The sequence below is a fragment of the Cibotium barometz genome, chromosome 60, assembly GCF_041138505.1.
Source record: "Cibotium barometz isolate CiBa-2024 chromosome 60, ASM4113850v1, whole genome shotgun sequence".
NCBI classification, from domain to species: domain Eukaryota; kingdom Viridiplantae; phylum Streptophyta; class Polypodiopsida; order Cyatheales; family Cibotiaceae; genus Cibotium; species Cibotium barometz.
Genome location: NC_141105.1, coordinates 22,431,492 through 22,503,580, shown reverse-complemented (window position 1 = coordinate 22,503,580; position 72,089 = coordinate 22,431,492). Strand labels below are relative to the sequence as shown.

At 43.7% G+C, this 72,089-nt stretch overlaps 1 protein-coding gene across 2 annotated transcripts; it reads right to left on the bottom strand.

The window, feature by feature from the left end:
- Positions 1-12,011: 12,011 nt before the first annotated feature.
- LOC147605134 (calcium-dependent protein kinase 13-like) lies at positions 12,012-64,199 on the bottom strand. 2 transcript variants are annotated; one of them, XM_086793751.1, is made up of 8 exons: positions 63,447-64,199; positions 63,195-63,318; positions 62,976-63,119; positions 62,711-62,863; positions 62,508-62,623; positions 61,828-61,998; positions 13,641-13,871; positions 12,012-12,841 (listed from the first exon to the last, which is right to left on the bottom strand). In XM_086793751.1, exons 1-8 carry the CDS (start codon positions 63,945-63,947, stop codon positions 12,683-12,685), a joined length of 1,599 nt encoding a protein of 532 aa, XP_086649877.1. In that variant the 5' UTR covers positions 63,948-64,199; the 3' UTR covers positions 12,012-12,682. The 2 variants fall into 2 exon arrangements, with proteins under 2 accessions (XP_086649877.1, XP_086649876.1); XM_086793750.1 differs by having other exon boundaries at positions 62,976-63,318; positions 63,447-64,119.
- Between the last annotated feature and the right edge of the window lie 7,890 nt (positions 64,200-72,089).

The window sequence follows — 72,089 nt, the reverse complement described above, 5'->3', positions numbered from 1 at the left end:
AGGCACCAACATAGGTGATGAAAGGACACCACCGTCCCACTCTCCCTCGTAATTTCTAGTTTCCTTGCATTCGTCTTCACCATTGGCCGTCCCCTTGCGTTTCTTCTTGGTTTTTTGTTTCAATCCATACATGCACCAAGGGCATGGGTGAGATGTATTTGCACCTTGAGTGCAACCCAGCATACACTTATTGTCTTCAGATCCCCGCCAAGATGCCAATCAATGTCAAAGCTCCCTAAACCATCAACATCCAGCTTCTCACCCCCTATTTGTGACTTTATCACATCACTAACCCAAGGCAACCTCTCAAAGACCCATGTTAGCACCTCGTGTGTCTCCTTTGGGAAACTCAAATGCTCCTAACCACCATATATCTTTCTCTGATTGAACATTGAACGACGGTTTAGTGTGTGAAATATCGTCATTCCCTTGCTCTTGAAAATTAACTGTGCTCTCTCTCTCTCTCATCATCGAGCCCTTTTGCAAAACAGTGGTAGTAGATGGAGACTTAAGGGCTTCCGCCCACCCATAGCGTGGTTTATGAGTGTGACACTCATTCTCTCTAGCCTTCTTCTCTTCACAATCTGGCACTTGTCCAACTTCAGTACAAAGGAGACCTTAGAACCTATAAAACATGGAAATCAAATAAAATATTAAGCCATTTTCCATAAATGAGCAGAGAACTAATGCGTGCAATGTTATGAAACCTACTTACATCCAAAAGGCAACCCACATAACAATATCATTGCCTTTTGTAGCTTTCACATTTCAACAAAAATGTTGTTGAACTCATTGAAATCGAATGAAACATTACCATACGCAGTCTTCTTCTTTCCCCATGATGCAATGCAAAGTGTATCGTTGATGTGGTTGTAATCTCCAATCCTGCATTTTACATCTTCATTGCTCACTCCCTTTGCTAGATGAACCCTCTTTGGTGGTGGGAAAAGGTTGTGTATGATACCTTTCTTACGAAGGGTGTCTCCTAGCAATTGATGAAGAGCTTTGCAGCCCTTCGTCTAATGCCTACCTCATCACATGCATTAAAAACATCAACACTATTGATACTTTGGGAAACCTCTTGTAAGATTTCATTGGAAACAGCCCTACGTATCTTCTTGCAACAACAAGAATCCCTAATCATTTTAAGCACATGCTCCCTCTCATTGTGAAAGAGTGCAACAGCTCATTACAATCCCTAGTTTAATGAGAACTTGTGGAATCTTGAAGGAATACTCTAAAAGCCAGCAAAATTACATTGACATTACACAAGTGCACACATGATTTACATTGGCATTTTGAATTGGAAGTGCTTTAGAGAATAAGAAAGAGAAGCCATACCGTGTTGCTTGAATTCTCCACTTATGAGCGCCCCCCCACCACAACGACAAGTGTTTCGATGTGGTTAAGTAGCCTCTTATGCTCCCTAGCTCCAATAGGAGTGCTTTTCATGTGGGAGATGGTTTGCGTAAGCTTTTCCACACGCTGCTCTCTCTTGATTTACACCCTCAAGCTCCTTGATTTTTGCTTGAGCCTGAAGTAGGCCTTGGTGTACACTAGCAAGGTTAACTTGGAGCGTATGCAACTGTGATGACAAGTAGAAGACTCTACTAGCGTCAATTGTTGCTAATCTCTTACAGTAGCTGAGCATCCCATTCTCACCATCTCCCACATACTGAATAAATGATGGTAAGTCTTTGAAAGTGGTTGGGTAATGTGCTCTTGGGTCAGCTGGGTATAGATGCCCATCAACCCATAGATCCACATTAGTGTGACCCCCTTGTCTACTACTACGTACATTCCTCTCCTGTTCTGTGAGTTGAACCTTGCCCGAAGTTGCATGCTCTTCCAACACCCACACATGCAAAACCACCTTGCATCGATGCAATGGCACATTAGTGTTAGTAATTTCACGTAATGCCATGCTTAAAGGGAGTTGATAGTGGAAAAGAAGAGGGAGGCACTAAGCTCACAGTAGAGAGAGAGAGAGAGAGAGAGAGAGAGAGAGAGAGAGAGAGAGAGAGAGAGAGAGAGAGAGAGAGAGAGAGAGAGGAGTTGAGATTAGAGGGAGTGAGTGCATACCATGACCTTCCAAGGAGTTGAGATTAGAGAGAGGGTGGATGTAATCACACGAGAGAGAGAGAGAGAGAGAGAGAGAGAGAGAGAGAGAGAGAGAGAGAGAGAGAGAGAGAGTTTGCAGGCCATTAGCTCACAGTAGAGAGAGAAAGGGAGAGTTGAGAGTAGATGGAGTGAGGCTATGCAGGGGAGGCACTAAGCTCACAGTAGAGAGAGAGAGAGAGAGAGAGAGAGAGAGAGAGAGAGAGAGAGAGAGAGAGAGAGAGTTTGCAGGCCAGTAGCTCACAGTAGAGAGAGAAAGGGAGAGTTGAGAGTAGATGGAGTGAGGCTATGCAGGCGAGGCTCACAATTGAGAGAGATATTCCAAGGAGTTGAGATTAGAGAGAGGGAGGATGTAGTCACAAGAGACAGAGAGTGTGTGTGTGTTTGCAAGCCATTAGCTCACAACAATAGAGAGAGAAATGGAGAGTTGAGAATAGATGAGAGGATTGTAGAGATAGAGAGAGAGTGAGGCTATCCAGGCCAAGCTCACAGTAGAGAGACAAGTAGAGAGAGATGGTTCAATTTTGGGGGGGAAAAGAGGTTGAAAATGATTTTTTGATATATCTATGGGTTTGGGATAACTTTTAAAGCAAACAAGTTCAAAAATGAAAAAAAATAATTGTTTTTGGCCCCCCTTAGCGAGATTGATGATGTTGAAAGTGACAAGAGATTTTGACACTTTCCATACTGATTTGGTTGATTTGGTGGGGAAGTGACAAGAGATCTTGACACTTTCCACATTGATTTGGTGGGGAAGTGGAGGCATTCAATGATGAGATAGAGTGGGTTTTAGGAGGAAATAAAGGTAAAAAATTGAATGTTTTGACATATATATGGGTATGGGGTCAGTTTCAAAGTATAAAACTTGCAAAATGGAAAAAAAATTTGTCCATTTTGCCCCCTCCCCCCTAGTTACGAGCTTGCTAGAAAGAGAAGAGGAGAGAGAATGACAACATAAGACCCTATATTTGTAGGGGAGTTATGGGCTAGAAAGCTCAAATCATAGGCTCCAAGTAGGCCTCTTGATTGACCTTTTCCCCTTAAGAAATCACAAAATTAGGCTTAATCCCTAAAAATTAGAAATCCTTACAAGGCCCAAAAGATGTTTAAAGGTCTCCTAATGCAAGCAGCTAGAGAAAGAATCAATTAGAGAGGCTAAATCAATAAAGTGAGATACATCCACTCTTGATGTATTGCCACTCACAAAGTCTCCGATGAACAAGTAACTTGAAGATTCCTAGAAGGAATCCTTGACTCAACCTTGCACAATGACTTGTACTCTGAAAAACATGAAAACTTTGAGTTATGTTGTAGGAGTGCCATACATTTAAACAGTAACTTCATGGGAACGACTTTAAGGAATCTCCCTGAAGAAGGAACCCCATATGAAGCATCATTCAGCATAGTGCCCTTTCAAAGGTCAACGTGGCAAAGGGAAATAACCACAAGCTAGCCACATCGGCGGTAGAATACCTACTAGCCACACTCATGACTATGAGAAATGAAGAGTCAGGCTAAGAAAAGACAACATGGAACAACCACATCAATACCCTAGATGTGAGTTGGTTTAGTGTTTAATATGCCATGCTCACCATACAAGCAAGGAATGCCCCTATCTAAGACCCAGAGAAGGAGGAATCTGACGACATGAAACCATGATACTACCCATTGCTCAAGAATCAACCCGAGGCAGCAACCTAATCACACTAGCTCCACCCATTCATCACTTGGCATTGCCTGCACCACCTGATCAAGGCCCATGCTTGCTAACACACCTCATCCAGGGTAGTATGTGCCTTAAAGAGGAGTATTAAAAATTCTAGAGTTAGCCTTACTGCCTCCAGTGTTGCCACAACAACCATCCATTCCCCAGCAGAGCAGGTGACCCCTAACCAATTGACCCCCCTGATAGAAATACCTGAAGGGGAGAAAGAGGGAATATGGGAGAACACTATCTATCTAGAACCCCTAGAGGTTGAGATTCCCCCTAGTCTAATGATTAGTCACTACATTTAAAATGGTGACACTATCTACCCAATCTATATAGCCACAATGCAATCTAATAGATGGAGAGACATCAATGCCTTAGGATCCCGCATGCCGCTATATTGCTATCACTCTGCTATGCAAGGGACCTTAGTAGGTGGCAGAAAGTCCCATTACAAAGGCTATGGTAGCCACACCAACCAACCCATAACCACTAGCACCTCTTTGCACTAGTTGTGACATTGATCACATGTACAAGGATTTCCCATTGAGAGCATCCCAGGTCTAGCCTAAGAGCAGAAGCCGACTTGCTAAGCATTAGAGATGTGCTAGTACAAATGGTTCCTCTCAACACTGTGATGAGAATGAAAAATAGGAGGAGAGTCACTGCTCATGAAGCTCAAGAAGCTTCATCTCCCCATACTCAAAGGTCACAGAAACCAACCTTCGTGCTACCAAGAGATGAAGTCTCGGAACATGCTAGAGTCATCCTTGAACTAGAAGATGAAGGTCCAAGAAGATAGGATAAGGGGAAGATCATGTGGTGACAGTTCAAGAGGGTTCAAGCAAGGATACAACTTTCAACATCTCTTCATCCTCTTGCAAGGAGAAATTTAATCCTCAGCTTGCCACTTCCATGGACCAAGAAGAACTAGTCATAGACCCCAAAGACCTACCTAAAAGATTGGCTGAATAGAAGTAGCTCACAAATTGGTAAGAGTATGCCAAGCACAATTGGACAGTGAACATCTAGTAGTTGTCATTATTATCGAAGTGGAAGCCAATGTAGATGCCAGTTTCACTTTGATCAAGAGAAGACCGGGGAAAGAACCAAGCCCATTCTACAACACGAGTAGTCTCTGAACTAGACTTAGGCAAAGTGGAAAAAAGTTTTGAAGAAAAAATATAAATTTCCTTGGAATGGCTTATCCAAATATTCACTAATAAATCTATATGTGTATATACACTAGGATCTTTCTCTCTCTATAATGATTACTTCACTCCTAGAATATCTCTCCTAATTCAAAGGTAGGGTTAATTTTCTTAACCTAATCTCTTAGATATTCTAGATAAACATAAATTTATATGGTCAATAGTTAAAATTTATAAGGTTCACATGCAAAAGGGTAGTCAATCAATTTGATAAGGTACATAACCTTATCTTATCCCATAAAATCAAATAAATACCCAAACTTAGTCTACTTTAATTTATTGTAAGTTTCCACCATGAGTACAATGGTCAATTTTAGATATTAAAGTCTTATTGTACCTACAGCCTTAATTGAAACTTATCCTAAGGTGAAAATAGACCTTCCTAGGATATAGCGAATTAAATTAAACAAAGAAATACGAGTTATTTATTCATTTGAAATCGATGTCTAATTCAATTTAATTGCAAGATTTATAAAGAAATATCAATTTTTAAAAATGATATTAAAGTCTTATTGTACCTACTACAGCCTTAATTGAAACTTATCCTAAGGTGAAAATAGACCTTCCTAGGATATAGCGAATTAAATTAAACAAAGAAATACGAGTTATTTATTCATTTGAAATCAAGATGTCTAATTCAATTTAATTGCAAGATTTATAAAGAAATATCAATTTTTAAAAATGAACGTTGACTGTACCTCTTTGGCCTAGCTTAGGGGTTGGAGAAGAGTTAATTTGTGAAGAAGAGAAGATGCATACTCCCCTAGAGGACCGTGACTTTTTCTTGATGCTCTGAAGGTGTTGGAATATCCCAAGGCTCCAGCATAGGTGCAAATGAAGTACCAAAGTATAATACTATGTTTGAACTACATAAAAATAATATGTAGGCATGTTGAAAACAATGTAAGTACATTCTCCTTCTCTAGACAAAAAATTAGGAATTTATGATGGGCTAGGGAGCCTTTATATACTTGAAAATAATAGCTGTAACCACTCCACAAGCTCCCCTAGTTAACTCAACGTTGGTAGCCCACAATATTTATGCATCTCAACATTAATCTTCATGCATCCTCATTTTTTATGCATCTAATTCCTATATCAAGTTAACTCCCTCATTTATGCATGGTTGGAGTTTTTTAATTAGTCTCCATGCTTATCTCTTCATTTTATATTTATTTTACACTCAAAAAATTAGGCCTAAGGTTTTTAATTTACTTTTCAAGACTTAAATGCACACTATAAAAAAGAAAAACATATTCTCTCACTAGAATGTGCAGCTTAGAAAAAATAATATCTTAGTTAAAACGAGTGTGATTTTTTTAATGAGCTTCTGCATGCGATCTGAACGCGTACTTATTTTTTATAAGATGATGCTAGAACATATAATGTAGCCTTACCCCATAAGATTAATGTCAAACAAGGGAGGTCTAAGAACTTCGTATATATACTTAAGACTACCATTTTTTTCACTGAGTTTGGTGTGAACACTAGTCACTTGTATATAAGTTTTGGCTGAGCTTGGAGTGAACACTAGAATTCACTTGTATTTTCTTAAGACTACCATTTTTAGTTTTGGCCATGCCCAATATGAACACTAGTCACTTGTATATGAGTTGATTATGACAATAAGCAAGACACATTCAGCCCCTTAGAACATAATATTTTTTTGTTACTCTTACTTGCTTATATGCAATTGAATCTTGCTTGCTTGATGCTAGATAGGTTTAGGCTTCTCTCTTCCATTAGCTTCTTCCCCACATCCACCTTTTTGTGAGAGAGGACTTCTATGAAGGTTACCTCTTCTTGCCTCCATCTAGGTATAGAGAGCTATACATCCACCTTTTTGTGAGAGAGGACTTCTATGAAGGTTACCTCTTCTTGCCTCCATCTAGGTATAGAGAGCTATACTTTCACCTCCATAGCCATGGAGCATTTTGGTGTGAAAATGAAGTGAGGACAAGCTAGTGCACCTAGATCAAGGAGTTGAATAGTGGCGCAAAAGCAAGTCCTAATGACACTTGATTCAATAATGCTAAGGTAAAAGCTTGATTTTTTCTAAAAATTAAACCTTTTTTTTGCTCATGTCACATCTATGGGTTCACGTCTATTGGCTTCGCTTTGTGGGTTCACACCTAATTAGGCTCACTTCCAGCACATGTCTTTTTAAATAAAATAGGCTTACATGGGTCTAGTGGCTAGACTCACATTGTCATGCCTCTAGTAGGCTCATGCCTTGCGGGTGCTCAATATTGTTGGCTCATGGCTCATACATGCTAGCTCATGACTCACGCCTACTATTGGCTCAAGTCTCATGCCTTGCTGGGCTCCTGGAGTTCTTTGTGAAATAGGCTCATGGAGTTCTTTATGAAATAGGCTCATAGATTTTGATAGGCCTACTTGGGCATGGATTCCAAATTAGTGCATGGGGCTCCGGGCAATGATAGGATTAGTGAACAAATAGACTGTATAAAATGAAAATATTTATAAGGCATGGGATGAAGGGTTGGCTTTTTGACACACTAGTGACTCCAGCGATGATGTATGCATACCCATTCTGGGCACCATGCTTATTAGTGAGCGCACGATGACAAATTGGTAGTGCATAGAGTGTCCCCATAGATACCTCTAGACTCATAGCTCTTGTCTCTAAGCTTATGGCTCACATCTACAAGCTTACGACTCACATCTCCAAGCTCATGACTCATGTCTACAAACTCTTGACTTATGTCTTTAGGCTAATGTCTACTAAACTCATGTCTTTTTTTCACAAGGCTCGTATCTCCCAACCCAAAAGGTGGTTTGGCTTGGTTTTTGGAGTTTTTGATAATTTTTTTCAAGAAAGAAAGATGAGGTGGTTTGGCTTGGTTTTTGGAGTTTTGGATGGTTTTTTGCAAGAAAGAAAGATTAGGGTTAGGGTTAGAGATGCACTCAAGTGGAGTACCACACATATGCACTCAAGGGAGCACCACCATAGCCATGAGCTTGGGCTCAAGATTTGTATTATGATTGTAAAAGATAAGTGTACATCTCCCCTAACTCACTCATATGGCCCATGTCTTCACATGGCCTTGGGGTCCATTATTTATTTATATGTCCGGGCACCCATGGCTAATTGCCCAATTAATGTGTTCCCCTTCATTACAAACCATCCCAACTTGAATGGTTTCATCCTCAAAACCTTTGATTAGAATCACACAATCATAAGGGTTGGGTACAACATTATGGAGAACACAACACCTCCTCAATTCCAAATGTGAACGTAGCATGTTGAGGTAGAAGCTTCCCAAGAGTATGCAACTCTTGTATTGTTGTAATCAGCCCCTTGTCATTATTCCATGAAGGTACATGCCTCTCCCAAATCTCATTCCAACCATTGAGGTTGCCACATAGAGATTTGGGCTAAAAATAGTGAATTCTCAAGAATTTCTAACAAGCCTATTCACTATTATACTTTCCCATTTGCTTCATCAAAATCATCCAACAACCCTTGGTGATGCCCCATCATAGAAACAGGTCGCCATGAAGCCTCTTCTTTGGGCAATCCTTTCCATTTGAAAAGGTATTCCACAAGAGTTCGATTATAAAGAACCCTATCTCTTTTTCCCAAAATCTTGTTTGGAAGGTATTCAACCAATCCTTCTTCATCCAAGGGAGGAGATTCCTCATGAGAACAACTACTTCCAGCCCCACATAAGATTCAAGTGTGACACATGAAAGACATCATGAATCCTCATTGATGAAGGTAACAACAATTGATAGGCTACTTCACCAACCCTCCTCAATACTTTGCAGGGTCCATAATACCCTATGAGCCAATTTGGTGTTGGTATTACCTTTGAGCGAACCATATCTTGAAAGTGTGACACATGAAAGACATCATGAATCCTCGTTGATGAAGGTAACAACAATTGATAGGCTACTTCACCAACCCTCCTCAATACTTTGCAGGGTCCATAATACCCTATGAGCCAATTTGGTGTTGGTATTACCTTTGAGCGAACCATATCTTGATTTTGGCAATCTAAAAAGCGCAGTCACCCTCTTTGAACTCCAAGTGTCTTCTACGCTTGTCTGATTAATACTTCATACTCTCTTGGGTTTGCTTCATATGCATCTTACATTAGTGAAGTAAAGCTTTCATTTTCTCGGCCTCTTCCTTTGCATTTTGATTCACTACATCTTCCTTGATGACCATTTGACACATTCACTTTATACCGATATAATGGTTCAAAAGGAGACATTGCAATGCTCTCATGATGGGTGCTATTGTATGCAAATTCGGCATATGTTTCATTAGATCTATAGCCAACTTGGGTGAACACTCTAGGTGTGAAAAACCTCTTAGTTAGAGTTAACAGATAGGGTTTGGTGCGTATAAAAAGATATCGAAGGCTCAAAAGTAGCCTATTGTTTATACAATGCTTAATCTCATAATACATGTTTGAATTACACAACTCCTAACCTTATGTGCATAGAATTGCACTAAAGAATGATCATAAGAACTTTTAAGGATCTCAACGTCAAGATGATGAAACACATATAAAAGAGAAGTAAGTAGTTGACTTACGAAAACTCTATCCTAAAGGAAACTTGTAGTAATTCTAAAAAGTTAGAAAGGAAAATTTCTTGAGAAGATCTTACCATGATATTTGCTCGAGGATCGATTGGAGAGTTATGATGTCTCATTAAACTTGTGATGGTTTACACTATTTCGATTCGAGAGTTGTGATGATGTCTCATCAAGCTTGTAATGGTGAAATGGTTTGCACTATTTTAATTGGAGAGTTGTGATTAGAGAGTTATGATGTATCATCAAGCTTGCAATGGTATAGGCGGTCGTGTGAGACCTTGACCCCTCTTGAGAGAATGTGGGTGCCCTCCTGGCATGATTGGTGTGATGGGCAAGGAAACATATCTGGAGTGAAATGGGCAGGGTAATACCTAGTGGCTAAGTATTCATTCTTGGTACTAGACATACATGGCTCTTGATGCCGGTACCTAGAGTGTTCGTGCTTTGGGATAGGTAAACAACTTGTAGAAGTGGCTCCTAGGATTATGGCATATTGAGGTAGATGTGAGACATGTAGGCTCCTTCGATTAGTATAGTAGTCCAAGAGTGATCGAGCTCATCAGTGTGTGCAATTCTAGTTTAAGGATCATAATCGTGGTGCAAGGAGATATATATCGATGATGTGACACTGACGTGTTACCTTGTGTTATGTGAATTGGACATTGGAAATTATGCATAATATGAAAAGAATTGTATGATGCTATGTTTTTCATTAAAGGACTGTTTTCAAAGGAGTGTGTGTGAACTTCTTTGAGCAGTGTGTGAGTAAAAAATTACAATTTAACTATAGATGCGAGAGTTTACACTATCTTCTTAGGTCTAACATTAGGGCAAAAGGCTAGACCCATGAGATTGGATGAGGCTAGGTTGAGCCTATGGATGTGATCTAAGTAGAAAAAGGATCGAACATTGTAAAGTGGGTGGCAAGGTAGACCTCAATTATGAGTACTTTCTAAAACGAGACCAAATTATGTTTTAGAACAAGAAAATTGGGATGAATAGTAAAGATCAACAGTCATGATTAAGGATATAAGAATTGCCTTCATAATGGAGGAATTAGGATATCTTGTTTACCCGATATGATCTACTTGTGAGAATTATGAAGGGAAAACGACTGGTGCAATCATTCACTTTTCCTTACGCGAGGATTTTTCTAGTTAGTAGGGTAAGATAAAATAGCCAAGCATCAGGGATATTGTGATATGAGGCCCCAAATGAGTTTGTTTACCCTCAATATGATTTTCCCATCAAAATATAATATATAGATAAAGAGGTAGGGGTCGATATTAGAGGTGAGCCAGGTTAGCTATAAACATACGATGTTAAATATGAATTTATCATGTTATATGTGACCTAAAAATGAAATTTACAGTAATTACTAGGTTTCTCTTTTAGATGGAGCAATAGATAGTGAGGCTATGAGCCAGGTTAGCTATAAACATATGATGTTAGATATGATTTTATCATGTTATATGTGACCTAAAAATGAAACTTACAATAATTACTAGGTTTCTCTTTTAGATAGAGCAATAGATAGTGAGGCTACACCTCATTAAGGGTCTTTAAAAGTTTGTGGCCTTGTTACCCTTAGGGCACCTAAGGTTGACCTTCAATGCTCTTAGCTTTTTTAGCAAAGAGCATTCTCTTAGCATTCATTTTTTAGCATTCTCTTAGCTTTAATTAGGGTTTGATATCGATTAGGGTTTCCATCGACTACAGCTTCTTCTCCTTCAATTAGGGTTTCCAACGGCCAGGCCACAGTGATGACTGAGAGAGAGTCCCTGCAAGGAGAGCCATTGCAATGGACTTCTCTAAAGGTCTCACTTTTCATTAAAAAAAACTGGCGTGCAGCACCATTTTTCAATGAATATACCACCATCGAGCAAACAAAAATAGCTATTTAATACCTCCATCACTGACAGCTAAATAAATACTGGTCAAAGCACCCTAAAATACAGCACCCATGTCTACAAGAAATACCAAAGTCCTATCCTTCCATAATATATATTTAAAGCCCCAGATTAAAATAGGTTGACCACCAAACTTTGATTCACAATTTCAATTCACTCCCCACTATATCCTGCATAAGGCAAGACCAATAAGAAATCATTTACTTCTAGAAAATATGTCTATATACATGGTTTTTTTTTAAATATGTATAGTATTTTTCTCTATGTATAGATTCTTTTAAGATGAGTGTCTTTACACCCCTATTTTGAATCAAATACTATCTGTACTCCGAGGGAGGCATATCATTGTTTAAGGCATATCAAAGGATAGCAGAAATTACCAAGGCCGCTCCTACGCTCAAAGCATGTGCACCACTTATCTCCCACCTAAGAATCCTCCAGTATCAGCATTCTCTCTTAAGCCCAAGGCATCGGCACCATTCACCTCACAGCTAAGAAACATCCATTATCAGCATTTTCTCTAAGAAACTTACAATTACTCTGCTTGCAAGTACACCAAGCCACAATGATGGCATGTGCTTGAATGGACCAGATGGAAACTCAGAACAGACACAGAAATGCATAACCACCATCAATGCACAAAAACAGTGTGTTGGGCCCAGAACACTGCCCAGTGCCCCGCCTCTATATGATTAAGCTATGCAATTTTACAACACCATTGCCAGACCCCTTCCGCTTGTTAGCACTCCACATACGAACCTGGAGAATACCACGTAACTAAGCACTAATCATACAACTAATATACCTTCTCCAGTGACCTCAACATGACTCTCAACCAGTTTTCTCAGCCTCAACTGAAGGGCGGGCTAGTCAACCAATCCGACTTGCCCAAAAACTTGAGCAGAGAGACGTTCACACTACCAAGATCTTCCAAATTAGCCCAATCCAATGTTGAATGCTTGAGCTGCCTCTGATGAGATAGGCAAAACCCCCAACAAGACAAAGCACATATAATGTCCAAATCTGCATACATGGCTGCTCATGGCATCGTGTGGCCAGGATATGCAGTAGCACCCTATCACTTAGCACCATTGAATTTGCCTTGAAACATGTATTCAAAGGGCATAGAAGCACCTTGCCTAAAAAGCCTGAAGCTCATATGAGATCACCTCTTGTCATCGCTCTGCTTTTGGAGAGAGCCATCCTTCATCAGTTTTATGCTAAGACTTGTGAATCTCTCTCTTGAATAATGTCTAGAAGCTTTCCTCCAATCTGTCCCAGTTCGCATCATGCTCACGAACTCATCATAGCTTATTTTCCCATCCTGCAAAGATACACAATTATTATTCAATCACATCTGAAATAAGTCCAGGTAGCAATTCTTAAGAACAAAAGCCTTAAGACCTTGGAACAAAGATGCCACAAATCAATGTACTACAAAAGAATGTCAACGTGCAAGCTTAGCTTTTAAGCCATCCCTTACTCGAGATGGTGAAAGCTGGTGCCTGAGACTGCCATGAAGGCTTTCTCCAATCTCCGTGCCAGGGCTCTACAACATTTATACAGCAGCTCTTGGAGATCTGGCATATAAATTGACAGACAGAGAGTAGTAAAGTGAATGTGCAGTGTGAGCATACACATGGACTGGCCAGGCAGCAGATGATTGGGCTGGGATGCCCCACAGTGTACCCACTAGATGGCCTTCAAGGTTTGTTTCCTTGAAATATTACTATGCTATGGGCCAAACAAGGCCCAATAGGGATGGCCAAGTGCCGAACTTTTAAAGGCCTCACCACCATTTGGCCTTCCCATCCTTGTTAACCCCACCATGATGCTCTTTAGCATGAATAGGATCTAGGTTCTCAGCTTGTGGGCTGCACTACTACACTACCAACAATAGGAGACCGCCTCCTTGAAGCATTGATTTCTAACACCACCGGTGTTGTCTGAAACGGTTACCACATTGGTGTTTCAAAAATTGGCTACCAACATCTTATGGGTTAAAATGAAGGTAGAAACGCTGCTCTTTGCTTGTGAAAATCATTGAAATAATAGACAAAGAGTTGTCCTTTCTGAAATGTTTTTTTATAACATTAAAAAAAAAAGTATTGAATGGCTCTCACCTTATCCAAGTCCACTTCTTGCATGATAGCATCAATCATATCAGTGTCATCGAGGCCCAAGTCGTCACCCAGAGTCTGTTTGAGCTCAATAAAGTCAATAAACTCATCACCATCCAAATCAAAGTAAGCAAAGGCTTTGCGCAAGTGCTCATCATTATCCATCCTCTGTAAATGAATAGTAACTGCCATAAATTCACCATAATCAAGTTTCCCATTTCCATCTGCATCTGCCTGCAAAACCATAGATGAAGATACATCAAACAGCTATAAATGGAGATGACTCAAGGCTTGAGGAATCAAAACCATGGAGTTTCAAACATAGCAGTAATTCTAACTTTCCACCATTTCGTCACTGCATCTTGTGATATTTTCTCTCCAAAGCCCCCGACCCAATCATAACTTTCTATCATCTATGTGGTGACAGAAATAATAGTCGACTGTGGACCAATCATGGCTTGGAGTGCTTACCCTGCCAATCAAAACCATGGAGTTTCAAACATAACAGTAATACACCAGGTCTAACTTTCCACCATTCCATCAACTGCATCTTGTGATATTTTCTCTCCAAAGCCCCCAATCCAATCATAACTTTCTATCCTCTATGTGGTGACAGAAATAATAGTCAACTGTGGACCAATCATGGCTTCGAGAACTGTCATTCTTGCTTATCCTGGAAGGCAGGTCTGACCCTTGCCTCAAAAAAACAAACCCCCCCCCCCCAACACACACGCGCGCTGCTGCATAGGGAAATTACCACTGTTTTACATCACTTAGGGTGCATTTTCATGGTTGCATTCCAAAGAAAGAGCAAGATTAATGACTACAAAAGAACCCAAGGGTCTATGAGACCATAAAAGATACAATGATACCATGGATATACTTAGCCATGGAAAAACTAATTAAGAGAAAAGAAAAAACGACTATCACTCATGTGATATAAGCATGTGACCCTGTATGAGAGAAACTAGACATGATCAACTAATAATGATGCCCTCCTCAGCCAATATGGATCTAATGGCCGAGAGGATATCTGGCCTCTGTGATGGAAGCATCGAAGAACTTCCTGAATCCACATCTGTCCGGTGGAGGGGCGTGATGGTCTCAGACGGACAAAAAGGATCGAGCTCTATCATTGAGGGACCCCTCTAGGGTTGAGGGCTGGACCTCTAGTGTGGAAGGTGGGCTCTGATGTGAATGCATGACAAGTGAAGAAATCTGTGATGACCCTCTGGGAAGTATCTGTTAGAAGTCATCTCCTGTCTTTATGTTGACACCAGGGCCGTTGTTGTGGGTGTGCCCGCCCTTGTAGGTGTTTTCTCATTTTTCCTCACTCCCCGTATTCTTTCCCCATTTTTTCCCTATTTTTCTTGGCATGGGAGGCTGCCCTGTGATGGCAGGAGGACCCAATTGCTGGCCGACTGCATAAGTACGCTTGTGTTCACATTATGGAGCTGGTCGACTGGTCTGGACAGGTCGTGGACCTTTTATGCTGGCCGACTGCTGTGTGCAGGTCGCGGGCTCCTTTGGTGTCCAGTCGGCTGTCCCTGATGTAGGCCGACTGCATACTTGGGGCCATATAAAATGGCCCCACAGCCCCTTGCCATTATTGTATCACTTCGGGATCTTCTTTGTGTATATAGAGCAAAGTTACACGCCTCTATCTCTCTCTCTCTTGTGCTGTTGTTTTCTGCATTGCGTTTGCTCTCGTGTTCCCAAATTTGGTCATCATCTCCGCTACGCATTCTGACATGGTATCAGAGCCCGGGCATGTGTGGTCCTGGGCGATCCCCTCGCGCCTCGGTGGCTTGCAGAGCTCGAATCGAGGGAGGGTGTTGGAAGGTTGGCGATTTCGAGCGTGTGATCTATGGCTAGAAGGTGCCTTGGATTATCCCATAAGTGGAAGCATGGGAAAATGAAGAGCCATATATACGCTAGAGTGGCACCTTGTCATAATCATCTCCTCCGGCCGGTGTTTTGGGAGGCAGCTCACCGGGAGATGGGAGCCCGGTGGAGGGATGCTGCAGTCCCCGTTGGGGGTGCTCGTGGTGCTCGTGGTGCTCGATGGTGATGCATCTCCTACGTGCGTTAGTCTTCCGTTGCGCATTCTGACATGGTATCAGAGCCCTAGGCTCTTGATTGTTTTGGGGATTTGTGTGAGCAAGAGGGGGATTGTTGTGTTGCTGATTGGTGGACTGTACGGGACTGTTTGGGAAGAGGAGAAGCAAGAGGACGGCGGGGTGATTTGCTGGACAGCCACTTGCAGATGTAAGTTCTTCTTTGTTCCCACCCACCCACCCTTTTTTCAGAGTACATCCCCGCAATGGCAGATCTGTTAGAAATGGCCGAGAGGCATGTGAAGATCCCTACACTCCCCACGTTCCCGGTGGGCTGTCAGTTGGATGGGAACAACTACGGCATATGGAAGGTTATGATGGAATCTGTTCTGGAGTCTTACGACCTCGCTGATTTCATCGTTGTTGGGGTTCCACGGGCGGAAGTAGAAGAAGGGGAGTTACCGTCGATCCGAAAGGACCAGGAGGCACAGGCACAGATGTGGGATCGTGTCAACGCCAGGGTCCGTTCGTTTATCTTCCTCAACTGCACACCGTAGGTAATCAATCATGTAAAGCATATGATGCTGGCCAGAGGTATATGGCAGCATTTGGCTTCTCTTTACAACAGGGTATCGCCCATAAAGAGGATTTCCTTGGAAGTACAGATGCGGGTTATGAGCCCTGCAAAGTCGTTGACGATGCGGGAGCATATTAATAAGCTATAGGCTCTTCAGCAAGAAGTTCTTCAGGCTGGGAAGGAGATATTGTCAGAGGACAAGGCCATAACGTTGCTGTCGCATTTGCCCTCTCAGTACTCAGCATTTAACTCGTCTTTGATTACCAGTGGCAGGCTCTGCACCATCACGTGGGAGGAGCTTGTGCCCATGGTCTTGGACCAAGAGGAACGATTCACGAACCCTCCTCAGGGTGGCGGTTCGGAGGCCTTAATTGGCCAACGTCGAAAGGCCGTAACACGGGCAAAGGAAAGGCTTCATCGGAGAAGTCTCGCTGACCGCAAGAAACTAAAGGCAGAGAGGACCTGTAATGATTGTGGCGAGAAAGGCCACTATTGGAGGCAGTGTCCCGAGCGGAAGACCGAGAAGGGTGAATGAAACCGATCCCGTCAAGTGGGAATAGACTCCGTTGGACACCCACACGCGTAATAGCACAACTTCATATCACAATTTGAAATGGACAACTTAATAACAACTGAAAATTGAAATGAAATAGATGGGCACATGCACTGGGGCCGGAACGGGCCGACCCCCCCCCTCTGTCATGGCCCTGTGAAAATGGAACAGTACAAGTGTGGGCATGGTGGTTGCAGAGTCAGAATATTTTATGATTCACATGGGGGGTGCCCGGACAGAGTTTAAGATGTGTGGACATCCCTAGGTGTGAAGGGGGGAACTAAAAACATTAAACTTTAATGTTTAATAAAGTTTGCCCCTAGGCCTTAGTGGCCCTAGGAACTTATTAAAGTTTGGGGCCCTAGGGATTATTTTGGGGGAGGAGCCACTTTTGGAGTTTTCTCTCTCTTCTCTCTCTCTCTCTCTTCCCTTTTTGGGAGTCGTGGAGCAAAAGAGAGAATTCTAGCGTGGAAAAGCTGTGGAAGAAGGGGGCGACTGCTGAAGGGGCTGTAGCTGCTGTTTTCTGTGTGTTGTATGCTGGAACAGGCCGTACAATCACCGTACAGTGTTGTACGAACAGCAGGAACTGCTGTGGACAGAGAGGCGCAGACCTGTGGGACAGAGACAGGTGGCTGCGACTGTTGAAAACAGGCTGTACAGTGCTGTACGACTGCAAGTACAGCTCTGTACTTTCTGCAGGTACACTGTACGGCTAGTTTTGGGGCAAGTACAGGTGCTGGACAATTCTGTAGCAGACAGCACAGGCCATCAACAGCAAAACTCAGTAGGCGGCTACTTCTGGTTCTCTGCAGAAACAGCCCGTACCGTCAAGTACAAGCAAGTACAGTGCTGATTTTTCAGATCTGTATTTTCAAGGACAGCATAAGAGTGAACATCAGGAGGAGGATACAGGCAAGGACAAGCACATGTGTGAAGCAGGGTTGTGGATACAAGTGCCTGCAAGTACAGATTGGTGCTGTTGCTTCCTCCAGTGCTGTTTCACGAGCTGAACTTGGTAAGCCTTGTTTCTGTTCATCTATCTCTCTTTCTACTGCTTGATGTCTGTAGATATGAGTTATCTGGCCCCTTGTGAGAGGAGGGGTATGGCAGATTGACAAGGGTTGAGACAGAGTTTGGACAGCACATGTATGTTTGAGCTGAGATGATGTATCATGCACTTGAGTTATGCCAGATGTATGCCCATGGCTGGCCTGCTTAGTGATCTTGGCTGATCAGAGGGAGGCACAGTGTGTTATTGTGGAACACAGATCTGTGTGCATAGATCCTCTGTGCTGAGAAGGATTTGTGGGTCGTCAGATTGGACTTACAGGTGTAAACTCTTGGCTGATCTTTGTGTTGTACTCAGCCATTCATTTTATTATAATTGAATAAAGAAATACCGCAAGGGGCGCCAAGCTTTGGGGCCAACAGGTGTCGCTGTGTTTTCAGATTTGGGCACTCTAGCTCCAATCTGTGTTCTTTTCACATCTAGACTACAAGTGGACGGGTGATTGCTCTTACCGCACTCTGGTTTTCTATCAGAGGCCGGTTTCAAGGTTCCGTTGCCGGGACCAATCATCAACTTTCTGAAGGGGGTGAGCTCGTGGTTGCTTTGAAGAAAGCCATCGCTGAAAATTCAGCAATCATGTCTGATACAGAGGAAGAGTACTTCTATCATGAAGAAGAAGAGCAAGAGACTTCTCCTGAAAGAGATGTATCTGAGGATATTTTTGCAGGAGAACAGGCTGCAGATGTTGAGCCTTATGAGGATGTAACACAGCCAGAAGATGTGCATAGTAAAGAGGATGATGATGCTCGGTTCAAAGATCGCTTGGCTAGTGTTATGGATACTTTTATGCAGCTCACACAGAGCGAGAGATTTGCTGAATTTATGAGATCTCGCACAGAGCCCCGCACAGAGCCCCAGAAAAAGAAGAAGAAGGTTCGTTCGAAGAATCTTCCTCAGGGTCATAGTGGTGCCATCCCACAGGAACCATCTTTTGGCCAGTTTCCGAATATGCAGCATGCTTATGGTGCAAACTCTCAGAGTTCCTTCTATGGACAGCCACCTATTCCTCAGCAGAACATGCATCCAGGTTATTTTGGTGGTGGCTCGGTGTTTCAATCCATGACTGGGGGCTATCCTCAGGGAGGCATGGGTATGTATGGGCCTTTTGGAGCCAATTTTCAGCCTGGCATGCAAGGGAATATGTATGGTGGTATGCAGTCCGGTATGGCTGGAAATATGTTTGGAAGCATGCAACCTGGGATGCAAGGCAATATGTTTGGTGGTATGCAGCCAGGTATGCATAATGGAATGTATGGAAACATGGCTGGAATGTATGGTATGCCTGGCATGGGAATGGGAAATGTTGACCCAATGATGGGTATGAATGTTGGGGGCAGCAATCTTACGAAACCACTTCCATATGATAATCTAACGCCTATGGGAAAGGCGAAGGATTACAAGGAAGGGGGAGCTGCAGTAAAGTTTGACACTTTCAGTGGGGCCAAGGATAAATTGAAGGCACTTACCTTTTTACAGCAGTTTGATGCTGCTTTTTCTGGTGGGAATTACACAGAGTCCTCTAAGGTGAGGAAAGCTGCAACTTTTCTCAAGGGCAATGCTTTGCAGTGGTGGTCTACTCTTCTTTTGCAGGGCATAGCACCCACTACATGGGTCCAATTTAAACAGGTTTTCTCTTCCGTATGGCTCACATCTACATTTGAGGTGGATGTTATGACCGCATGGCACAAGCTGGATGCTTCCAAGTGTGATAGTTTGGAGAATTATAATAAGAAGTTTTGGGAAGCTTTACTCCCAGTGACTTCTTACCGTGCCGTGCCATTATCTGAGCAGGTAGAGAAGTATTGTTGTGGGCTGCCCAAAGAGGTACGAGATTATTGTATAAAGACAAGAGTAACGAACATGTCACAGATGATCGAAAATGCTATGACAGCTAATGCGTTACTCACAGGTGGTTCATCTGGGTTTAAAGGCAGTAAGAAATTGGGCAAGAAAGCTGAAAAATTTGGGCATGCTTCTCGTGATACTAAAGGGTCTTCAGAGACAAAGTATAAGAAGTTGCCAATGCCCAAAAGGACTTCTGAGGAAAGACAGGCTTTGAGAGATGCTCAAAAGTGTTTTTACTGTACTGAAGAGGGGCATATGTCATTCAATTGTCCTAAAAGAACGTCCAAAAAGGACCCTGACAATAAAGGGGAGCCCAAGCCAAAGAAACCAAAGCCTTCTGCAGGCTTAGTTCCTGATCTTGTGGGGGAGCAGCTAGGTGGTGAAGCTACAGAGTTGTGTAGGGCATGGGGCAAAGTGAGAGATCAGAATGCTTTGATCTTCTTTGACACAGGTGCTAGAGCCAACTTCATTTCACCAGATTTGGCTGGCCGATTGGGGATTCGCGCAGAGGAGATGGGGCCGTTACATGAGGCTAATATGGCTTGTCCAGGGTATGCAGAACCCGTTACTCCTATTATTGGGAAGCTTCGGCTTCATTTGCAGGGTTATGTGGACAGCGAGGAGTTCTTCATCATGCCTTTGGATGGCTGTGATGTTTTGTTGGGGATGCCATGGTGCCACAGGGTACATGCGGTGGTGGATACTTACAATAGGACAATTACTCTGACTCATAGAGGAAAAGAGCATGTATTGGATGTAAAACTCAAAGGGGAATCTGTTCCTATTGTATCCGCTTCAGCGATTTCATCAGTAATGAAAAAGCATCTTTCCGCGTACTTGATTTATGTAAAGGATGCACAGGATGATGAGTCTAAGTCTAATTTGTCAATGTTAGATAAGGACAGGGCTGATTTCTTAAGTGGGTTTCAAGACTGTTTTTCCGAGTCATTGCCAGGAGAATTACCTCCTGAGAGGCCAGAAGATCATGCTATAGATCTGATTCCTGGTAGTACTCCACCGAATAGACCGCCGTACCGTGTTAGTGCAGCCCAACAGGAAGAGATTATGAGTCAGGTGCAGGAGCTATTGAATAAGGGGTTGATTCAGCCTAGCTCATCACCCTTTTGCTCACCTGTGCTCTTAGTGCAGAAGAAGGATGGTTCTTGGCGCATGTGTATTGATTACAGGGCGCTGAACAAGAATACCATCAAGAATCGATTCCCCATACCGAGGATCGATGACATCTTGGACCGCTTACAGGGCTCCACAGTTTTCAGTCGTATTGACTTGAAAAGCGGGTATCATCAGATACGCATTAGACTCGAGGATGTGCATAAGACAGCATTCCGAACCACGTTTGGATTGTATGAGTTCTTGGTTATGCCCTTTGGTTTGACAAATGCGCCTGCCACATTTAACAGAATGATGGACAGGATTTTCAGGCCTCATAGAGAGTTTGTGGGCACATTCTTTGATGATATGATTGTGCATTCACAAACTGAGGAAGAGCATAGAAGGCATTTGGCCATTGTGTTTGCAGAACTCAGAAACCATAGGTTGGTGGTTAATGGCAAGAAGAGTGAGTTTTTCTTGCAGGAGATACATTTCTTGGGGCATATTGTGTCTGGTCATGGAGTCCGTATGGATCCAGCAAAGGTGGAAGCAATACTTAAATGGCCAGCTTTGAGGACCGTGCATGATGTACGCAGTTTTCTAGGATTGTGTTCCTATTACAAGCGTTACATACGGCACTTTGCTGAAATTGCTTCGAATCTTCATGCTTTGACGAAGAAAGCAACTCCGTTTAGATGGGCTGATCGGGAAATTACAGCATTCAAAAAGCTCAAAGAAAAGCTTACTTCGGACCCAGTATTGGTGTTACCGGACCTCCGAAAGGCTTTTGTTGTCCAGTGTGATGCATGTGGAAGTAGCATTGGTGCAGTTCTCATGCAAGAGGGACATGTGATAGCCTATGAGAGTAGAGTTTTGCAAGATGCTGAGAAGCATTTACAGGTGTATGAGAAAGAGATGTTGGCTGTAATTCACGCTCTTTCTACTTGGAAACACTACTTGCTTGGGGTTGATTTCACTGTGCAGACAGATCATCAAACCTTGCGTTACTTCCTCACGCAAACTAAGCTTTCAGAGAAGCATATGCGTTGGGCAAACTTTTTGTCAATGTTTCACTTCCAGATTGTGCATGTGGAAGGCAAAAAGAATGTAGTGTGGCAGATGCTTTGTCACGCAAGCCACAGGTCTCTGCAGTTTCACTTGCTTATCATCATGAGCTTGATGAAATGAAAGTGCAGTATGCCCATGATGAGGATTTTGAAAGGTTGTATGATCAGATGTCTGAGGGTCAGCGGCATGAGCATTACACTCTCAGAGATGGGTTTTTATTGATGCATGGCAGACTTTGTGTTACCAGGCCATTGCGACTCAAGGTTATGATTGAAAGTCATGCTCCACCGTATGCAGGTCATAGAGGAATTGACGCCACGGTCAAAGCAGTGGAGACTTTCTTTTATTGGCCAACCTTGAGAAGAGATGTTGATGCCTTTGTGAGGCAATGCATCGTATGTCAGAAGGTAAAGTTTGACCGTCAGAAGACACCAGGGTTATTACAGCCTTTACCTATTCCGGATAGACCTTGGGAGAGCATTGCCATGGATTTTGTCTTTGATCTTCCACGGACACAAACAGGAAATGATGGCATCTGGACTATCATATGCAGGTTCAGTAAGCAGGCTCATTTCATTCCCGTGAGGAAGACAATTAAAGTAGATCATATGGTGAAGTTGTTCATGGCGAACATCTTCAAGTATCATGGTTTGCCTACGTCTATCATTAGTGACCGTGATCCACGGATGACGAGTTTGTTTTGGAGAGGGTTGTTTGACAACATGGGTACAACTCTCAAGTTTTCATCGTCATTTCATCCACAGACAGATGGTCAGTCAGAAGAGGCTAACTCTACAGTGTTGGATCTTCTCAAGTGTTATGTGTCAGAGCACAAGCAACAATGGGAAAAGTATCTTCCTTTGGTGGAGTTTGCATATAACAACACTGTACATAGCTCGACAGGCAAGGCGCCTTTTGAGATTGTAGAAGGAGGGAAGAAGGTACCACCCATTTTGCATACAAAGGATAAGATCTTTGAGGCTGATCAGTATGTGGAGAGCTTGGATGAAGCTTATCGGAGAGTTAAGTTGGCCCTCCAGAAAACTCAGCAGAAGCAAAAGAAAGCCGCAGACCGTCACAGACGTGATTTACAGTTTGCATTGGGTGATTGGGTTCTTTTGCGCTTTGAAAAGGCTAGACTCAAAAAGATGAAGGGTAAAGAGCCCTTATTCCCTAAGTTGAGCATGCGATATTATGGGCCTTTTCAGGTTTTGGAAAAGATTGGTGAGGTAACCTATCGTTTGAAGTTACCAGATCACTGGAGGATTCACAATGCTTTTCACGTGAGTCTTCTTAGACCTTTCCGTGGGGATGTGCCTGAGGATGTATCAGATGAGGCTCAGCCGGAAGTTGAGGAACTTGATGAGGTTCTGATTCCAGAGCAGATACTGGCACATAAAGAAAGGAAGGTACGAGGTAAAGTTTCCCGTCGCTATCTTGTGAAGTTCAAGAACTATTCACCGATGGATGCGAAGTGGATGGAGGAAGGTGACTTAACAGATTCACCTCAGGTTTTGCAGCTTTATCTCGATGCCTTTGAGTTAGAGCCGACTCTTATTGTGGCTCATTCAGGTTCAGCACAGCATGGGTCTGGAGCATTACCTGATGCTCAAGAGGGGGGTAGCACCTCCACTCCCTTGATACAGACAGGCTCAGATGACATCTAGAGGTCGCTTGGTGCAGATTTTATCTCACCCGAAGGTACTGAGGTTGACAGTACATCTGTTTATGGGACTTCTATGATATATGTGTACTAGTCACATGGAGATTGTTGTGGATATGTATGGTTCACAGTGGTATACAACTTGGACTATTACTATGCCATTGGTTTGCAGTGAATATTGATACATGTGTATGGCTCAGAGAGATTGGGACGCTGATCTTGCCATATTGTATATTTCACTTTGGATATTTTGATGCATCACCAGAATGCAATCGAGGACGCTTGCCATTTTTCAAGAGGGGGGTATGTCATGGCCCTGTGAAAATGGAACAGTACAAGTGTGGGCATGGTGGTTGCAGAGTCAGAATATTTTATGATTCACATGGGGGGTGCCCGGACAGAGTTTAAGATGTGTGGACATCCCTAGGTGTGAAGGGGGGAACTAAAAACATTAAACTTTAATGTTTAATAAAGTTTGCCCCTAGGCCTTAGTGGCCCTAGGAACTTATTAAAGTTTGGGGCCCTAGGGATTATTTTGGGGGAGGAGCCACTTTTGGAGTTTTCTCTCTCTTCTCTCTCTCTCTCTCTTCCCTTTTTGGGAGTCGTGGAGCAAAAGAGAGAATTCTAGCGTGGAAAAGCTGTGGAAGAAGGGGGCGACTGCTGAAGGGGCTGTAGCTGCTGTTTTCTGTGTGTTGTATGCTGGAACAGGCCGTACAATCACCGTACAGTGTTGTACGAACAGCAGGAACTGCTGTGGACAGAGAGGCGCAGACCTGTGGGACAGAGACAGGTGGCTGCGACTGTTGAAAACAGGCTGTACAGTGCTGTACGACTGCAAGTACAGCTCTGTACTTTCTGCAGGTACACTGTACGGCTAGTTTTGGGGCAAGTACAGGTGCTGGACAATTCTGTAGCAGACAGCACAGGCCATCAACAGCAAAACTCAGTAGGCGGCTACTTCTGGTTCTCTGCAGAAACAGCCCGTACCGTCAAGTACAAGCAAGTACAGTGCTGATTTTTCAGATCTGTATTTTCAAGGACAGCATAAGAGTGAACATCAGGAGGAGGATACAGGCAAGGACAAGCACATGTGTGAAGCAGGGTTGTGGATACAAGTGCCTGCAAGTACAGATTGGTGCTGTTGCTTCCTCCAGTGCTGTTTCACGAGCTGAACTTGGTAAGCCTTGTTTCTGTTCATCTATCTCTCTTTCTACTGCTTGATGTCTGTAGATATGAGTTATCTGGCCCCTTGTGAGAGGAGGGGTATGGCAGATTGACAAGGGTTGAGACAGAGTTTGGACAGCACATGTATGTTTGAGCTGAGATGATGTATCATGCACTTGAGTTATGCCAGATGTATGCCCATGGCTGGCCTGCTTAGTGATCTTGGCTGATCAGAGGGAGGCACAGTGTGTTATTGTGGAACACAGATCTGTGTGCATAGATCCTCTGTGCTGAGAAGGATTTGTGGGTCGTCAGATTGGACTTACAGGTGTAAACTCTTGGCTGATCTTTGTGTTGTACTCAGCCATTCATTTTATTATAATTGAATAAAGAAATACCGCAAGGGGCGCCAAGCTTTGGGGCCAACAGGTGTCGCTGTGTTTTCAGATTTGGGCACTCTAGCTCCAATCTGTGTTCTTTTCACATCTAGACTACAAGTGGACGGGTGATTGCTCTTACCGCACTCTGGTTTTCTATCAGAGGCCGGTTTCACCCTCAATATATGATATATTATTGGGAGTATTAACAAATACAATGCTCCATGGGTTCAATGAACCAAATGATGTCCATGTACAAATGAAATGAATACAGTACCAAACAAGAGGCTCGAAGTAGATGTTCGAAGGAGAGCGACCACTTGAGTGGTCCAGTCTCTACGGTCCTGTGCCTTCACTGGAATCCGTGGGGAGCGCCCCATTGGTGTTCCAGGACCACGCACAAACAAGCGCTCCTGTACTAACGCCTGGCTCTCCCGATCTCGGCACCTTTGGACCGTGGTTCTCCAAAAGCTTGGACTACCCGGCACCGAACGGGTGTTAGCCGTAGAGAGAATCTTCTATCAGATTTACAACAAAGTTCTTTACTTAAATCTGAATTCACTTACTTGTAGCTCGCAAATGGAAGACAAATACTCGAGGTGTCTGTGTGCAGCTACTTGAAAGGGACACCAAGGCGCAGCAGCCTGTCAAGGAGGAGGAGGAGGAGCTGCCTGTGTTGAAGGTGTAGCCACCTAGGAGGAGAGAGATGCCGCCTATGGAAGGGAGGTGCAACTCCATGCAGCCGCCTATAAAGGGAAGTGCAATCGCCTGCAAAGGATGAAACAGCCGGCTCTATTGAAAAGGAGACAACCGCCTACAAGGGAGGAGGAGCAGCCGCTATGTAGAGGAGGCAGCCGCCGATGGAAAATAGGTACAGCCGCCTGCTGAAGGAGAGGGAGCAGCCGCTATGCAGAGGAGGCAGCTGCCTGCTGGAGAGGATGCAGCCGCCTGTAAAGGAGGAGGCGCAGCCTGCTGGACAGAGGGAGCCGCCGTCTGTTGAGGTGGTGGAGATGGTGCAGCCCGCTGGACAGAGGGAGCCGCCGTCTGCTGAAGTGATGGAGATGGCGCAACCTGCTGGAGAACCAACGCAGCTGCCAACTGAATGGTACAGCAACCGCCTGGCTGCAGGAGCACAACTACCTGGCTGCAGGAGCACAGCCGCCTAGGGTAATAGAGGGAGCAGCCGCCTTTGAAGAGGAGCAGCCTGCTGAGGAAATCACAGCCGCCTGCTGTGTGCAGCCGTCAGCTGTAGAGGTGGAGGAAGCGTAGCCTGAAGAGGCAGGAAGTGCACAGTCAACTGTATGGGCAGAGGAGCAGCCTGAGGAGATGGAGGCGCACACTCATCTGTGTGTGGAGAGCAGAAGGGTGGTCGCCTCTTTGTAGGTGTTGGGGAGGAGTTAAACGACCACAGCTGGCCGGCTCCCCACGTTTGCATGGGGGCGGCCAGCTTCATGGTGTGGTGTGGGTAGGTGGTCATGCACCCACCCCCACACACTTAAAGGTTAAGTGTGGCTCCCCACCTTAGCCCATATGTGGGTGCCCATAATGGGTGCCCACTTTTAAGTGAATGTGAACTTACAACCTTATAAAATGAAAGGTTAGAATTAAAACTATTACACCAACAAGTGCAATACACTTACCACCTGTTCACATGCAACAAAACTCGTCAGAAGACAAAGCAAACTTCACGACTCACTGGCAGGCGTCCCCGCTCAGTAAGTGACACATCAAGCAGGCAAACACAAGAATACAAGTCATGCGAAAACAGTTTCAAACATGCAAAACCTGAGTGCATGTGCAAATAGTATCATGGACATATCTCCCGTTCATGGAACAAGTACAAAACATCTGTCGGGCACAAAAATGGCACGACATAAAACATAAATCCTGGTCTTCCTATGGAGTGACCATGGTTGTTTCTCATACGCGTACGAACCTATTCGTACGTACGAGTCGTACGGTACGATACCGTACGAATTCGTACGATAACGTACGGTACGAGTTAGGGTTTTTTTTTTCCCCCCCCCCCAAAAAAATTTTTTCCTTGAAAAAAAATTTCCAAATGCTTAAAAAAAATAGAAACCCTGCTTTACGAAGATCCCAAATGCTCGCAATACTTCGCAACTTTCGTGTCCACTCAGTATTCCATATGGGGTTGTGGAGAGACCTAAAAAATCTGGCGAGGTAGACTGGTAGTGTACACTTGATTGGTAGGATGAGAGAATCTTGCTACATCACTTCGGGATCCCTGGTATAGGTAGGCTAGACAATTAGATTCTCAAGTTATGCACAAGGGAGAACATTTGGACATGGCCATTTTGATCTAGAGAGGAGTCCCTAAACTTATCACCCTAGATGCACTCCTCGTATTTGTGCAAGGACGGTCCCTTAGTCATAAACGCTACACTGGGAGACCTTTGGTATTGCATTACCCATCCAGGTTCTTTTTTGGAGACAATCGGGAGATCCAACCGGGAGAGACACATATCCATGTACTGGTTTCTCAAGCACTGTAGACTCCTCCCCTTCCAACCTTCCCTCACATTCAAGCTTGAAGCTCCATAGCTTGTAAGTGTAAAAAATAAAAACCGTATTTTATCGTACCGTATCCCAAAATTTCATATCGTACCGAATATTCCCGTACGGTATCGTACCGTACCGTATCGTATTTTCGTACCGTGACAACTATGGGAGTGACAGTCCCATAGGTAAAACACAGTTCCAGGCACGAGCCTCCCTATGGAGTGACAGTCCCATAGGCAAGACACGGCACAAATACTGGCTCTTCCATGGCGTGCCAATCCCATGGATAGAACACAGTCCAGGTCATACACGGGTGGCACTAGTCTGGCTCCCGTCCATACGACACCATCCTCCTAACACACGGGTGGCACCAATCTGACTGCCGTCCATGTTAAGCAAAAATACTGGCCTCTTCACATGAGACACCGGCCTGGCCTCAAGTGAACAAGACACAAATCTGGAGATGGACCAAATGGTCGGCCAATTGGTGACATCCACCCGGGCTTCTAAAGAGTTGTCCTCAACTGAAAAGCCTCAAGATATGCCTGCAAGAACTGTGGGTAGTCAACAAAATAATCCTCATTTACCCACTTTGCATCAATAGGCAAATAATTTTTGAACTTCACAAGGTATCGCCCGGAAAGCTTTCCTGCAGGTAGCTTTCGCTCCTTGTGAAAGACAATCTGTTCTGGCTAGAGGATCTCCTCAAGCTCATCAATCTTTGGCACATCTTCTGTGACAGGCTCGTCAAGATCTGGCCCCACGTATTTCCGAAAAAGACTCACATGAAATGCGTTGTGAATCTTCCAATGACTAGGTAAAGCAAGACTGTATGACACTTCATTGAGCTTTTGAATCACCTTGAAGGGTCCATAATAGCGAGGATAAAGCTTACGATATGATTCTTCTCGTCCTGGCCTCTTCCGAAGCCTAGCCTTCTCAAATTTCAGCAAAACCCAATCACCTTCTTTGACTTGCATGTCCCTTCTATGCTTGTCAGCAACCATCTTATGCTTATCTTGTGACCTTGCAATGGCTGTCCACACTTGAGCAAAGGCTACATCCAAGTCACGAACATATTCATCAGCTGCAAAAATCTCATCCTTTGTACGAAGGATAGGTGGCAATACCACTCTGCCATAAATAATCTCAAACGGAGCCTTTCCCGTGGAGGCATGGATCGTATTCTTGTAGGCAAACTCAACAAGTGGAAGTATGCTTGTGGCGATTGTATTGGGGCTGTCCTAAATCAAGAAGGGCATGCAGTTGCATACGAGAGCCGTCGTTTGTATGATGCTAAGCTTCATATGGATATCTACGAGAAAGAGCTCTTGGCTGTAATTCATGCCTTAAAGATATGGAAACATTATCTTCTTGGGGCTGAATTTGTAGTCAAGACAGACCATCAAAGCTTGAGATACTTTCTATCTCAAACAAAGCTTTCAGAGAAGCAGATGAGAATGGCAAACTTTCTTTCCATGTTTCATTTCCAGATTGTGCATACTCCGGGAAAGAAAAATGTGGTAGCAGATGCATTATCCAAGAGGCCTTATGTGGCTGCAGTCTTAGTGGCCTGTCATGGGGACTTATCTGCTATGCGTGATTTGTATCATTTGGATGCTGATTTTTGCCATATATGGATTGATTTGATGGCTGGTCATTCACATGCCTCTTAATCAACGAGGGTTATCTTATGAAGTATAATTGCCTATGTGTGGTGAAGGATTTGGGTCCAAAGGTTATGGAGGAATGTCACGCTCCACCTTATGCTGGTCATAGAGGTATCATGCCCACTACACGAATGATTGAGAGATATTTCTTTTAGCCAAGCATGCGTAAAGACATTGAGGCTTATGTACGTGCATGTATTACTTGCCAAAAGGTGAAATTTGAGAGGCAAAAACCTCCAGGTTTGCTTCAGCCATTGCCTATTCCCTCGCAACCTTGGGAAAGTATTACTATGGATTTTATTATGGACTTGCCTCGATCCCAGCATGGGAATGATGCTATTTGGACCATTGTGGACAGGTTTAGCAAGCAAGCTCATTTCTTGCCCGTCAAGAAAACCATTAAAGTTGATCATATGGTAAAGCTTTTTCTTGCTAACATTTTCAAGCATCATGGTATGCCTAAATCCATTGTTGGGGATAGAGATCCCAGGACTACAAGCCTCTTTTGGAGGGCTTTATTTGATAACATGGGTACTAAACTTGAGTTTTCATCAGCTTATCATCCCCAAACGGATGGCCAAAGTGAAGCTGCGAATTCAGCCGTGTTGGATCTGTTGAAGTGTTATGTGGCAGATCAAAAGACTGCATGGGAGAATGATCTTTGCAAGTCAGGAACAATCAATACGGGTCCACATATGATAGCATGCTTGAGCTGCAAGAAAGCATCCTGTGCTTTTGAAGTCCATTTGAAAGTGGTTTTCTTCTTTGTGAGATCATGTAGAGGGGTGGCTATCATAGCAAAATGCCTTATGAAACGCCTATAATATGAACATAATCCCAAAAAACTACGTACTTGATGTACGTTTTGCAATTTTGGCCAATTTCGAATGGTCTCTATCTTTGCAGGATCCATTGTTACGCCGTCTTTGGATACAATGTGACCCAAATAATGTATCTCTGAAAGGAAGAACTCACTTTTCTAGGCATTAATGAAAAGTTTATGCTTCCGCTGTTAGAAGTCATCTCCTGTTAGTTTTATACACCAGGGCCTTTGTTGTGGGTGTGCCCGCCCTTATGAGGTGTTTTATCATTTTTTCCCACTCTCCGCATTTTTCCCCTGTTTTTCCTATTTTTTCTATGGCTTGGGAGGCAGCCCATTTGCTGGCCGACTGCTGGAACTGGTCCACGACTCCATGTATGAGGTGGCCGACCGCTGACAAGCTGGCCGACTGGATGGTGTGCTGGTCGTGGAGTTTTCAGGGCCAGTCGGCTGCCCTACAGTAGGCCGACTGCTGTTGGGGGGCCATATAAATAGGCCCCCAGTTCCCTTGCCAGTTTTGTATCACCCCTCGGTATTTTCTTGTGTATATAGAGCAGAGTTACACGCCTCTATCTCTCTCTCTCTCTTGTGCTGTATTTTTCTGCATGCGTTTTTGCTCGTGTTCCCAGATCTGGTCATCATCTCCGCTGCGTATTTTGACATGGTATCAGAGCCTAGGCTCTAGATAGTTCTTGGGATTTGTGTGAGCAAGAGGGGGACTGTTGTGTGGCTGATTGGTGGACTGTTTGGGACTGTTCGGGAAGAGGAGAAGCAAGAGGACGGTGGGCTGATTTGCTGGACAGCCACTTGCAGGTATTAGTTCTTCTTTGTTCCCACCCACCCACCCACCCTTTTCAGAGTACATCCCCGCAATAAAAGATCTGTTTGAGACGGCCGAGAGGCATGTGAAGATCCCGACACTCCCCACGTTTCCGGTGGACCGTCAGTTGGACGGGAGCAACTACGGCATATGGAAGGTTATGATGGAATCTGTTATGGAGTCTTACGACCTCGCTGATTTCGTCGTTGGTGGGGTTTCATGGCCGGAAGTAGAAGAAGGGGAGTTACCGTCGATCCGAAAGGACTAGGAGGCTCAGACAGGATTGTGTCAACGCCAGGGTCCGTTCGTTTATCTTTCTCAACTGCACACCGCAGGTAATCAATCATGTAAAGCATATGACGCTGGCCAGAGGGATATGGCAGCATTCTCTTTGCCGGGTTTGTACACTATGTCTATGTCAAACTCTGCAAGGAGATCTTGCGAACCCTGCAAAGTCGTCGACGATGCGGGAGCATATTAACAAGCTGCAGCTCTTCAGCAAGAAGTTCTTCAGGCTGGGAAGGAGATATCGTCAGAGGACATGGCCATCACGTTGCTGTCACATTTGCCCTCTTCGTACTCAGCATTTTACTCGTCTTTGATTACCAGTGGCAGGCTCAGCACCATCACGTTGGAGGAGCTTGTGCCCATGGTCCTGGACCAAGAGGAACGATTCACGAACCCTCCTTAGGTGGAGGTTCGGAGGCCTTAATACTGGCCAACGGTCAAAAGGCCGTAGCACGGGCAAAGGGAAGGCTTCGTCGGAGAAGCCTTCTGAGAAGAAGTCCGTTATTACTGACCGCGAGAAACTAAAGGCAGAGAGGACCTGTAATGATTGTGGCGAGAAAGGCCACTATTGGAGGCAGTGTCCCAAGCGGAAGACCGAGAAGGGTGAAGATCACTTATGCTCTGATGTCTCGTCGTATTCGGGACAAAGAACCTCCAGTAGATGAGGATGTTCTTTCCACGGGGACCTTTCGGAAAGCCAGGCAGGTGTGGCAGGTGATTACTTGCAGAAGGAGGTAGTTTCTCCAGGCTTTGTGGTTCCGGATTCAGAGGGGGTGGTTGACAGGTTTGAGAAGGCCTTGCGTGGTCTTCAGCAGGTTTCCAGGACTTGTTTTTGCACTGTAACAGGTGTTGATCCTTGTGAGCAGTGTGATGCCTCTTTGACTCAGAAGCAGAATGGTTCATTGATCTGGTTGATGGACACCAGATTGGACGGGAGCTTCCTGATGAGGCTGTTGAGCTCATGGTTGCGGATGACTCTTTGGGAGGCAGGATTGCGTTTCCTGTGGTTTCTGCGACATGCGAAGGATCATGGACTCTTTTACACAGGAGGGGGATTGTTGAATGGAGTCCGACTCCACGGTGGGAGTGACTCAGTTTGGGGAGGAGATCCGGACACGAGGAGATCTACTTCAGGCCCAGGAGCAGTTTTATGGAGCGGTAAGAAGCAGTCATCTTTTCCCTTGTCGAGCACAGAGGCAGAGTACCGGGCTGCTTGTGATGCTGCTTGCGAGGTGGTGAGGATGCAGAGGTTGCATTGCAGGTTTGGGCTTCCACTGGAGGAACCCATGGTTATCCAGAGGCACTTTGTTCGTGAACAGATCGTTGCTGATGACATCTTGCTAGAGTTCTGTTCGACGAAGGATAGTACGGTGGACCTCTTCACGAAGTCGCTCTCTCAGGATTTGCTCAGGCGGCACCCCAGCTCCCTGTGGTTGGTTTCACAGCCAGGAGCTGAGAGGGGGTGTTAGAAGTCATCTCCTGTCTAGTTTTATACACCAGGGCCTTTGTTGTGGGTGTGCCCGCCCTTATGAGGTGTTTTATCATTTTTCCCCACTCTCCACATTTTTCCCCTATTTTTCCTATTTTTTCTATGGCTTGGGAGGCAGCCCATTTGCTGGCCGACTGCTGGAACTGGTCCACGACTCCATGTATGAGGTGGCCGACTGCTGACAAGCTGGCCGACTGGATGGTGTGCTGGTCGTGGAGTTTTCAGGGCCAGTCGGCTACCCTAGAACAGACCGACTGCTGTTGGGGGACCATATAAATAGGCCCCCAGCCCCCTTGCCAGTTTTGTATCATACCTTGGGATTTTCTTGTGTATGTAGAGCAGAGTTACACGCCTCTATCTCTCTCTCTCTTGTGCTGTATTTTTCTGCATGCGTTTTTGCTCTCGTGTTCCCAGATCTGGTCATCATCTCCAGTGCGTATTCTGACATCCGCAACTCTTCAAACACTGTGACCAAATGAGTTTTGTGTTCCTGCTCATTCTTGGAGAAAACCAAGATATCATCAACTCCTGTGAATTTGCGATGGGGTCGGAATATCCTATCCATCATACGATTAAATGTGGCAGGAGCATTGGTGAGACCAAAGGGCATCACCAAAAATTCATATAATCCAAAGGCTGTCCTGAATGCAGTTTTATGGACATCTTGTGGCACCACTCGTATTTGGTGATAACCACTCGTCAAATCAAGTCGGCTGAAACAAGCCGAACCATCAAGCTTATCCAAAATGTCATCAATACGCGGAATTGGGAATCTGTTCTGATGGTAAGCTTATTTAAAGCTCTATAGTCCACACACATGCGGAATGAGCCGTCTTTCTTTTGGACAAGAAGCACAGGAGAGCAATAAGGTGAGGAACTAGGCTAAACCAAACCTTTCTCTAAAAGCTCATTTACCTGCTTCATGATCTCTTCTTGTTGTGCGGCACTCACACGGTATGCGGTAGGTGTGGAGAACTACTTGGCACAAGATCTATGCGATGATCTTCGGGCCTTTGGGGAGGTAATTCACCTGGCAATGTATTAGCAAAACAGTCGTTGAATGCATGAAGAAAATTCAGCCTATCATAAGTCATAGCATCCACATTTTGATGACTTGGTACAATGCTATCACGAACAAAAACCAAGTATGCAGAAAGACTCTTTTTCATTGCTTTATTAATTTGGATGTGAGATACAAGTGGGATGGAATCCCCTTCTTTGCCAGCATCAATGAAATGCATGCGGCCTTTATGCATAAAAGAAATCATGTTGGTCTTGTACTCTTTGCGGGGCTCAAGCCTATGATGCCATGGCTTGCCCAACAATATATCACATCCATTTAGTGGTGCAACTAAGAAATGTTCATTATCAAGGTAGCCCTGGATATGTATGCGCAACTTCCCTATCAATGGGATAACCTGCACCTCTTTACCAACAAAAGCAGCTTCGGCTTCAATATGAGGTCCCATGCTCTCAACCTCAATACCCAAAGCAGCTGCCGTTTGTATAGAGATGAAGTTATCGGTTGAACAGTCATCAAACATGAATAAGGCGGGCTGATCCTTGATTTGACTCCAAGCCTTGCATACCATCCACTCTTTTGCATCATGTTTTGTGTTTCCTTGCACATCGGGAACTGCATGTACATTAGCCTTGGTCTGCTTGTCCTCGTGCTTTGGTTTGCGGTCAGGGCATTGTCGAAACATGTGCTCTTTGCTGCCACAAGAAAAACATTTTCCCTCCTTGGCATATTGCTCTCTTTGCTCCGGGGTCAAGCCAAATTTGTTCTTCTTTGGGCCCTAATCTTTAGATGAGGTATTTTCAGCTTTACCTCCCTTGTGGATCTCCCGAAAGTTCTTTTTAGGTGGCTGTCCCCTTTGAACCGCCTTGATCCTGCTTGATTTTGAGCACCAATTGCTCCGTAGCAAGAGCAGAGGCTGTGAGCTGTTGCAAAGTATGTTTCGGGTGCAATTCAATGCCCGAACGATAAGCTAGTTGCAATCCAGAGCGAAACTTCCTCTTTCTTTCATCCTCAGTGATTTGCATAAAAGGAGTTACCTCCAGCAACACTTTCCAAAACTTGTTGACATACTGTTGCACACTTTCATTATCTCTTTGCTCAAGTCTATCCCACTTTTGGGTGAGAGTTTGCTCCGCATTTGGTGGCAAAAACTGAGCATAGAATCTGTCCTTAAACTCCTTCCAAGTGCAAATGGGGTCCTTGGTGATCTTTTCAGTGATCCACCAATGAGCAACGGTCCCCTTCAAAAACATGCTAGCATGGCGTACTTTAGACTTCTCAGTGAAGTTCTCATCGCTAAAAGCAATGTCAAACTGTGCCACAAATGCTAACACTTTGGAAGCATCATGCTCTCCATGAAAAACATCAAACTTAACAGACTTGTCACCTGCTTTAAATTCCTTGAGCTTTCTGGCATGAGGCTCATGGTCCTCTCTTTTTCTTTTCCCCTTATTCAACAGGGCACCCTATCTGCATGGGCTCCATGGGCCATCATGGAAGTTTCATGAAGCACGGTGGCATGTGCTCCATGAACTTGAGAATCAGATGCATGTGACTTTCCTGCATAAGGCAATGTCTCTCCATGAGACAACTCACAAGGCAAAGCTCTTCTAGTGGCAGACCTGTCACCCCTACCATGGGATACATGTCTTGAATGCATGTGACCATCATGCCCTCCATGAGCACTAGCATACATATACCTGTCTGGCTTTGTGCCTTGTGGAGAAGATGCATGACGAGAGGTGACTGTCACCTCTTCCTTTTGTATAAATGACCTCAACCTTTGAGATGCGGGATCTCCATGCTTCAAGTGAGGTGGATTTTTGAATTTCAGCTCTCCATCTTCCCCCTCTTTGATGTCACCTTTGCGGAGGAGGTAGGAAAGTACCAACTCCCTTGACTTCTTGCCCACTTCCCGTGCCATGGACTCATAGTAGCCAGGAGTTTCATAAAAAAGGTTTTTGAAACGCGTTTCGAAACGTTTCATTGCCCGATCCAAAAGTATGAAACGGGAGGGGTACCTGGGGGGGGGGGGGGGGGGGGGGGAGACCCAACAATAGGGACCCTCAACAAGTTTCATATCAGTTTATAAGACTGCAAACAAACAACATGTCACCTTGATCTTATAGACTTAAAAAATGTGTAAATAAAAGCAAGACATTGCAATTTGAAATTTGATTTACGAATCACGATATCATATCAATATTTGACATCATGATTCATGACATGCCAACCTTGGCCCCTGGATACCGAATTTAACAACTTACAAGTAACCAAATGACAATAAGATTGTCTAAATAGTAAAGACCAAAGAGTGGCAATCCATAAAATCATAAATGTGACATGAGCCATGGGCCATGGCCAAAGCAGCTGAGAGTCTGGCACATGTGACACATGTGGTACATAAAAAAACCGACATAAAAGATAATAGCTACAACTGTCAACAATGTCTAATGTCAACATGAGACATGAGTCATGACCATAAATCATAAATGAAGCTGTAAAAAAACGAGAATGACTAAGTAGATACTAGACTCTAGAAGCCTAGTCATCCTCCTCTGCATCATCCAACTCAATATCCTCGTCCTCATCCTGAACATCAGATGCCTCAGAAGCTGTGACCCAATCGGAAGAGTCATCTGCACCCTCTGCCACCGCTGCCTCAGGTCCAGCACTCGTGCTAGCACCATCTGTGCAAGGTGCAGCACTCGTGCTAGCACCATGTGTACCCACAACAACTCCAACCCTGGCTCGAGAGCGGCTACGGGTTTGCCTTGGTTCCCTGCATCGCCTCCTCATATAACATGGTGTAAATGGCAAAAATCCCCAATTTTGACATTAAAAAAAAATAAGCATAAAAAACTCGTTTCAAATTTAACGAAATGTTTCGAAACGTTTCGTACTTCAGTGGGGATGCGAAACGCGTTTCATTGCTACTATGCATGGACTCAAAAGTCACGTCTACCATTGCATCGGCTTTCCTTGCTTCAATGGCACTTTGCACATGGGGATCTTCATGCAAAAATTTCAGCTCTTGCTCTTGTGCCTGCAAAAGCTTTCTCATATGCTCCATTTCAGCCCTCATTGCATCAGGGTCTTCTTCTTGCATGACTGTCTTTCCTCGAGACAGTTGTCCCTTTGAATCACTATCATTTACCCTTTCAAGGAGCTTGTGCCTTCCTGGAAGAGCATCAAAACCACGCGAGGCACTTGATGGGCCCCTCGAATTAGGCACTTCCAAAGGGTTGCCTTGGCTGTCCATTGTGTTAAGTGTGCTAGAAGCGGGGTGTCCAATACACAGGTTCGTTTCCCCACTAAGAAGAGGGAAACAACCGTGCTCTGATACCAATGAAACCGATCCCGTCAAGTGGGAATAGACTCCGTTGGACACCCACACGCGTAATAGCACAACTTAATATCACAATTTAAAATAGACAACTTAATAACAACTAAAAATTGAAATGAAATAGATGGACACCAGCACTGGTGCCGGAACGGGCCGACCCCCCCCCTAAATATATGATATATTATTGGGAGTATTTAACAAATACAATGCTCCATGGGTTCAATGAACCAGATGATGTTCATGTACAAATGAAATGAATACAGTACCAAACAAGAGGCTCGAAGTAGATGTTCGAAGGAGAGCGACCACTTGAGTGGTCCAGTCTCTACGGTCCTGTGCCTCCACTGGAATCCGCGGAGAGCGCCCCACTGGTGTTCCAGGACCACGCACAAACAGGCGCTCCCGTACTAACGCCGGCTCTCCCGATCTCGGCACCTTTGGACCGTGGTTCTCCAAAAGCTTGGACTACCCGGCACCGAACGGGTGTTAGCCGTAGAGAAAATCTTCTATCAGATTTACAACAAAGTTCTTTACTTAAATCTGAATTCACTTACTTGTAGCTCGCAAATGGAAGACAAATACTCGAGGTGTCTGTGTGCAGCTACTTGAAAGGGACACCAGGGCGCAGCAGCCTGTCGAGGAGAAGGAGGAGCTGCCTGTGTTGAAGGTGTAGCCACCTAGGAGGAGAGAGATGCCGCCTATGGAAGGGAGGTGCAACTCCACGCAGCCGCTTGTAAAGGGGAGTGCAATCGCCTGCAAAGGATGAAACAGCCGGCTCTATTGAAAAGGAGACAACCGCCTGCAAGGGAGGAGGAGCAGCCGCTATGTAGAGGAGGCAGCCGCCAATGGAAAATAGGTACAGCCGCTATGCAGAGGAGGCAGCCGCCTGCTGGAGAGGATGCAGCCGCCTGTAAAGGAGGAGACGCAGCCTGCTGGACAGAGGGAGCCGCCGTCTGCTGAGGTGGTGGAGATGGCGCAGCCCGCTGGACAGAGGGAGCCGCCGTCTGCTGAAGTGATGGAGATGGCGCAGCCTGCTGGAGAACCAACGCAGCCGCCAACTGAATGGTACAGCAACCGCCTGGCTGCAGGAGCACAGCCGCTTAGGGTAATAGAGGGAGCAGCCGCCTTTGAAGAGGAGCAGCCTGCTGAGGAAATCACAGCCGCCTGCTGTGTGCAGCCATCAGCTGTAGAGGTGGAGGAAGCGTAGCCTGAAGAGGCAGGAACTGCACAGTCGACTGTATGGGCAGAGGAGCAGCCTGAGGAGATGGAGGCGCACAATCATGTGTGTGTGGAGAGCAGAAGGGTGGTCGCCTCTTTGTAGGTGTTGGGGAGGAGTTAAACGACCACAGCTGGCCGGCTCCCCACGTTTGCATGGGGGCGGCCAGCTTCATGGTGTGGTGTGGGTAGGTGGTCATGCACCCACCCCCACACACTTAAGGGTTAAGTGTGGCTCCCCATCTTGGCCCATATGTGGGTGCCCACTTTTAAGTGAATGTGAACTTACAACCTTATAAAATGAAAGGCTAGAATTAAAACTATTACACCAACAAGTGCAATACACTTACCACCTGTTCACATGCAACAAAACTCGTCAGAAGACAGAGCAAACTTCACGACTCACTGGCAGGCATCCCCGCTCAGTAAGTGACACGTCAAGCAGGCAAACACAAGAATACAAGTCATGCGAAAACAGTTTCAAACATGCAAAACATGAGTGCATGTGCAAATAGTATCATGGACATATCTCCCGTTCATGGAACAAGTACAAAACATCTGTCGGGCACAAAAATGGCACGACATAAAACATAAATCCTGGTCTTCCTATGAAGTGACAGTCCCATAGGTAAAACACAATTCCAGGCACGAGCCTCCCTATGGAGTGACAGTCCCATAGGCAAGACACGGCACAAATACTGGCTCTTCCATGGCGTGACAATCCCATGGATAGAACACAGTCCAGGTCATACACGGGTGGCACCAGTCTGGCTCCCGTCCATACGACACCATCCTGCTAACACACGGGTGGCACTAGTCTGGCTCCCGTCCATGTTAAGCAAAAATACTGGCCTCTTCACATGAGACACCGGCCTGGCCTCAAGTGAACAAGACACAAATCTGGAGATGGACCAAATGGTCGGCCAATTGGTGACAGTGAAGATTCCTCAACAGCAATCATGAAGACTCCGGCTTTTGTGCACCTGGAGGTGATGGACACCGATGTTTTATTTTCTTCAGGCAGGGAGGAGGTTGGAGGATTCTCCGCAATGGATACTCGGGAGTGGATTCTAGACAGTGGTGTTTCCAGACACATGACTCCTTACCGTTTAGATTTACACGATCTCTGCAGGTATTCTGGTCACATTCTTACTGGGGATACATACTCTATCCCAGTTCACAGTGAGGGCAGAATGGAGATAGTTCCGGATGGCAAAGGAAGGAAGCATTCCTCCCAAGTGTTGTATGTTCCGTCACTTGGTTTTCATCTGTTGTCAGTGCATCAGGTTTGCAAGACTGGCGTACAGGTGGAGTTTAATGAGCATTTTGTTGCTCTCGGGGACAAAGCAACAGGCCAGGTGGTTTGGGAAGGCGGAGTGTAGAATGGAGTTTACAAGCTTTCAGCACTCTCTCTCCCAAGTCCTCAGGTTTGTGATGAGTGGCAGTCTGGTAATGGCCACTTAAGTGTGGATACGCTGCAGGTGCAGTCTTTCCAAGACCAGATGGTGGATAGCTTGCCAGTTGATGGCAGCAGTTGGCAGGAACTTTACAGTACTGATGTTGGTAGTTCTTGTGTTCGTTAGTCAGAGGAAACTGAACAGTACCTTATGCTCTGATGTCTCGCAGTATTCGGGACAAAGAAACTCCTGTAGATGAGGATGTTCTTTCCACGGGGACCTCTTGGAAAGCCAGGCAGGTGGCAGTTGATTACTTGCAGAAGGAGGTGCTTTCTCCAGGCTTTGTGGTTCCGGATTCAGAGGGGTGGTTGACAGGTTTCAAAAGGCCTTGCGTGGTCTTCAGCAGGTTTCCAAAACTTGGCTTTGCACCGTAACAGGTGTTGATCCTTGTGAGCAGTGTGATGTCTCTTTGACTCAGAAGCAGAATGGTTCATTGATTTGGTTGATGGACACCAGATTGGACAGGAGCTTCCTGATGAGGCAGTTGAGCTCATGGTTGCAGATGACTCTTTGGGAGGCAGGATTGTGTATCCTGTGGTTTCTACAGCATGCGAAGGATCATGGACTCTTTTACACAGGAGGGGGATTGATTGATGGAGTCCGACTCCACGGTTGGAGTGACTCAGTTTGGGGAGGAGATTCGGACACGAGGAGATCTACTTCAGGCCCAGGAGCAGTTTTATAGAGCAGTAAGAGGCAATCATCTTTTGCCTTGTCGTTGACAGAGACAGAGTACCGGGCTGCTCATGATGCTGCTTGTGAGGTGATGGGTTGCAGAGGTTGCATTGCAGGATTGGGCTTCCACTGGAGGAACACATGGTCATCCAGAGGCACTTTGTTTGTGAACAGATCGTTGCGATGACATCTTGCTAGAGTTCTGTTTGACGGAGGACAGTACGGTGGACCTCTTCATGAAGTCGCTATCTCAGGATTTGCTCAGGTGGCACCCCAGCTCCCGGTGGTTGGTTTCACAGCCAGGAGCTGAGAGGGGGTGTTAGAAGTCATCTCCTGTCTTTATGTTGACACCAGGGCCTTTGTTGTGCGTGTGCCCGCCCTTGTAGGTGTTTTCTCATTTTTCCTCACTCCCCGTATTCTTTCCCCTATTTTTCTTGGCATGGGAGGCTGCCCTGTGATGGCAGGAGGACCCAGTTGCTGGCCGACTGCATAAGTATGCTTGTGTTCACACTATGGAGCTGGTCGACTGGTCTCGACAGGTCGTGGACCTTTTATGCTGGCCGACTGCTGTATGCAAGTCGTGGGCTCCTTTGGTGTCCAGTCGGCTGTCCCTGATGCAGACCGACTGCATGCTTGGGGCCATATAAAATGGCCCCACAGCCCCTTGCCATTATTGTATCACTTCGGGATCTTCTTTGTGTATATAGAGCAGAGTTACACGCCTCTATCTCTCTCTCTCTCTCTTGTGTTGCTGTTTTCTGCATTGCGTTTGCTCTCGTGTTCCCAGATTTGGTCATCATCTCCGCTGCGCATTCTGACAGTATCAAGTGGGGTCTGCCTCTCAGTATGTTTTCTTGGTAATGCATCCCTATGACATGTACGCTCCAGTAAGTGTTGGGTATTTCGGAGCCTCATGTGTGTCCACCTTGTGTCCATGTATGTCATTTTTTTTCATATCTCACATCTCATGGCACACACAAATACATGCACTAGCATCTAACCTCATCAACGTTAACCCTCCAAGTATATCTCTAGATGGGGGAGACCATGGCGGGTGCAACCCTGGCCCATGGTACAACCCGTCACTTGAAGAACCCCTGACCTTGCAGGTGCTTCCTGAGTCCTAAGAACTTCAATGCATGCAACCTCTGCTTCAACTCCAATTCAACACCAACAACACCTCGCCCTGGCAAACATTTTCACCACAAAGAAGCCATATCTCTAGGCATCGCGCTATGAGCTCGGGTTATAATATCATGTCACGGCAAGAAGATCTAGACCGCCACCTATCCATGCAAATCATTCCATGGTTGTCCTCGTGCTCATTCCGCCAATTGCAGAGTGCAGACCGCTTCTACAAACTACCTAATTTTGAAGGGTCCCAACCATTTCCACTAGAAAACCTCACATGAAGAACTTCTACATCACCTATACCTTTCATGCCACCTGGACAAGATGCCTACAACTAAGGCTACCCAAAGCTTCTCACCAATATGTCATACATCCGGTTGTGGATCGGTCCCGAACCATACCACTTAACCTCACTTGTCAAATTCATGGCGTTTCCTAAACCATCCACACCTTTCCACCTTGACAACAACTTTACCACCAACTTGGGTGACACGAGGATGCAGTCACCATTAGGAAAGGGGGTTATGTTAACCACTCCGTACATTAACATGGTTTCACCTTCCCGACCTACTGTAAGGCGCTTTGCCATCTTACCCGCTCGAAGAGGCACTTATCTTTTGTAAGACGGTGCTAGAACATATAAAATGGCCTTACCTTGTGTTTAACGTCAAATAGAGAAAGTCTTAAAGGACTTCGTGTACATACTTGCTTAAGACTAGTAATAGAGGCTGGACCATTTTTACGTTTGGCCAACCTAGCGTGAAAACAAGTCACTTGTATATAAGTCATTTTTTACAATAAGCAATACACAATTATTCCCTTGCAATAGAATACTCGTGAGCTCTGTGAGATTTATGTGCTGCTTATAAATCTGAAAACAAAGAATATATATGTGTAGACAGTAGACTGCAGATGATCAAGAACCTGAATATGATTGAAGGTACAGCACGAGGGAGGCTCATCAGTGTTAGTATGTACAAATTAGGGTTGAAAAGGGAGATAATAATGATGAAGCTTGAGGCACCTATTATATAGATCCTCTAGAGCTGGTCAGCCAGGTTCTACATGCCAACCTAGACAAAAGTCCATAAAATGCTTCCTACATGCCAACCTAGACAAAAATAGCAAATAAATATGCAACGCAAGGCCTTATAAATGAGTCAAATACAACAAGCATGCAAGGAGTCCATATGGGGATGAACAATATTTCCAACACCTCCTCTTTAGCACCAGATGGGCAGAGCAACGCCGGCACGCTGAAGTAAGACCTCCAAAGAAGGCTAAAGCACAAGGGAGTGGTTTGGTGAAGAGGTTTGCAAGGTTGTCCTGGGTAGAACAATACACCACGCGAAGAAGACCATGTTCGATCCAGTCTCAAACAAAACAATAATGCACTTCGATATGTTTAGATCGACCACAAATCATTGCATTCTGTGCCAAAGCAATAGCACTCTAGGAGTCCGAGGAAATTGTGACAGTAGAATCATGTGCACAACATAAATGTTCCAGAATCTAATGAATCCACAGAGCTTCAATCATGGAGAGAAGGTAGGACTTATACTCAGCCTCAGTAGATGATGCAGCATCAGTCCTATGTTTCTTAGACTACCAAGAAACCATTCCAAATCCAAGTAGAAAACAATCTCCAGAAGTAGATCACCGAGAATCAACACAATTAGCCCAATCAGCATCCGTGAATCCCACCAAATCAGAACCACTAGAATAAGTGATACCATAACTAGATGTGCCACGAAGATACCGAAGAACCCACAAAGCAGCTTGCCAATGAGACTGTCAAGCCGCAGAGGAGAACTAACTGAGAATACTCAAGGCATAAAAGATATCCGGACGAGTGTTGTTGAGGTAAAGCAATGGACCAACCAACTACCGTTCTGAAGTAGAATCAACCAAAGGCGAATCATTTGAAAGCTTGAAACTAGGATCCATGGGACAAGAGAGCGGAGTAAAATCTGTCAAACCATAAAGAGAAAGAAATTTACGCACATACTTCTCCTAAGAAATAAAAATGCAATCATCGTACTGCCATACTTCAAGACCAAGAGAGTAATGAAGTAATCCAAGATCAGTCATCTCAAACTGTTGTGAAAGCTGAGACTAAACATGAGTGACCAACTGAGAAGCAGATTCTGTAAGGATGAGATCATCCACAAATAGCAAAATCAAGAAGGCATCAATCTTCTAATACCAAGCCTGTTTGACCATATAGAGCCTTTCGTAATAAGTAAACATGATCTGTGTGTCCCTGAATCTCAAATCCTGGAGGTTGCTCACATATACCTCCTCCTCTAAATCTCCATTCAGAAACGCAAATTTAACATCCACCTGAAAGACAGGCCATCCAAAATGAGCAGCCAAGGCTAAAACAATCCGAATGGTGGTATACCTGGCTATAGGTGCAAATGTCTCATCAAAGTCCTCACCAACTTTCTGAGCATAACCACAAGCAACTAGGAAAGCTTTGTACTTATCCAAAGTACCATCATAATGAAACTTGACTTTGAAATTCCATTTGACACCGATGACCTTCCGATGTAATGGACGTGGAACTAACTCCCAAGTATTGTTCTGCTCGATAGAAGACATCTCTACGTCCATAGCCTGACACCACTGCGGCAAAGCAAGGGCCTCCTCGGGAGTCTAGGGCTCATCAATATCCTGTAAGGTACTCATAAGAGCATAATTCACGGTATGACTGGAAGGTCCAAAAGACGGAGCAGATGCCTGAGAATGCAACTGGCTATCAAAAAGGCTAGAGTCCTATAATAATTTCTGGACCCACGGGGGTGGACCAAACCTCCTATCAAATCTGAAAGAAGAAGAAGGTACTGCTACAGAAATGGGCGCATCCAGGACAGCAATCGATGAAGAAGAAGCAGCCAAATGTGGAGAAGATAATGGAGAGGCTGTATGTGATAGAGAAGATGCAAGAGGCAATCCAGCTCTATGTAAGGGGTTGGACACAGCAGATACAGGGGGGCTGAAACAAGGGTACAGCGGGCTGAAGTGATGCTAAAGACACCGGAATCACTGCAGGTGAAGACGGTCACTGTGGTAGATAAGAAAACTCTCCAATATCGGCTGGAAATGGGTCCAAAATCTGCTCAGAAGAAGACATGGGAGACGAATCAAGTCCAAATAATGTCTCATCGAACCGAGCATCTTGAGATATGATAATATCCTCCACATCTGGATCCCAAAAACGGTATCCGTTGGATCTCGAGCTATAGCCTGTAAAAATCCTCCTCTTGGACTCAGGAGCAAGTGTAGTCCGCTTCTTATCTGGAACATCAACAAAAGCAACACAACCAAAGACACGGCAATGTGATACAGATGGCTCATGTCCACAAAATGCCTCCTCCGGTTTCAGCCTGTCAACCCCCTTTCTGAGTGAGCGGTTTATGAGATAAACAGAAGTAGCCACAGCTTCTCCCCAAAACACAGGGGGAACCAAAATGATGCAATAACGAACTTGCCATACTCTTTAGTTTCATTCTTACGGACTGACAATGGTAGTGAGTTTGTACCCTTTGATGAGTTTCTTGCATCAAAAGGTATTCAACGGCAGACAACGGTACCTTATACTCCTCAGCAAAATGGAGTAGTTGAGAGAAAAAATTGGACCGTGAAGGAGGAGATTGGTTCCCAACCATAGCTATCCAAGTCCGAAAACTGGCAAAAGCATCAAACTTCCGAGCCAAAAAACATAGCCACACTTTCTGAGTAAAATCATCCACCAAAAGCATGAAGTACTTAGCCCCTCAAGGGACTCAACCTCCATAGGTCTAGCCAAGTCTACATGTATAAGCTCAAGCGTTCGTGTAGCCCGATGTGCAGCCTCCTCTTGAAAAGCATCTTTGTGATGTTTTCCCATTGTGCAAGATGAGCATATATGTGGTAGTTGACATAGCTTAAACTGCTAGGAAAAAAAATTCTGCAAAGCAAAAACAGGTACATGACCAAAGCATGAATGCCACAAAGAGGTCTCATCAATGGAGACTAAGGCATGAGAAAGAGAGAATAATTGATGGATATGAGAGTCGGATGAGGGAATCTTTGAGGAGAAAGTGGTGATTTTGTAGAGGCCTTCATCATGAACTCCATTGGCCAAATCGAGAGTGTCTGTTTGTCAATGACTTCAACCACCTCATCATCACAATAAACTCCAAGTTCCTTCCGAGAAACCATATGAATTGAAAACAAGTTCTTTGAAAGCCAAGGCACATGTAAAACTTCATGGAGAGTAGCAGAGGAACTAAGAGAAACACTACCAATACAAATAACACGTAAGGAAGAGTCATCTCCAATGCGAATCGAAGAAGAGAACGGTTGGTAATCCTCCAAAATATGTGAACGTTTGGTCATATGGACGGAAGCACCGCTGTCACTAACCCACTCAACCTCTGTGGGAGTGTCACTAACCTCTCTGGAAGAAGTTATATCTGTGATCATGAGGAAAGTATCTTGTGGAAAGGTAGGGGGGAGAATCTGTAACTGCCATGTATGCCACTTTGGCATTGTCCTCGTCCTCCACCTTTTCCTTGTCAAAATCCTGAGAGTTATCTTTGGCTTTGTATTTGGCTTTGGCTACCCGAGAATTGTCACGTCGAGTAAAGCACCATTCCTCTATATGGCCTAATCTGCCACAAAACGAACACTCCGAGGTTGTGTTACCTTTGATCTCTATAGCATCCTTCTTGCCCTTTCCTTGGGTAGCTTTGTTCTTGTTGTTGTTGGTGGTGGTGCTGTTGCCTCCTCATCCTCCTTTGTTCTTGCTCTTATCTTGGGCAACAAAAGCAGATTCGGACTTTCCTTTGCCTCTCATCAAACACTTGTCATGTAGATAACTCAACTTCTTCAAAAGATGGAAGAGGCTGGCGAAAGTAAATATGATCTTTGAAGAAATCAAAAGAGGGAGGCAATTTACCAAGTAGCTTGTGGATCGGGTTGTTGATTGCGCTCCCATATTCTTCAAGTTGCCGCTTGATGCAAGTAAAGTCCCTAATCTAATCAGTGATATTATCAAATTCACTCACGGAAATCTTCTTAAGATCCGCCTCCAACTTAGCAATCTTCGCGGAAGAAACAGCACCAAACCTCCTCTGAATATCATGCCACATCTGTCAAGCATTACTCCTCGTAGAAATAAATTGTGCCTGTATGGCAGGAGTCATGCAATGAATGATAATGAGGCATGCACGAGCATCCAAAAATCCACATAAAGCAGGATCCACCAAGGCAGGTGTCATAACTGATGTCCATACACCAGTACCTTTAAGAAGCAATTGGGTATAAAAGACCAAGTATGATAATTGGTGGCTGTAAGCTTCATGGAATCACTGATTTGGGGAGGAGTGTAGGATGGAACATTAGAGAAGGAAGGGGAGAGGTTCTCTGGTAGGGGACAAACAAGAGAAGTGGTTGCAGGAAAGGATGGGAAAACCACCAAAGGGGTGGAGGGAGAGGGTATTGAGAAGAAGTAGCCTAAGAAGTAGGGGATAGGAATCAGGATTCCCTGAGGCACTGTCTCCCATAGTAGGGGGCTCCTTAACTTTGCATTCATGGCTTTCATAGCCTTCTTCACACCAGGTGTCCGCTAGGAGAAAAGAAGTCCAAAGAAGTTAGAATATTGATCTCCTGAAGCCATATCCTCTAAATGCAGAATACTCCTCTTCAAATAGGGCTAGAAGCAGCTAGACCTCCTCTAAAACTAAGCACAATTAGTATGAGGATGAAGAAGAAGGAATGTAGAAGCGGAGAAAAGAAATGGTTCTCCAAAGTTTAATGGCACCACACATGCTGAAAACACAGCTCTGTGAGGAAAAACGCAGCCTGAGAAAACGCAGCATCACTGAGAAAACACAGCTCTCTGATGAAAAACACAGCTCCCAGATGTAAACACAGCTCCCAGATCTGAAAACGCAGGTCTTTATCTGCTGAAATCTGTAATCAACAGGATCATGAAGAAAAATGCAGGTCCTAGAGCAGTTCTAGGCTCTGATACCATGTGAGATTTATGTGCTACTGCTGTAAATCTGGAAAAAGAGAATAAAACAGCATACATGTGTAGACAGTAGACTGCAGATGATCAAGAACTTGAATATGATTGAAGGTACAGCACGGAGAGGCCCGTGAGTGCTGGTATGTACAAATCATGGCTGAAAAGGGAGATAACAATGATGAGGACTGAGGCACCTATTATATAGGTCCTCTAGAGCTGGTCGGCAGGTCCTACAGGACACCCTGGACAAAAGTCCATAAAATGCTAAAACAATACTAAAAATGCTCCCAAAAATGGTGCAAAAAACAGTAGATAAATATGCAATGCATGGCTTATAAACGAGCCACATACAAGCATGCACGGAGTCCATCTGGGGATGAACAATATTTCCAACAAGCTCCCCTTCTTCGTTCCATGCTTCTCGATGTGCCAAACTTGTGCTCGGAAATGCCAGTGTTGTACTTGTTCCATGACCAGGAGATTAGCTCATAAAAAAGTGCACATGCATGCATGTTTGCATGTTTGAAATTGTTTTCACGTGACCTGTTTTTGTGTGATTGCCTGCTATGAATGTCCAATTTGCAAGCCAGGGATGACTACCCGTGAACCGTGCAAATGCCTTGTATTCTGATGTGTTTTGTGGCGTGTGAACAAGTGGTAAGTGCACTCAAAACTGTTGTATTAATTTATTAAAATACTTTGTAATGTTTATAATCTCTTGGGCGGCCTATACGGGTTCCACATCATCAACAGGTGGCTGGATTTGCTGATGTTTGGCCTCCGTGTGCTGCCCTGATCTGCCCATGCTGCCAAACAATCTGTTTTGAGCTGGTCAAATCTTTCCAAGGGTTGGTCATGCTGATCTAGGGCTGTTCCGGGAATCCAAAGTGCATGTTTGTCCCTATGAGTAGTGTCTGCTATGACCAGTCCTGCGATGTTTACGCGACATAAATTCATCTACAACTCCACTGCTGCTTGTTTTTGGGCCTAAGTGTGACCACAGGTGTTAGTTCCTCAGTTTCAGCATTCCCATCCTCGTCATGAGGATACAATCCACGCACTAGTACGAGCAAACCAGTGACGCGTGTGGACATGAAACACCAGTTTCGAGATTGTTTCACTCCAAAGATAGGTGGGGAGTTGTTGGGAAGGCTCTACATTGACGGAATCATCACCGACAACAATGTTTGGTATTTGTATTTATGATTTTTTATGGCAAAGCTAGCAATCATAGCCTGTGGAACATCATACAAATAAAATACTCCTGGTATTGAGGGGGGGGGGGGGGGTGTCGGCCTGGGTTATATCCCCAGAGTGGTGTCTTTGAGCATATTTCAGTTTTCAGCTTTGTCTATGTATGTGTTGTTTTCATTTCATAAAGTGTTATTGTATTTTATGAGACGGTGCTGCCCAGTACGTGCTCACACCCAGCGGGGTGAATTTTATTGGTATCAAAGCACAGTTGTTTCCGTCTCCTTGGCGGGAAACAATCTTGTGGGCTTAGACACCGCGTAGGTAGCACACTTAACATTATAGACAGCCAAACAAAGTGTGAAGAAGTGCCCAACTCTAGAGGGTACTCTAGTGCTGCTCATGCTTCAGATGCATCTCATGGCAGGTATGTTGCGGGTACTCATGAACCCCATATGGTTTTTGTGGGACAGCCGTCCCATGGCAAAGAGAAGGTGCAAGAAGAGGAGCCCAATTCATTGAGGGCTGAACTTGATCATGTGAAGAGGCAATTGTAGACAAAGGAAAAGGAGCTAAAGCTTTTGCACGAGAACCCGTAGGTTCACAAGCTTATTGAGGCCACCAAAGCTGAATCCATGGTGGACCATACATTCGACTCCATGGTGAGGGAGTTGGGTGTGAAGCCAAGGGATTTGGCTCGACCATGAGAACTTTTTGGTTGCACACTTGAATGGATGTGATGTGTTGTTTGGCAAGCCATGGCACCGCCGCCTTGACTTCCGCAAGAACTACAAGACGAATAGAATAAGTTTTATGCATAAATGCCGCATGCATGTTATTGATGCCATTGTATCTCACATACACATAAATGAAGCCATGAAAAAGGGTCTTTTTGCGTACTTGGTTTTTGTTCGTGATAATGTTGAACATAGGGATGTGCACGTGGATACTCTCACTCAAGAGGGTGACTTTTCTTAATGATTTACAGATTGCTTTGCCAACACTTTGCTAGGCGGGCTACTATTGCAAAGGCCCGAGGATCATCGCATTGACTTGGTCCCTGGCAGTTCTCCACCTAATAGACCCACCTAGGAGATTATGAAGCAGGTAAATGAGCTTTTCGAGAAGGGTTTAATTCAGCCAAGCTCTTCGCCATTTTTATCTCCCGTACTCCTCTTGCAAAAGGAGGACGGGTCATTCCACATGTGTGTTGACTACCGGGCATTGAACAGATTCCTATCAAGAATCGTTTTCTGATTCCGAGCATAAATAAGCTTGTGGGATCAGCATGTTTTAGCCGCATTTACTTGAAGAGCAGGTATCACCAGATGTGTGGTACCGCCGAACGTTCATGAGACGGCATTCCGAACAGCTTTCGAGCTTTATGGGTATTTAGACATGCTGTTTGGTCTCACGAACGCCCTGGCAACATTCAATAGAATGATGAATCACATTTTCAGCGAGCACCAAAAATTCACAAGTGTCTTCTTTGATGACATCTTGGTGTTTTCCAGAATGAGGAGGAACATAGAGCTCATTTGGCCATATTTTTCAGATAGCTTCCCAAGCATAAGCTCTTTATAAACGGCAAAAAGAGTGAATTCTTCCTTTCGGAAATATACTATTTAGGGCACATCGTATCCAAGGATGGTGTAAGGATGGATCCCGCAAAAGTTGATGCCACTCGCAATTGGCCAAACTTGACATCCATACATGAAGTACGAACCTTTCTTGGTTTATGCTCATACTATCAGCGCTTCACAAGGTATTTTGCTTGGATTGCCTCGCCATTAATGAGCTTACCAAGAAGAAAGCAGTGTTCGAATGGACAGTGGATAAGAGGGATGCATTCTTCCAACCTAAGGAAGTACTCATAAGTGGGCCCGTGTTGATAATTCCAAATTGTATTGGGACTATCCTAAACCAAGAGCGACATGCCATGGCTTATGAGAGCCGTCGTTTGCATGATGCCAAACTTTCTTTGGGCATCTATGAGACAGAGTTATTGGATGTTATTCATGCCTTAACCATTTGGAAACATTACCTTCTTGGGGTTAATTTTACAGTGAAGACAAATCACCGAAGCCTATGATACTTTCTCATGCAGACCAAGCTCTCAGAAAAGCATGAGGATAGCAAACTTCCTCTCTATGTTCATTTTCAAATTGTGCATACTCCAGGGAAGAAGAATGCAGTGGCAGATGCATTGTCTAAGAGACCATGTGGCTGCAATTTCCATTGCCTCACATGGGAACCTCTCTGTCATGCAAGATTTGTATCACTCTGATGCAGATTTTGCAAGTTTATGGACTGATTTAATGGCTAGTCATGCACATCCTTCATATGTGAAGGTCATGGATGAGTGCCATGCTCCTCTGTATGTTGGTCATCAAGAAATATTGCCTACTACGCACATGATTGAGCACTATTTCTTTTGGCCATGTGCGCAAGGACATAGAAATATATGTGCGTGCATGTATCATCAGTCAAAAAGTCAAATTTGATAGGCAAAAAGGCCCAAAATTGCTTCAGCCATTGCCTATGGACCTTATAATAGGATTGCCAAGGACCCAGCAAGGTAACGATGCTATTTGGACAATTGTGGACAGGTTTAGCAAGCAAGCACATTTCTTGCCTATCAAGAAGACCATAAAACCCGAGCAAGGTAACAATACTATTTGGACAATTGTGGACAAGTTTAGCAAGCGCATTTCTTGCCTATCAAGAAGACCATAAAACCCGAGCATATAGTGAAGGTCTTTCTTGCACAAGTGTTCAAACATCACGGTGTGCCAATGTTCATTGTGGGCGATAGAGATCCCCCGACTATGAGCCTATTCTGGAGGGCTCTCTTTGATAACATGGGTACTAAATTGGATTTTTCATTGGCGTATCACCCACAAACAAATGGCCAAAGTGAGGCTACAAATTCTGCTGTGTTAGATCTTCTAAACTGCTACGCCACAAACCAAAAGACCGAGTGGGAGAAGTATCTACTGCTTGTAAAGTTTGCCTACAACAACAGGATTACATGCATCCACATGAAAGGCCCTGTTTGAGATTGTTTATGGCAAAGTAATTTTGCCACCCATCCTTCGCACAAAGAATGAGATCTTTGCTACCGATGAATATGTTTGAGATTTTGACACTGCCCTTGCACAAGTGCAAAACAGGCATTGCTAGGTCTCAAGATAAGCATAAAAAGGCTACCAACAAGCATAGAAAGAAGATGGACATCAAAGAGGGTGATAGGGTATTGCTAAAATTTGAGAAAGCAAGACTCCGCAAGAGGCCAAGTAAAGAGGAAGCGTGTCCTAAGCTCTCTACCAAGCATTATAGGCCTTTCAAGGTGATCAAGTAGATCAATGAAGTTGCTTTTAGCAACATTACCTAATCATTGGAAGATTCATGATGCCTTTCAGCTTATTGCGCAAGTATGTGGGGCCAAATCCACACGTCGCACAAGCTTGTCACAGAAGAGCCGCAAAAGGTTGACGAGCTTGAAGAGATACTTCATCCAAAGCAAATAGTCTTCCACAAGGAGAGAAAGCTAGTTGGTGGCAAGCTTTCCAGGCAATACCTTGTGGAGTTTAAAAACTACCTCCCTATTGATATGGGTTGACGAAAAGTACTTCTCTGACTATCCACAGCTTCTTCAGGCATACCTCGACGCTTTTCAATTGAGGACAACTATTTAGAAACCTGAGAGGGATGTCACCATTTGGCCACCTAAATGGTCTCCTCCAATTTCTCGTGCCCATTTGTGGGCCCAAGTGTACGGGATCCTTCTTCGCGCCCCTTTGTGGCCAGTGTGTAGATCCGAGTGCCCAAGATCCCAGTTCCACACTTTTCAATGTGCCAGACTTGTGTCCCGAAATGCCAATGTTGTACTTGTTCCATGACAAGGAGATTTGCTCATAACAAAGTGCACATGCACACATGTTTGCATGTTTGAAACTGTTTTCACATGAACTGTTTTGAAGTGTTTGCTTGCTATGAATGTCGAGTTCACGAGGCTAGGACACCTACCCATGAACCATGCCAATGCCCTATATTCTAATGTGTTGTGGTATGCGAACAGGTGGCAAGTGCACTCAAAACTCTTGTATTAATTTACTAAAATGCTCTGTAGTTTTTATAAACTTTGCAGGTTCACCCTCATCAAAAATTGAGTGGACAACTTATTAAATTGCTCGAGGCCCAACTTGGTGGGCACCCTGGTGGCAAAGTGTGGGGGCTGGGCACCCCATAAGTAAGGGGTGACCACCCATGACACAAAGGTTGGCATGGACAACTTAAAAATTCATGCACAACTCATTCCTCCTCTCCTGCGAGCTTGATCGTCACTTTCCTGCACTCCTCTCCATCGTTTTTGCTCATAGAGGAGGTTCCACCCATCCATTTACAAAACCGAGCACATAGCTATGATCCTCATCAGAAGGGCGCCCTGCTATGCCCCCCACATCAGCTTTCCAGCTACTTCTCCTAAATGGTCTGTGCGGGCACCACATCATTAACAGACGGCTGGATTTGCTACTGTTCGGTCTCTATGTGCTGCCCCTGATCTGCCCATGCTGCTGGACAACTTGTTTTGAGCTGGTCAAATCTTTCCAGGCGTGGTCGTGTTGATTTAGGGCTGTTGCGGGAATCCATAGTGCCTGTTTGTGCTTGTGGGCAGCGCTCGTGACCAATCCTTTGACGTTTATGCAATAGAAATTCATCTACAACCCCACTGCTGCTTGTTTTAGTAACCACCAGTGCCAATTCCTTGTTTTCAGCATTCCCACCGCAAATTTGCTGCCAATATAAGATAATGATTACAGTGGTAAAAAGTGAGAATAAGTAATATCCTTCCTCTAGCAGTCCTAGCCGAGAGGATTAGTGTCCGATCGGCTGTTGCCAACACCTGGCACACCTCGAGATGCCCACATAAAAATGTCCATTCGTTTACAACAATGACGTAGAACTGCCGCCAATAGTAAAAAGCGAGAATACATATTATCCTTCCTCTAGAACCAAAAGGATTAGTGTCCGACACGCTACCAACAATGTGTTTTCGAATGCCACCAAGGTATCCCACACTTTACCAATGTGTACTTGTTGGGGTCATTACAGACACAAGCGAAAAAGACGCCTTGGAAGAGGTGGTTGTCACATGCACTCTGCACTGTAGTGCATGGTGACAAGCTGGCTCATCATCAGCAGTGCTGTACATTATTAGAACCCAGTAGGATAATATTTGTCGTATGCTGTGACCCCATTGTATATCCTCAGTTCAAGATAAGTCAGGCACGAGCTACGTAGGTCATTCTCAGCCATAGTCAGTCAGTCAGTCAGTCAATCTAAGTCCCTTAACCCACTTAAAGAGACGCATTCATGCATAGAAACCTTAGGGTTTGCATCAGAAAGCATCCTCCATATTGCACATCATTCATGCATAGCATCTAGACCATTGCAGGAACCTCAGATAGCATCTAGGAATTATCCAGGATTTATCTAGGATTTTTTTGGTATTTTTTCCTGCAGTGCCAACTGACTAGCAACATCACTAGTATAAATAGAGGCTTTGCATAATCATCTATTCATTCAATCATATTCAGCAAAGGAGCCTTCAAGCGCTTGTCATCCTCAGCACTAGGAGCATGAACGATTGCAGTTTCAGCCTCCTCATCTCAGCGTTTTCCTCCTACAATAGTACGCGTCTCAACGCATGAGCATTAGCCATCTTGCATCAGTAAAACGCAGCAGTTCAGCATTCAGCCTTAGTCCATCTTGCGTTTTCTGCATCCATACAGTTTTCAACATTCATCTCATCATCGTTTTGCTCCAGCCACTTGGTGATGGTAAACGCAGCATTCATATTCATTTACAGCATTCATACTCAGTCTAGACCAGTCCCAAACAGCCCCTCTTTCAGCCCTAGCTTTGCATCCCTCCCTCATACCATTGGGAAGAGTGCATAGGCTCGAGATTGGACATCTTTGGTGCTTCTACAGCAGTGCACAGTTCAACCCAACACTTGGTCTTCAGAGGTCTTTCAATCTCTTTAAAGATAATAAAGCAAATACTATCTTGGTAAGGGGATAGGGGGCCCTTCAGTGGGTAATTCAGGACCCCATACGGTGTACAGTTCTCATCTCTCTCTCTCATGTCTCTTTAAAGTTTGACGTATTAAAGTGGATTGCTAAACTCGCGAAACTCAGGATACAGAAGACGGTGTGAGCATTTGTGTGACAGGATCCTCCAATACGAAGACTTCCGCTGCATGTTACATTGGTGTGGATGATGGATGACATAAAGAGAATGTGGAGGAGAGGGAGAGCTTCAAACCCTAGCAAGCAAAACACACACACACACAAGAGAGAGCAAGACGCAAGAGAGAGATGGATAGCTGAATTTTCTTCTATCTTCTTCTTCTCTACTCAACCAACATAGCATAAAGATAAGAGTACACACTATATGGGTTAGTACTCAACTACTACAACAGAGAAGAGTCGGTCCATAATGTGAACCTGACTAAATGAACTAGCGTTATAACTATGCCAGTCTCTAGTAATCCAAAATGGCTGTCACACAGCCTGTCATCCCACTGGCCGCATATCACCCATAATCTCACCAACCATGCCAGTGGTGTAGATGCGAAAGCTATCACCCAGGCGGGTCATCAATGTCTATCGTAGCACTAGTTGAGCTCGATATCTCAACACTCCCCCTTGAGCTCAACTCCACACACTGCACTCTAAGTAAGCTCCTAAACCTGTGGAGCTTCTCTGTGCTCAATGCCTTCGTGAAGATGTCAGCCACCTGATCCTCTGTGCTGACATATACCAAATCTACATCTTCTGCTAGAACCGTCTTCCTCACAAAGTGATAATGCACCTCAATGTGCTTCGTTCTAGCATGATGTACTGGGTTACTAGCCAACTGTATGTTGCTCATGTTGTCACAATATATGACAACTACCCTATCCACGGGCTCTCCCATGTCACCAAGTAGCTTTTGAAACCAAGCTATCTCACAAGCTGCCATAGCAGCACCCCTGTACTCCGCCTCTGTACTCAACAAGGCAACTGTTGGCTGCTTCTTACTGCTCCAACTCGCAGGAGCACTCCCAAATGAGAACATAAAACCACTGGTAGATCTCGTCTGCAATACTACCAACCCAATCAGCATCTGTGTACCCATGTAACTGTATCTCTGTACCAGCCTCATAGAAAAGTCCATAATCAACTGTGGACTTTATGTACCTGAGGATCCGTCTAGCCGCATCCAAGTGTGGCTTCCTAGGGGCCTGCATAAACTGACTCACAAGTCCAACAACATAGCTCAAGTCTCGCCTTGTAATGGTCATGTAGATCAAACTACCCACTATGCGTCTATATGTAGTGGGGTCCTCCAAAAGCTCACCTGTATCTGCGGAAAGCTTTGTGTTCTACTCCAATGGCACTAAAATAGGCTTCCAGCTTGTTATATCATACTTGGACAACATGTCCAAGCCATACTACCTCTGCAATAGCAAAATGCCATGAGGTGATCTCACCACGTCTATGCCCAAGAAATACCGCAGCTCACCCAAATCCTTCATCTCAAACTTTTGCTTCAAAAGCATCCTGACATCATGTATGTCTGTATCAATATCACCAGTGATAATCAAGTCATCCAAATAGATGACTAATAGCATGATCCCTCTATCTGTCTTTTTCACATATAGTGAAAAATCTGCATTGGATATCTGAAATCCAATGGTAACAAGATACTCCCCGATCTTGTTTGACCATGCTCTGGGTGCCTGCTTCAAGCCATACAAGGCTTTGTGTAACCTGCACACAAAATCTGGATGTGCATCACTCTCATAACCTGGTGGCTGCATCATGTACACTTCTTCTTGCAAATCACCATGCAAGAAAGCATTCTTTACATCCATTTGATGTAAAGACCAACCCTTCGCTGCAGCCATAGCAATGACAGCTCTCACGGTTGCCATTCTTACAACCGGGCTGAATGTCTCCTCATAGTCTATGCCATAAGTCTGTGCATAGCCCTTGGCAACCAATCTTGCCTTGTACCTGCTCACTGAACCATCAGCATTGTGCTTGACTTTATACACCTACTTACATCCAATTGCCTTCTTTTCCTTAGGCAAAGGCACTAACTCCCATGTTGCATTTGCATCCAATGTTGCCATCTCCTCATCCATGGCATCTTCCCATTTCTTATTTCCAATTGCTTGCTCAAAGCAAGTGGGCTCAACCTCCTGTATTGCTTTTACCATAACCATGGGCTAACATTGGATCCACTGCTTGAGGACTCCCCACGTCCACTCAGCACCTGTGATTGTTGCTCTACATGTGGTGCAATATCAGCACTTCTTACATCTGCATCTTCTGTTGCCTTCACTACTGGTGCATACCAGCTACTTATCTCATCGAAGACAACATCTCTACTTACTCGTATCTCATGAGTGGTAGGGTTATAGCATCTATAACCTTTTTGCTCCATAGCATAACCAATGAAGATGCATTTCTCTACCTTTGGATCCACCTTTTTTATCACTTCATCAGGAACATGTACATATGTAATATACCCAAACACTTTCAAGTGAGACACATCCGGTCTTATGCTTGTAAACTTTTGTTCAAGAGTCATACCATGAACAGCTGCAGTGGGTGTCCTGTTCATAATGTACACAGCAGTTGCTACTGCTTCTACCCAAAAGTAATGTGGCATATTCTTTTCAGCCATCAAGGCACGTGCCACTTCTACAATGTGCCTGTTTTTCCTTTCTGCAACACCATTCTGTTGCGGAGTGTACCTGTACGTAAACTGCCTCTTGATTCCCTACTTTCTCAGGAAATCGTTGAACTCGTTGGAGAAATATTCTCCCCCACTATCTGATCTTAGACATTTTATTTGCATGCCTTTTTCCTTCTCGACCAAGCCTTTAAATCTCTGAAAGTGAGCAAACACCTCACTTTTCTCCTTCATGAAATAAACCCACACTTTCCTAGTGTGGTCATCAATAAATGTAACATAGTAACTGCAACCTGCAATTAATGCAATCTTGGTCGGTCCCCATACATCTGAATGTATGATATCCAATGGCCTTGCACTGACATGCTTTTCATGTAGGAAAGCATGTTTGGCCTACTTACCAACTTGGCATGCTTCACATACCTTATGCATACCGTCAACCTTAAACTTTGACAAACCTGCAACAATATTTTGGGCCTACATAGACTTCAGTCGCTGTACATTCACATGACCAATGCGCTTGTGCCATATGTCAATATCAGCAATGACACTTGTTCCATGCGCAAACATGGCTGCCTTTATCTCAAGCATGTTCACATCCAAAGTAAACATCCTGCCATTTCTGTTACCCTTTGCAACTAAGCGACACTTATTTTTGAAGTCTTCCACAAAACATCCTTGAGGATTAAACCTCACTTGAAGACTCTACTCAACCATCTATCCAACAGGAACCAGATTCTTTGTAATATTCGGAGCATGAAGTACATCAGCCACGTACTTCATTTTGCTATCATGCATAGACAATAGCACTTTACCAACATGCACGCAGTATCATCACCTGTTTCTACATAACCTGGTTTTTCCATTTTCTGCATCTCTCTAAACCACTCAGCATGACTAGCATGTGGTTAGAGGCGCCAGAATCCACATACCATATATCTTGAGATCCTGACACATCCCCTGTTATAGAACTAAGCATGTGCTGCATCACAAACAGCTGCTCACTTCTGTCATCATCTCCATGTTTACTAGATGATGCATAGTTGCCTTGCTACAACTTCCCACTTTTAATGTCATTTTGTTTATTGTAGCAGTCCTTTGCCATGTGTCCTGGTTTGCCACAGTAATAGCACTCTATGCTATTTGCATTTTGATTTCTTTACCAACCATCTCGGCCTCTTTGACTCTCCCCCTGCCTCTAGACTGGCCTCTTCCACCTGTGTATGATTGTTGTTGTGAATCATTGGACTATTGTTGTCCAGAATCATGATTTCCTTGTCAGCCACCACCTTGGCCTCGACCACGGCCTCTACCTCTACCTCTACCTGAATTAGAGTAGAAGGCCTATTCCGATGTGTTCTTGCTTTGTGAAGAAGAATCCTCACCTAAAGCCTTTTCTTCTATGATCAACATAGATATCAAGTCCCGAAAGTTGGAAATATTCTCCCTAACTGCAATGGAGGTCTTGAATGGCTTGTACTCTTTGCCAAGCCCATTCAGACAGACACTCACCAAATCATCATTCTCCACTGATACATTGATAGACCCAAGGGATTCAACAATGCCCTTGATCTTTAAGGCATATTCATTAATAGACATGCTTTTCTTTTCCACAATATGCAACTCTTGCTTTAACTGCAACTTCCTTGCCTTTGTGTTAGTCTGGAACATCTGAACCAGATTCTGCCATGCAACTGCTAGAGTGTTTGCATTCTATATGTGTCCTATCATAGTATCAGTGACACTAATTGAAAGCCAGTATATGACTTTTCTTGCACCCTGATTCCAATCCTTGAATGCCTTTATATCTACAGGAGTAGCATTCTCCTCAGATAACTCTGGAGGCTCCTCATTGTCTCCTTCTACATAATTCCAAAATCCTTTACCCATTAGGAAATTAATCATTCTGAACTTCCAAGCATGGAAATTATTCTTATGCAGCTTCTCACTAACAATCTGATTAATTCCGTCAGACATGTTTTCCTATAGCAATCAAATAACCTGCAAACAGACAACTTCTGTATGCAACCTGTAATACAGTAGTATCTCCTATAACTGCTGCAGCAGCGGTACTTCAGCACAGCTTGTGTGTCACCAAATGTGACCAGAGTTCATGTACATACACCCAATATCAACAATACATGTGCAAACCCTGTCTGCACTTCCAAAGTGCACTGTTGCACTGCAATAACCAGATTTCAAGCAGAAACAGTTCTCTACCAAAACTTCTAGAAAACTATTGAAAATACCCTACAGTGATGAAACGGGACCCGTAACGCGCCCAAAAAGTGAATCTAGCCGAAAAAATTATATCCAATAGCTCCCGGAGCTACTTGAGGGAGTGTTGTACCTGCCCTATAGCTCCGCTCTCACGAAGACAGCTCCTCAATCAGAGATGTATAGCTCCCAGAGCTCTGAGGGAGTGTTGTACCTAAACCAAGAAGGAAAAAGAGATGATGGTGCTCTTACTCGTGTAGTACCGCTTCCTTGCTTGCTTGTTCTTGCCTCTTGCTTGTCTCCTTAACTCTCATACGAACCAGGCTCCGATACCATGAAGAGAATGTGGGGAAGAGAGAGAACTTCAAACCTTAGCAAGCAAAACACACACACACAAGAGAGAGCAAGACACAAGAGAGAGATGGATAGCTGAATTTTCTTCTATTTTATTCTTCTCTACTCAACCAACATAACATAAAGATAAGAGTACACACTATATGGGTTAGTAATCAACTACTACAACATATAAGGGTGGGTCCATAATGTGAACCCGACTAAATGAGCTGGCGCTATAACTATGCCAATCTCTAGTAATCCAAAATGGCTGTCACACAGCCTGTTATCCCACTAGCCGCATATCACTCATAATCTCACCAACCATGCCAGTGGTGTAGGTGCGGAAGCTATCACCCAGGCGAGCCATCAATGTCCACTGTAGTACTAGTTGAGCTCGATATCTCAACATGTCACGCCTTGGGCCTTGAGTCAATGTATATATTTAGGCCATATACCATGGTATAAATCTAAACTTTAGTCTTCAAGAAATGGTTCACTTTGGTGCTAAGGGTTAAGTGATCTAGAGCCATCCTCTCACTTTTTGAGGTGCATAAATCTAGATAGCTTGAGGCTCACACTTACACTTTAGTGGCTTTAAGAGAAATCCGGTCAACCGTTCACTACTATGCCAGTGGTGTAGATGCAGAAGCTATCACCCAGGCGGGTCATCAATGTCCACCGTAGTACTAGTTGAGCTCAATATCTCAGCATGTCGCGCCTTGGGCCTTGAGTCAATGTATATATTTAGGCCATGGACCATGGTATAAATCTAAACTTTAGTCTTCAAGAAATGGTTCACTTTGGTGCTAAGGGTTAAGTGATCTAGAGCCATCCTCTCACTTTTTGAGGTGCATAAACCTAGATAGCTTGAGGCTCACACTTGACACTTTAGTGGCTTTAAGAGAAATCCACTCAACCGTTCACTACTATCTTTGTGATACTCTCAAGCAATGCAACATATATGAAGCTTTTGCACTAGTTTCTCTTTCTTTTCAAGTTTTTAACTATGGAGTTCATGCTTGTTCTACGAATTTCTTGCATGTTATTGATATGCTATTGAATAAGGGTAGCCCCTCCTCTTCCTTCTCCCCCTTGACTCTCCTTGGTGGTAGGAGAGCCCAAATCGCCAACAAGTGGCCACTCTTGCTAGTTTTAGGTCGCAAATATGAGAAAATTAGGGTTCAAAACTCATCTTCCAAAAGTTATGTAAATGGTTCTAGTTATTATTTAATAAATATTATTTCTCTTAAAAAAAGAGATTTAAGGCAAGGTTGAAGGGCAAAAAACACTATCAACACTCACATAGGGCTTGTCAATTATGTGTTGCTAATCCTAAGCTGAGACCTTGGGCTTATTTCATGGACTAGCTAGGAGTCACTTGAACAAACTCTTAAGTATATATTATGTTGTTATTAAGCTTTGGTATCTCAATGAAGAAGCATGTCACGCATGCACCTAAGCTTTGGTCCACACATTGTAATCTTGTGCGCATATAGAAGTGATTATGCCAGTCGGAAAGCTGGAAATTTTCACATGTTCAATCCACACAAGAAATCTTAGAGGTGAAATAGAAAAAAGCAGGAAAAAAACAAGGAGTATTTTGTTGTGGTATTAATTGACCTTGTGGTCTGCCCACACTACTACAAAAATACGCTTTAAGACACTGTAAAAAAGGAGAAAATACCACTTTAAGACAGGGCTAAAGGAGGCTAAATATCAAACCCATCACTCTTACCGCTTCCATAAGCTGTTGAATCTCAGATTCAGCAAGCTGAGGATCAATTTTCTGAAGTCCTACTTTCAGTTGTTCAAAGGTAAGGAATCCCGTCTTGTTAGTGTCCATCACATTGAACATATCTTTAATACCCTCCACCTCTTCACCACATAACACATGTTCAGCAATAACCTGCGCCAAGGCAAAGAAATCCTTAGTATCAAAGATAAGGGGGTGCACATGGTGCACAAAAGAATAAAAAATGCAATCATTGAGCATAGAACCACTCACATAAGACATCAATATTCAAGCACACGAGGGATGGAAAGTTAAATAGGTGTGAATTTCAGAGCACCGCGAGGTCGACTAGGATATAAGCAAATCTGGTTAAGTTGGTGAGGCAATGCTTGCATATCACTCTCATAGAGTCCAATTCAAGAACAATTATGGGTTGCACAGTAAGGGATCCATCATTTTAAACCAATGCTCCACCCTCCAGCAAAAAGGGCAAACAGCCTCTTGTAGAAGCGGCCGGCTGCTTTTCAGCAAGTGAAGGCAGCAAATCGGCTGTGGTGCAAGGCTAAGATTAGACCCAACAAAAGGGGTGGAAGTGGGGAGGCTACCAAGTCCAGTTTCAACGCTAGCCCTCAAGTCATTGCAAAAGTGCATACCAAAAAAAAGAACCAAAACATTGTTCTTACACGCAATGCCTTCTTCTTCAGCTTGTTCATGGCCGAAAACTGCTTCAACCTGGATCGCACTACGTCACCGAGTGGAATATCAGGGGCTTTTTTGGTATTCTGAAGCCATGGATGATCTGCATAATTTGAGGCACCTGCCTTAGATCAAAAATAGCAAAGACTCAAACTGTTGATAGATCGCATTAAGAGAATATATGGCATACCAAGAACCTGTTGCGCAGTTAAACGTCTCCTAGGATCTGGCTCCAGCATTTGACGAACCAGTGACTTTGCATTTTCAGAAATGATTGGCCAAGGGTCCCTTTTTAGATCCAAAGAACCTCGTAGGATAGCCTGGGCAACTGCCTGTTCCGTCTCTACAAACAATTTAGGTTTTGGACATTATAAGCATAGTCGCACATACACACGAGCCTAAGGGAACTTAAATTGTGACAAGAAAAAAAAAATTACAAACCCAATCAAAACTACCTGCCCAAAAAGGGGGTACACCACATAGAAGAATGTATAGGATAACACCCGCACTCCAAACGTCTACTTCTGGACCGTAGTTCCGCTTCAACACCTCAGGAGCCATGTAATATGGACTCCCTACAATTTCAGAGAATTTTTCTCCTGCATTAACAGCATAAACAATGAGGAGGAAGAAGAACAGGCAACCCTGCTTGGTGGATATAAAAAACAGCTTACCAGGCTTGAAGAAAACTGACAGCCCAAAATCTATGGCTTTCAAAGGTGAGTTCTCCTTTTTGTTGGCAAACAAAAAATTCTCAGGTTTGAGATCCCTGTGTATGACTCCATGCTTGTGGCAAAGCTGGAGCGAAAAAGAAAGTCAGAACGTCACTGGGGAAAGGTTGCACAAAGCAAGCCCTCAAACAATGTTTCAGTTAAAGAAAAAGTGTACATAAGAGGAGAAACAGATAAGAAAGAAATAATAAACACCTGGACAACTTCTACAATGGTGCGGGTGACCACTGCCGCAGCACGCTCACTGTAGTGCCCTCTGGCAACAATCCGATCAAACAGTTCACCGCCTTCGCAGAGCTCCATGACCAAGTGTACGGCATCATCATCTTCGTACACGCCCTCAAGGGAGACAATGTTGGGATGGTTAGGCAAATGCCGCATGATGTCAACCTCCCGCCGGACATCTTCGATGTCTATGGGGGTCTTCAGCTTGAACTTGGAGATGGATTTGCAGGCAAGGGCATCCTGACTTTCCTTTTCTGTACAGAGGTAGGTGATACCAAATTCACCGCGGCCAAGCTCTCTACCTAGATTGTACTTGTCATTTATGCTCTGCTCGCCTCTGGAAGAGAGCTTGCTGAGCAGTATGACTCGCGGCACCCCGTTAGCGTCATGGCCGCTGCTTCTGTTGAAGGAGTTAGGGCTTTTCTTCTTGGGCTTGGACCCTACTCCGGAGCTGCTGCAGCAGTTACCCATGGCGCATCAAAATTGAGCTGGAAAACCCTGCTCAGAAGCTCCAGATCTGCCTGCAGATCACGATAACATTGGCTGAAGAAGCTTGGATTCTCAGAGAAAACCTCAGCAGCGTTTCCTGAGCTAGCTTTGGCGCAGAACCATGGCGAGTAGAAGACCTGTTAAGATTAGGGTTTTCTGCGCAGAGGAGGCTTCATCAGCAGTACAGAAGCATTTCGCACTTCGATGAGATGAATCATGAAAGTAAAAATGTATGAGGAGGAAGAGACCAGCTTTTAAAAACTCCAGAGTCCCAAAGTCCCCCGGGCCCCCCGACCTTACACGTGCTCCGGCAGTTCAGGGCACGTGATGTACTTTTTTAGCTAACGTGGCATTTCAATTTTCTTTTAGAAGCTTAATTCCGATAAGGGGCCGGTCACATGAAATTGAATATAACTGGCTTTCGCATTGGCTTGTGAACAAAGCAACACCAAAAAGGCAAAAACATTGCAACATCAATTCCTTTAGTGGCAACATACGCTTTGATGTTTCCCTTATAGGCTCCGTTCCTTTGCTGCAAACATACCCATATCCCTATAAACTTTTGATTGATGAACTTTGGCCTTTCTTTGCACTAGGGTAATTAGGACAGTCTTAAGATATTGAAGAGAAAAAATCAACAAAGCTTAGTGATTAGTCCCCATTCCTCTGCCAAATCGACGCACTATGAGTTGTAGGCAACAGAAGTGTGCCGATGATTCTCCCATATTTTATGTGCATCGATCTTGGCTACATCTATCTATTCTAAAGGAGCTAGATGAGGCGATTCCATTATTTTTTCCCTAGAAAAGTGTACTTTTTTGCAATTGGCCCACCTTACCCTTGTTTTATAAAAGGAATTAAATTTATCTTGTTATGGTTAGTCTTCCATCCCTCACCCATCTCTATTTTGATTATGATGAACCCTTCTCATACTTGTCAGGGAAAATGGGAAAATGATGTCTATGAACCTTGCATGAAGTTGCCCTTTAAAATAGATAAAAGGCCTTTACATGCTAGTGCTTTGTAAATAGGCAATAGAAACTTCACTATGAGTATCTTTAGGGTTAAATTTTTATTAAAAAATTAACAAAGCCACAACTCAAACAAATCCTAATAAAATCTCAGAATGAATCGTGGAGTAGCTCGTTCTCTCCATGTGGCACCCATGTGGCATAGAGATTTACAGTGTGTCTAGAGTGCTTGTTTACAATTAATGGATTTCAAATAGTTGTAATAGAAAATTAATGAGCATATGTTGCAAAAGGGTGGATGTAAATCTCTATTTCTGAACAAAGGAAGGTATGTGAGAGGATCAACGTCAAATAAAAATCAACAAGTCACATTGATGGAGTGCATTTTCATCACCTTGAAATATGTCATGCAAATTTTTGAATTCGCAAATTCAACATTCTCTCTAAATGAATCTATGCTTTCCCCTACTCACCCCTTAACCACTAAATTAATTCCCTCCATACCCTTATGTGTGGTGCAGTATCCACTTTACTTGTAGTTATACTCATTTTCCCCAAAATGGCTCCCACTCCACCCTACTTGAACCAATATACAATCATTATCATCATACCACATCCTATTCCTCATAATTATATACTTTTTTAATTTTGAACCTTAGCTCCCACCTTCCAAATACACCAACAAACTGTGCAACTTTACTTGAATACATAATTGACACATACTTTCATAAATTTGGCATCACTCTATTTGGAAAAAAATCCATAAGCATGACACTAGTGATTCATACAATACAATTTTGTTGGATGTGGAGAAACATGTGTGCATTTGTTTGGTTTTCCTTGCTGTGAAGAATTCATCGACAAAGTAAACAAGGCAATTCGTCAAGGTCATCCATCCCCTTAGCTAAAATTAATACCCAAAAGCATGATGCTTCATGAATTTATATGAATGATCCAAACAATCATTACCCATGACCTTACAACATTGAAAAAAGGCCCTAAATCACGGTAATCCTCCTCGTTAATGATGTACCACTTCTTATAATTGTAGTCTCCCTAACAAAAAGGAGATGAATTTTTTTAGTATGCATTTTATTGTTGATTAACCAATTACAATGTAAAGAAGTTTTAAAGATTACATAGTTACTTCATCGTTCATCAAACAATTCTAAAAGACAACATAATTCTCTTAGGTTACCTCTACAAACCTTCACCCAAAAAGGCACGGCCATTTTGTATTCTATCAATGTGTATGCTATAGACTAGAGCTGTAATATTTATTAATTCACTAAGGCATGATTTTCTGCACACGCTATGTAACTAAGAAGAAGACGTTGCCAAATTTCCCTTTCTCTACACTAATATCTACACTCTCGTGTTCCTTTTTTGTCATGACATGCCCTCACTTGTGCATTAAAGTTCGTAAATGTTGAAACATTTGGAACAACTACATCACTACTTTGTATATATTACTCTAAATTGTGATGGGCAATATTTACCTCTCCTTGTATTTATTAGAGAATGTAAAGGAAAATATATTTACATGTGTAATTGTAACTTCCATTATTATATAGATTGTACTCCGTAAACACCTAAAGTAGTTCCCACATGGAGACAAGAATCTCAACCTTTATATGGTTGTGTGCATGTTTATAGTAGTTAAAACACTAGATTCAAAATATTATCTACTTCTTGAAGAAAGTGACCAAAAGACCAAACTTCCAACAAAGCACATGGCATCCATGATAAGTCCATCTCAACAAGATTTTTCACTATAAGATTCTCTCTCTCTCTCTCTCTCTCTCTCTCTCTCTCTCTCTCTCTCTCTCTCTCTCTCTCTCTCTCTCTCTCGCGGGGGGGGGGGGGTTGTGGAGCACCACTTTTGTAAACATTTGTTCAAGCAATCAAGAAAGTGTGATAGTTAGAGTTCAATAAAAAAATAATGTGGAAATTTATTTGCAATCATGCAACTTGGTCTTTAGATCAAGTTGTTAATCATTTTTTGTATTTGCACTAAATTCCATAGTCTATGATTGTAGCATTTGCAAATTAATTAAACTATGATAGTAGTGCCATAATCTTTTATAGCTTTCATGGGATTCCCAAAACACCTCATTGAGAACAATAAGTAATTTAACATCGTATTACTCCCATGAGAGAGAGAGAGAGAGAGAGAGAGAGAGAGAGAGAGTTTCCATAAAGAATGTTTAAGCATGTGATACTACTCCTCTTGCACTATGAAAATTATTAGCATGATATCTTTTTACAACTCTTCCTCTCCAATATCCAATGCTACCACACTTGCATGCATGGTCTCTATGGTGTGTGTGTGTGTGTGTGTGTGCACATGCCCTGAGCATGCATGCATGCATGAGACACAACACACACACACACACACACACATACACACATGCACAGAATCTCCATACACTAATCCTCTTACAATACAATTCTCCTCTTACAATACACTATGAAAATTATGAGCACGATGTCTTTTTGTAATTCTTCATCTCAAATCACCAATGCTACCATCTTTGCTTCGATGTTAACTTGCCCATGAGAGCTACATTTGTAGATACAAAACCCATCGTAACTATTGACCAAAAAAAGGTTAAATTAAAATGATATTTTATAAATTGGCACTAATCTCCATCTAAATTTTGTGCTATGCCCATGCCCACATAGTTGTCTTTCATATAAACATTGCCTTATTATGCTTGACTTTTTACCTAAAGAGTTGTTTTTCAATATTTTTAAATTGAGCACATGCCAGTAATGTCATTTCACAGTATAATGGTGTCTCCCTTGCAACTCAACTTTTCCACATGGTCAAAGCTCCCTATTTGGTTATTAGACTACTATGATGGTGATTTATCAACTTTGTTTGGGTATTCAATGTGATTCGTAATGACCTTCATGAGGGCCATGCTACTTGACCATTGCTGATGCTTATTTTGAATTGATCACTCACACCTTGCATATAAAAATTTTAAATTGTGTGGCTTTCAATACTCAAACTCTAGTATTTCAAATGGGAAAACATGGAAGCACTTAGAGTGTACAATTCTAAATCATTTTTCTTTTTTTATGGTGTTACAACTTTTAGGGCCTCTTTTACATATATGAAAGAGATACCAATTGTAAGATAGTCTAAGATGTAGGTTTTGGCATTTAATAGTATATTAATAACCACATTTAACAGGATTTGTTTTGTGTATTTCCTTAAAAAAATCACAAATAATAGTACTTTATGGCTCTTGTTTTTGTGATATTCTATTGCAAGATTTTGCAAGCACACAAATACATGGTTGGGCACATTTAGGAAGACATAAGAATCTACAAATGTACATAAAACATGCATATAAACCCCCATGAACTAAAATTTTGACACAAACATGTATATATATACATATACACACACACACACACACACGTGTACACACACACACTAAAGACAAGCCCTACAATGGATTTACAAAACCTATGAGCGGCTATGTTGATTGCCTAATTTCTTTCACATTAGCAAGAGACATGTGCAATCATGCTAATTTCTTTCACAATAGCAAGAGACATGCACAATCACACTATGTGTGTGTGTGTGTGCGTACGCACACACACATATGTGGTGCATGGGTGCAATCATGTGTATGTATGTGTGCATGTGTGTATGTATGCATTCGTGTGTGTGGTACATGGGTGCATATGTTTGTGCATGTGCATGTGCATTGGTATACACGTGTAGTGCATGCATGTGTGTGCACGTGCATGTACATGCATGCATCTGTTTGATGGGTAGGACACCATAATGGAAGGTTCATTCTAAGAATGCAAAAAGGAGTATAAAATCAACTGTTAAAACTTGTAATTAGATGCTAAAATATCACTACAAATGAGAAGACATATCTCCAAACTCCATGAAAGCACCATGTCTATTACTTGTGAACAGTCCCCTCTTACAACCATCTAGAGCATGTCTAGATAACTAGTGAATCAGTGGGAACGTGGATTTCCAAAAATAAGGTGTAATTGCTAATTGATGTCCATGTCAATAGGGAGAGTGAAGGCAGATATCACCTTGGTGAGGACGAAAACGACCGAGGTGGCCATTTGGATGTACAATTGTAGCTTCTTTAAGAGTGCATTTTCAAAAACTATCATAATAATGGGGGTGACTTAAGAGACTAGAGAGAGAATGCACATTAAATAGGCAAAGTTTACTGAGAATAAGAAACCATAGCATGGATAGGCAAAGCTCCGTCATGCATAAAAACATCATGAAGGTCATCATGGACCACGATAATATCATCAAGAGTAAGAGCAACCGCATCATCATCATGAACATAAGCTCGAACATCAGCAACTATAGCTCGATCTCACCACCATCATGCATATATGGATCAAGATCTCTATCCACATGAGCATCCATGTGAACCATACTATCCACATCATAAGTGTAACCTACCAAATTTGGATCAAGAACATGACCCTCTGGAAACTTCGGATCAAGAAGATCATCTGAAAGAATATTCGAATCAAAATCCCCAATATCTGTATCCATGTCAGCGCTCACAAACATTACCATCCTCAAGCATAGACTCCATCACAAGTTGACATATCCGAGTCATCTAGATTGCTATCCCGCAAGAATATATGGATCACCATCTGGAACATTATGAATAGGCTCAAAGCAAGCCCTTATATCTACATCTTTGTTAGCCAAAACTAGCTCCTCTTGATCATCATTAAGAGTGGGCATATCTGGATTTTTCGGATCTCGTGCATTTGGATCAAGACTATCCGGATCAGCAACCAAATTTGGATCAAGATGATTTGGAGCATCTCGATCAAATTGCTATCCCGATCAAAAACATAATGTGTGGTAGACTCAGTGTGAGAACCTCCACACCGACATGAAGAAATGGATCACAAATATAATCATGAATGGAAACCACATCACCATGCATCACCGCATCATCACTCTGTATGTCCCCATTATGTGTTTGCCCACATCATCATGAGTAAATCCTTTATTCACAACATAAGGAACTATGACATCATCATCACCATTATCCTGTCCATCCGCTAAACCATTGTGTAAATCCACCAGAGGCTAGGGACACTTCAAATGGAGCATAGACTCCTCCTGGAGCTTCCTACCTTCCTAATCCTCCCATGTTCCCTTAACCACCACCACATCCATCCCATCATTATGGCCATTAAGGTCATCCTGCCGATGCGAGGCTAGGGATAGGACTCCTCCTGGCACTTCTAACCTTCCTGATCCCCCCGTGCTCCCTCAACCACCACCATATCCATCCCATCATCATGGCTATTAAGGACATCCTCACTCTCATCATCACTATAATCATCACTCTTGCATACTCCTCCTCTAAGTTTCTAGCAAACTGATTGTAATGCCGCAATCCTCATGATGCTCGAACATGACATATCATCACCCCTATTATGCATAATATGCTTAGGGGGTGCACTACTAAGAAACCCTATGCATCATGTGTGTTCAAGGGGTATTCAAAAAACCCTTTACTTTGTGAATTTTTCATGAATAAAATGACCCCTTTTTTTATGGACTTACGGGTTTTTTTTTAAAAAATCAATTAAAAACCCCTTCTTTAAATGTATTTCTGTAAATATACCTTAAAATTTTGAATTAAAAAACCCCTTTATTTAAACTCACGTGCTATACTTACATATTTTTTGGTGAACCCCTCGACATAAGATGCCAATGACCAACCATCCTCTAGCAATGTAAAAACATCAAACAATTGATCCAAAGCATGCTCTATTTGCTTAGTTGATGTACCCTTTGTGAAATGCACGAGAAATGTCATCAAACTCCTCCTCAAAAGCTAATGGACAATAAGTCTTGTGATGACCTCTCACCAAGCAATTCTTGCACAAATACAATTGACAATCCTTGGTGCCATGATCATGCTCAAGAAAAAGCTCACATTGTTTCTTCTTTTTCTTCTTCCCCATGAGATCATAAATCAAAACTTCCCCAATGGGGTAGCATGCAGCATGGAAACATACTCTTACATGTGATTAAGTCTTAAAAAAAAAAGGAAATATGTAACCTGGGATGTCCACCTGCTGCTGGCCGCCATGCAAATTGAAGCACTGTGTTGGTCCACCACCTCTGCACCACCAGGAATTGCCAGAGTTGCCTCTAGTCAAAAGTCTAACGAGACCACCAGAAGGTGCCTAACTGTCGGATGCATGGATTACGCTACTAGAATGTGCCACCGGATTCGTGTCTCTTCCAGATGATGCAGTCAACTGGCAAGATCACCCATTGATGCCGTTTTTGGTGTGACATAGCCTCCATGTACCAGTCTTGCTAGCATTATCCAAAAGCCCCCAGTCTCCCCACTGTTGTCACCCAAGGTGTAGTCACCATGGCCAACATCTTCACCATGCTTGCAATGATCACCATGTCGAGTGCCCAGTCACTCATAACATGTCACCAGACCCCTGAGAACAATGGAAACTGCGTGCAACTTCCAATTGATTGAAGCCACCTACACCCACATAATCAACGTTGATAAACATATGTTGTAGGTGGGCAACATGCAAGATCGGTGGGTTCAAGCCATGTATTCAACTGCTACTTGTGCAGAACCCATAGGGAATGTGTTTATAAACATAAATAAAATCACATGTGCATAGAGGCAATGCCATCGGATAGAAAGCAAGGAATGCACTCGAACCCATCACTTAGCAAAACCCAAGATGCCAATTAATAGCTCGTCTTCCTAAGGCTTAAACACCATATAAAGGTGAATATAATTAGGTAAATGATATCCTTATCCACTAACACAAATCTGCTTAATGTATTTGTAGGCACACAGAGAATATTATATGGGACCGAAATTCTGTTTGCACATTAATTAATTAGTGTGGAGAGGCTACCTTAGAGGATTTGAAAATAAACCTTATGTTAAATGGAGATTTATTTTTGGACACGTGGAGGGCACATGCGGGATGGAGGTTTCTAGATTTCTGCGGAGATGTCGTGGGTCTAAAAATAAACCTTGTTCGTTGTTCTATTGGATTTCTTTGGTCTTCGTGGGTGTGAGCCGAACTGGTGGGGTGAGGTGTGGGGAGAGGAGGGAGGCGTGATGAGGGAACCATG

Excerpts from the sequence above, each read along its gene's own strand:
- LOC147605134 (XM_086793750.1), bottom strand. The coding sequence starts at position 63,947 with ATGGGTAACTGCTGCAGCAGCTCCGGAGTAGGGTCCAAGCCCAAGAAG. Across the intron at positions 63,319-63,446 it reads CCATTGTAGAAGTTGTCCAG|CTTTGCCACAAGCATGGAGT; the intron begins GTGTTTATTATT and ends TTTTCGCTCCAG. Across the intron at positions 61,999-62,507 it reads TGAAGAAGAAGGCATTGCGT|GTTATTGCTGAACATGTGTT; the intron begins GTAAGAACAATG and ends GCCTTGGCGCAG.